Source organism: Drosophila miranda, chromosome XL (assembly GCF_003369915.1).
Source record: "Drosophila miranda strain MSH22 chromosome XL, D.miranda_PacBio2.1, whole genome shotgun sequence".
NCBI lineage: Eukaryota > Metazoa > Arthropoda > Insecta > Diptera > Drosophilidae > Drosophila > Drosophila miranda.
In genome coordinates this window covers 1297247-1369335 of record NC_046673.1, presented here as the reverse complement: position 1 = coordinate 1369335, position 72089 = coordinate 1297247, and the positions used below count along the sequence as shown (strand labels likewise).

The following is a 72089-nucleotide window of genomic DNA, read 5'->3' as shown; positions in this document are numbered from 1 at the left end:
TCCAGAAGCTAATTGGAGAGTTATCTTATCTTGCAGTTATGACTCGTCCGGACATTGCGCATTCGGTAAAAAAATTAGCTAACGCAACAAGGATCCCCAATCCGAGCATGAAGAGGCAACCAAGCATATCCTTCGATATTTGGCAAGAACTATCGATTGGGAGATATGCTACACAAAGCAAGGAAAGGCAATTGAATTTTTTGTTGATGCAGATTGCCCAAGTGATATGAGAAACCGGAAGTCATTCACTGGCTATGTATGCATGTTGGCAGGAGGAGCGGTTTCTTGGGAGTCAAGAAAGCAATCGACGGTTGCGCTCAGTTCCACGGAAGCTGATAGCCTTATCATCTGCAACAAAAGAGGCGATATACCTTCGCAGCCTACTCATTGACTTGAAGCTGATGTCCCAGGAGTCAGCTATTCAGATGTACGGCGACAACATTGGAGCACAGCAGCTTGCTAGAAACCCCATTTTTCATGCACGGACAAAACTCATCGACGTCAAGGTACATTATATTCGAGTGGTTCTCAAGAGAGGTGAAGTCGACATTGCGTATCAACCAACCGATGAGATGATAGCAGATGTCATTACAAAGAACTTAGCCAAGGGTAAGCACCATAAATTTGTATTCGCATTCGGCTTAAAAAATAATTTATAAGTTGCTGACATGTTATCGAATTTTAGTTAAGTATTTTAAAACTTTCAAGTTGCTAAACATGCATTGTGTTGAGGAGGAGTGTTCAAAGTGACCGCCACGATAATTAGTTATCGATCCCTAACAGCACTGCGCATGTGCCCTGCTGCCAAATAATGGGTACCATAATAAAATATAAAATTACGGGTTTTTTCGATATTAAGAAGGTTGATTTTAGTCATATAGGTTAGGTTAGGTTAGGTTGACCCGGACGGCCCTCAGAGGGGGCCCCACATAGGCCAGTATGGCCCTTAGTTGTCCGGAAAGGGGGGGGGGGGGGGGGGGGGGTATGAACCGTCGCGGCAGTGTTTAGGGGGTTTTGAAGTCCTCGAGGATCGAGGTATTTTTCGCATAGGCCAGTAGTTGCTGTGGCGTCCTCTTGGAGGCATCTTCCAGTGATGCCAGCACTGGCGCGCCCAAGTACTTCCTCCTTGCCCTTAAGAGAGCAGGACAGTTGCAGATGAGATGTTCTAGGGTTTCGGTTGCCCCAGGTTCGTCACATTTCCTACAACTGTCTCTGTTTGTGATGCCTAGCTTTGTTGCATGCGCCGCAGCCAGGCAATGGCCCGTTAATATTCCCACTAATAATCTGCAGTCCTTCCGTGGTAGGTGCAGCAGGTAGTGGGGCTGAGTTTGTCATTGCGGTCCTTGCACATGATTTTCGAGGTTCTGCAGGCGGTGGAACTCCTCCACCTACTTTCGGTTTGTGATCCGGCCTGCTGTTCTAAGGGAGACAGGCACGTTCTCGGTTTTCGCCAGCCCGACGCCTTCCTTAGCTAGTACGTCCGCCGTCTCGTTTCCTTCGATGCCCTGGTGGCTGGGAATCCGCTCCTACTCATCCGTCCATCTTGGATCCGTCCGTATATATATTGAGGTGCTCCGTTTGGTCTCTTCCGATTTTCCAGTCTTCAGGTCCCAAAGATGCAGTTTTTTTTACGTCGAGGCATGTTTGGGGGGTCATGTAATCAGTTGATCTGTTCATTTCCCTTCCAATTGAACTATGCCCGTATTCTTGTGGCGACATATTTCCTGAAGCGATGAGGCGTTGTGCTGCCTTTCCTGCAGTCAGACGGGCGTGGATGTCTAGGGGTTCGATTCCAAGTAGGGTTTCGAGTGCTTTTGTTGGGGTTGACCTCAGCGCCCCTGTAATACAGAGCAAAGCCTGTCGCTGAGTCCTTTCCATAAGCTTATGATACGTTTTCTTTCCAGTAGCTTGCCACCACACTAAGACTCCATACAGCAGAGTTGGTCGCACCACCGAGATGTAGATCCAGTGCATTAGAGCAGGTGACAGGCCCCATGTGCTGCTGAGCATCTTCTTGGATGCATAAAGCGCAATGGTGGCCTTCTTCACCCTTTCCAATACATTGGGTTTCCATGCCAGTTTACTATCCAGTACTGTGCCCAAGTATTTGACTTGTGTTTTTGGGGTTAGCCAAATTTTGGCCGGAGCATTTGGTGGTGAAGGAGTTTAAGGCTAAGAAGAAGAATAGGCCCCCCATATCCCTTCCAAATCTTTCCAGTGTGCCACCCTCAACCTCAACTTCCTCTTCCTCAACTTCCCGTCTTGCTTCCACCTTTCCAGAAAATCCCCTTGGTTTACCAAAGAGTTATCCAGTCTAAAAAACTTAATATCAAGACTTTATAAAAAATTTCAAGAAGTGGGTTCTCCTACTTCTCACTCTCGCTATGTATTAGCTCGGTCAAACTTTTCAGTTCTTAATGCTCAATGCTATAAGAACTGCCTATCTCAATGCAGGATACGTTTTTCTCAGGACCCTAAACAGTTTTACTGCTTCGTAAACAGTAAGCGTAGAACGTCCGCACACCCATCCTCGCTATCATTTCGGAATACGTCGGCAAATAATGATCAGACAATTGCCGATCTTTTTGCCCAATTCTTCCAAACCACCTTTTCTGAGGAAAGCTACTCTGGTCATCCGTACCCATACGGTTTACCGAGGTCGAACGGCATTTTCAGTCCCTTGTTAAATGAATGTTCCCTACTTCATGATCTTCGACTAGTTAAGCCGGTGTTTTCACCGGGTCCAGACGGGGTTCCAGGTTGTGTACTCAGGTACTGCGCCGAGGCTCTGTGTGGACCTTTGCTTAAACTATTCACCCTGTCCATCGATTCTTCTTGCTTCCCCCCGATCTGGAAGGAATCGTTTATAATTCCTCTCCATAAAAAGGGTAGCAAGTCTGACGCAAAAAATTATAGAGGTATAGCAAAGTTATCCGCTATTCCCAAAATGTTTGAGAAGGTATTAACTCCGCACTTGCAACATCTCTGCAAGCCACTTATATCTCCAACTCAGCATGGATTTATAAGGCGGCGATCAACCACCACGCACTTGTTAGAGCTTACCTCATTTATTATTAAAGGCTTTCAAGGTAACTTACAGACGGGTATCATTTAAACCGACTTTAGTAAGTCATTGGACCATTCCCTTTTAGCACATAAACTTGACCTTTTAGGGTTTCCGACCAACCTCCTGAGATGGATTTCTAGCTATCTTTGTTCCAGGTCTCAAAGAGTCCTCTTCAAAAACTCCCTCTCTTTACCATCTCGGCCCCTTCCTCTTCACACTCGTTATTAATGACTTGCCTTCGGTATTAACATACTCTCGAGCACTTATGTATGCGGATGATGTTAAACTCTGTGTCCAGTACAAGGACATTTCATTTCATTCTCGCTTGCAATCCGATCTCAATAACTTTCAGTCATGGTGTTGTGCAAACTTGTTACACCTTAATGCCGCGAAATGCAAAGTAATGACATTTCATCGTTCTAGCCCCTTGTTGGCTACCTATACCCTATGTGGCGGTTCTCTTAAGAGAATTACCCTGGTGAATGATCTTGGTGTCTTATTAGACGCAAAGTTAAAGTTTTCCGAACACATTTCTACCATGGTAAATAAGGCCATGGGCGTGCTTGGGTTTATAAAGAGGTGGTCAAAAGAATTTGACGACCCCTATATAACAAAGATTCTCTGTACTAAGCTTGTTCGCCCGATTTTAGAATACGGCTCCTGTGTATGGTGCCGTCAGTACAAAGTACACCAGGACCGTATAGAATCAGTACAGAAAAACTTTTTACTCTTTGCTCTGCGGGGCCTTAACTGGGATGCGGGTGTAAGACTCCCATCTTACTCTAGTAGACTACTATTAGTAAACCTCCCATCATTAGTTAACCGTAGAAAAATGCTTGGTGTGATATTTATGCACAACTTGATCAGGGGTGACATAGACAGCCCTGATCTGTTGAGCCGCATAAACTTCACGATTCCTATTAGACTGACTAGAAAGTTTATACCGTTGTTCCTTCCACTTTGTAGATCGAATTATTCCTTGCATGAACCGTTTAGGGTCTTATGCTCGGATTATAATTCCCTCTACCATATTATATCCACCACTAATTCTCTTCCTCTTATAAAATTATTAATCCTTACACACCTTTCTATTAATTAGTAACTGTAGTGGTATTTGTATTTTGATTGCATGCTTAGTTTCTTAGTAAGTTTAGTACTAATTTTCCTCGAATGTTAGTCTAATAGCTATCTTTCTTGCATGTTCGCGTTTGGTTCGGCTACGCACCGCGCGTCATGCGGCAGCGCCCCTCGGTCGGTTGGGCGGGAGGAGGGCTGCGTTTTGCCTGGGATCCGCGCGTAACAGCCTTCTGCTGGTGTCACACGGGCCACTTGACGGTGCAGTAACTGCATCGCCTCTTGAAAGATGCAGTCATTGCATGTCAACGTCCAAAGGAATATTGCGGAGAGCCATGGGGTAATCGCCTCTTTGGTCACCTGCATCATAGCTGGGAATATCCCGTCAAGTCCTGGTGCTTTTATGCCCGCAAAGGAGTCCATTGCCCAGTGGATTCGCTTGGTGGTTAACAGATCTGTTGGGGGGTGTTGTTCCTCGGTTGCTAGGTCCTGGTGCTCTTTGGCATCAGCGACCTCGGTGCAACCAGGGAAATGTTCCTCCATTAGTGCTGTTAGGGCTTCGTCACTGCCCTCTGTCCACTGTCCGTCATCTAGCTTTAATTGGCTTTGTATGGTAGGCTGCTTAGAGAGCAGCTTCCGTAGCCGTGCGGTTTCTGGTACTTTCTCGATGTTGGAGCAGAAGGTCCTCCACGAGTTCCGTTGTGCTTTACGTATTTCCTTCTTGTAGCTCCTAAGTAGGAGTCTGTATTCCTCATAGACGATCCCTTCGTTCGCTTGTTTGGCGATCTTAAAGAATTCCTTGAGGTTGTCCCTTTGAAGAGAGAGATCCCGGCTCCACCAGAGTGGCTTGGACCTCTTCTTCGTCCTCGAGGGTTTGCACGATGTGTGGTAGGCATCCAGTAACGCGTTGGATAGGGTCTCTAGAGAATTCTCTATGTCCTCCGCGGATTTCACTGTGCCCGGACTCGCGAGCTTCGAAGTAACTGTCTTTTTAAACTTTTCCCAGTTTGTATTCCGGGGGTTTCTATAGACTATGACCTTCGAAGAATGTTTGAAGTCGCACTTAAACTGAATGTACATGTGATCTGAGAAGGAGGGTCTTTCAAGGACCCTCCAGCTAGATACCGTAGTACTGTTTCCCGTTGCAAGTGTTAGGTCTAGCACGTTGGATGAGGTCGGACCTACGAAGGTGTGCTCCTCCCCGACGTTTGCTATATATAGATTAGTTGCTAGTATAAAGTCTAAGAGTGACTCACCTCTGGTGGGCATTGGCATCCGTCCCGATGACGAGTTGATAGTTTTTGGTGCCGGCTTCCGTCACCAGGCTCCTGAGTTCGTCGGGTGGTGCGGGTCTGTCGTGAGCCATGTAGCAGGAAGTCACCAGAAGGCGCTTTTCCTCACTTTCCAGCATCACAACCGTCAGGTCATCCGTGCTGTAATGAGACATAAGGTAAGCATGGATTCCCTTTCGTACGAGTACGACGGTTCTGTTCCTGCTTACCGATGTTAAGTAGAACAGGTTGTGATTTGAGGACTTTAGTCCGGCCACTGAATTGCCTGTCGCAATCCAGGGCTCCTGGACTAGAGCTATGTCGGCGAGCCCTTGCTCCATGGCGATGAGGAGCTCCGCCGACGCTACCTTGCTTTTATGCAAGTTGAGCTGCAGCACACTCAGCATGGGTGGCTGGCTCACTTGCATCCGACGGGTTGACTACTAACGTCAGGTCACCGCCTTCCTCGTCTTCGTCCTCAAGCGCAAGACCCTGGGCGGCCTCCAAGATGGACTCGGGACCTAAGTCCTTTTCCACCTCGCCTACCCGCAGGGTATGCGCGTCCTTGTCCTCAGGGTGGCGCTTTTTGAGGCGCAGGTAGACGCTACCCATGCCCCACGCCATCTTCCCGAACTTGGGATACAGCAGATCCTCTGCCTCCTTGTTTATTTGGAGGATCACACATTGGCCCCCCTCGTTGGGTAGTGGGCTACCAATGTGTAGGATCCTCCAATTGGTCGTTGGCACGTCCGCGTTTTGCCGCTGAAGGAGCTTCAGCGCTCGGTCTCCCTGGATTGTGATGGGGAAGAGTACCTTCGCCTTAGGCTTGGACGGGATAAGCTCCCGGTCCACAACCTCCAGCTTGGCCCCTCCCACATCGCCTCCAGTTGGCAGACCGTACGCGTCAGCCACCTTAGGGTTGGATCGTCGTTGCACTTTAGGATCTTAACCCCATTTAGCCACCCAGCACCATCGAACGTGGGCATAGGGGCCGCGGGGTCTTCCTCCATATGTGCAAACAGTGCGTCGACGAGACGCGCGTGCACAAGCTTCCACTGTGCCGCTGACATCTTGCCGTTTTCCTCGCTCCGGTCGATGAGTGCCACGATCAAATGTCGTTTGGTCACATCGCTGACCTTCGCGTTCGATTTCGATGGCTTCTTGGCCACTTTCGGTGGAGGGGCTGCACTCTTGGGCCCGCGTTGCCGCTTGCTCGCCGGAGTGTCTTTAATGGCACTCTCAGTCGAGCGTTGCCTCTTGGTGGCCATCATCTCCTCCAATAAGGTGGATTATTATATTCGCCATTCGACGCCCTCATCTGTGGCATCTGGGCGTAATGTAGTCGGCCCTCCTCTACTCGCTGCTCGGCCCAGGCTAGCTTGACCTTCTCCTCCTGGGAGATGTCTGCTTTACCTTGCAGCCGGCTTTTGATATTGAGGGCCACTTTGTATTGTGCTTTGGCCTTCATCCCCTCCTTGGAACGCTTCGGCCCTTCCCTACGCAGGGAGCTGGTGCCTGGTTCCGGTGAGCGGAGAAGGCTCTCTTCCTCCGTCCTGCTCATAGAGAGCACGCTCTCCAGATCCGTGTCTGTGTCGACTACGGCATCTGTGCGGCTCAATTTGCAGGCTGCGGAGTGAGTTGTCGTTGTGGCAGTAGCTATACAACTGACCTGGCCTGCTCCCACCAAGTCCGAGGTGTGACCGCTGGCGACACGCAGAGAGGATTGCTCCTCCCCGTGCCCGCCGGTGGTAGCAGTCACGCTTGACATCCCAACCCGTGCTTGCTCCTTCTTCGCCTCCATAGTTGGCCCGAGGGTCCATACCGGTTAATATTTTTCGGGGGAACCACCCCCTATCGTTTTAGGCCTGACCGCCAGGCACCTCTAGCCATGGCCCTGGTTCGGTTCCCCCGACTTTAAATCGGGACGACGCCAGACCATTGCCTTAGCTAGACACTGCATTACCCCGGACAGAGCAAGCGACAGTGCATTACCCTTGTCCGGGGTCCGTGGAGGGTTCAGCTAGAGGATTTTCGCCAGCCTTTAGTCATATAAGAAAACGAGGGGGAACGTTGTGAGTTGCTGCGGAGACCGCAACTCTACGGTTATACCCGATACTAAGTCAGTATGGCTCTCCTCCGGCAGACGCCGCTAATATTAAACGACACGACAAAGAGTGCGTGCGAGAGAGACAGAAAATCAGTCTGAGCGTGACGTCGGGTGCTGCGTAGCCAGTGCAAATTGATTTGTTCCTTTTGGCTATAAAAATGATCTGATCTGGTCCAGATTCAGCAATCTGATATATATGATCATTATCTATGATTCTGCGTTTTCAGTTTTCTCGTATCCTCAATATTGTGGATGCAACAGATTTTCGTCCTTTGTGTGGGCGGAAGGGGGTGGGGCGAAATTTTAAGATACACGTTTTATAGTAAAATCTAACAGGAGTGCGGATACCAAATTTGGTTACTCTAGCCTTAATAGTCTCTGAGATTTTTGAATATCCCCAGATTTTCGTCCTTTGCGGGGGCGGAAGGGGGTGTGGCGAAATTTTGAAACAAACTCGTCTCGGTCCGATATATTAGGAGTGTGGATACCAAATTTGGTTGCTCTAGCTTTTGTAGTCTCTGAGATCTAGGCGCTAATGATTTACTCTAAGCAAAGCCGCCTATGCTACGTGTGTGTTAGAGAGAGACACGGCGAGAAAAAATGAAATTGTTTTTTTGATGCTGGCTATAATAATAACACGATCCTATTCAGATTCCGCAGTCTTCAAGATATGGTCATTCTCTACAATTCTGCGTTTTTAGTTTTCTCGTATCGTCGAAATTGTGGATGCCACAGATTTTCGCCCTTTGGGGGGGCGGAAGTGGGCGGGGCAAGGTTTTGAAATATTCTTGTAGCAGTGACATATCACAGAAGTCTGGATCCAAAACATCGTTGCTCTCGCTCTTATAGTCTTTGAGCACTAGGCGCTGAAGGGGACGGACAGACGGACAGACGGACGGACGGACAGACGGACAGACAGACATGGCTCAATCGACTCGGCTATTGATGCTGATCAAGAATATATATACTTTATGGGGTCGGAAACGATTCCTTTTGGACGTTACACACATCCACTTTTACCACAAATCTAATATACCCCAATACTCATTTTGAGTATCGGGTATAATAAATATGCTTACTCTACCACACTTCCTAGAGGCCGGCAACAGTTTCCTACCTTGCAGTCTCGTCACAAAAAGGGGGCCGATAGACCAACAATACAGCAACAGCAGCGAAATATTGTTCAGGACCAACCTTTGGTAGGCACTAGAAGTAATACAGGAGCCTCCTATGCTGCCGTCCCAAAAAGCAATTCAAATGCAATACCTTGCAAAGATGGACCTGCTTAGCGTCGTTTTGATAGTCCAATAGCGCATCAGATATCTCAGCAACAAGGATTGAATAATCAGACACAGAATTCATATGAAGTTCAGGCACTGCTGCAACATCAGCAGGCACAATTTCAGCAAGTAGCCACAGGTCTGGGCGCTGTGAAGTTCAGCGCCATTTACTGCCCTCCCAGAGTCAGGATTGAGGAAAGACATTACATCGATGTACTCTGTTCTTGCGGACAAAGGTATTTGGTTGGTGGGGACTGGGGGGGACTCCCCGTCTGTGGGGAGACACTTACAATTCGACCAGGGGACGAGAGCTAGCGGAAGCCATCGCTGCCACTGGCGCTAAGGTCCTTGCAACTGGATCAACAACCAGGTACCCATATGTGCGCAATCACACGCCGTCCTGCATAGACTCCGCACTGCATCATGGCATTCCGGATTCTCGAGCAACAATAAGTCAGAGCTGGGATCTGGACTCCGACCATCTGGCCGTAGTCATCAGCATTAAGGCAGATGGCATTATAGAAAATTCAAGCCCTCATCTAGTCACCAAGCCCACTGATCTGCTCGCCTTTAGCCAACATCTGGAGAGATCGACTCAACTGAACGTCATGCTTAACTCTCAGGAAGATATCGAGATGACTGTAGATAAAATAACAAAGAGTATATACATACATGGCTGCAGCTGCCTCTTGTGCGCGTCATATTATAAAAATTAAGTGCACTTAAAACAGACTCTACTTTAATCAAAACAAAAGAAACGAGGGGGAACGTTGTGAGTTGCTGCGGAGACCGCAACTCTACATTTATACCCGATACTTAGTCAGTATGGCTCTCCTCCGGCAGACATTGAACGATAAAGAGTGCGTGCGAGAGTGACAGAGAGTCAGTCAGAACTTGTCGTCGGGCACTGAGTAGCCACTACAAATTGATTTGTTCCTTTTGGCTATAAATATGTGTTTTTAGTTTTCTTGTATTCTCAACATTGTGGATGCAACAAATTTTCGTCCTCTGTGGGAGCGGAAGGGGCTGATGCGAAATTTTGAGATATACGTTTTATAGTGAAATCTAACAGAATTTGGTTACTCTAGCGTTAATAGTCTCTGAGATTTGTGGATGCCCCAGATTTTCGTCCTTTGCGGGGGTGGAAGAGGGTGTGGCGAAATTTTGACACAAAACGGTCAAGGTCCGATATCACAGGAGTGTGGATACCAAATTTTGTTGCTCTGGCTCTTATAGGTTCTGAGATCCTTGAACTCATATTTTGCAATTGGCAAAACCGACCATGAAACCTGTGTGTTAGAGAGAGACAGAGCGAGAAAGAATGAAATTGTTATCTTGATTCTGGCTATAATAATTATACGATCTGGTTTGGCACTCTAGAAGATATAGCCATCCTCTACGATTCTGCATTTTCAGTTTTCTCGTATCGTCGTTATTGTGGATGCCACAGATTTTCGCTCTTTGTGGGGGCGGAAGGGGGCGGGGCAAAGTTCTGAAATATTCTTGTAACAGTAACATATCACAGAAGTCCGGATATAAAACGTCGTTACTCTAGCTTTTATATTCTTTGAGCACTAGGCGCTGATAGGGACGGACAGACGGACAGACGGACGGACGGACAGACAGACAGGGCTCAATCGACTCGGCTTTTGATGCTCATCAAGAATATATATACTTTATGGGGTCGGAAACGATTCCTTCTGGACGTTACACACATCCACTTTTACCACAAATCTAATATACACTCATTTTGAGTATCGGGTATAAAAAAGGAACAAATCAATTTGCAGTGGCTACGCGGCGCCCGTGAACACGTTCTGACTGACTTTCTGTCTTTCTCTCACACACTCTTTGTCGTTCAATGTTAGCGCCGTCTGTCGGAGGAGAACCATAGTGACCAAGAATCCGGTATACATGCAGCTTTGCTACCGCAGCAGCAACTCACAACGTTCTACCTTGTCTTTTACATAGGATAAGCATAGGGGCCTAGTGGAGGTAAAAATTTTAATTATAGTTGCATCTGGTCGAATTTCCGAATATTTAATCCCCGTTCTGTCAGCTGTATGAACTATATTCTATATACTACTATATAGTAACAACGAAAACTAGCAGATCGAAAATGAAATATTAGTGGTGGTTGAGGGAAAGTGTGCAAATATACATACATACATATATGTATATAATATGTATTATACATATGTATGTATAATCCTCAAAACAAATACTGTTCGGGCGAAGCCCGGGTGTAAATTTAGTACCATCTTTCTATTGCCAATCAATTCACTTTCTGTACCATTTTGGTCATTGCACTAAGCTAACGTAACGTAAGCGTATCTTTGCCTTTGCTCGCTCAGTACCATGCTCTCATCTCATCATCTATTCTTTATCTATGCTCGCTCTTGTTATCTTTTCTTTCCTATGCTGTCGCTAAGCCGTCAGCAGCTGCTCCTGCTCTATTTTAGTTACCGCTTGATATATGTACATAGTTGGAGAACAGACTTTTTTGTCTCCAATCTATTACTTTGGCTCGAGATCGGCTCGCTTGCCTCATCCAAGTGTATAACACTTCAATAATATTTTTAAAAAGCTCTGGCATCTTCGGCCACCCGCAAAACACAAGCTACCTACAATAAAATTTAAAACGTTTTCCGAAATAATTAATTTGTGAAATTATTTAACAATTATAGTCAGCGAAAAAGCTCGTTGTCTCAACAAATACATTAAACTAATTTTAAATTAGGTCAACCATTTTTATAATAATAATTTGGTTTTTTAATCAAATTTTTGCGGGACCGAAACGCACGTTTCATCTCTCCAACCACTAACTATACAGTATATAGATCGGCCAGTACATAGAGCAAACATTTCGCACTTCGAACACAGAAAACTGGATCTTTGCACCAGGGTCTTCGGCTCTGGCGTTCGGCCACTTCCGCACAGTGTCGAGTCAGAAGAAAAGTCGAGAAGAGAGTTTTTAAAAATCAAAATTGTAGTGTATTGACACTAAGAAATTCACATGCAGCCGTTCACTTCAAGCTTCTCTTTTTTTCTATGCCATTGGATGTGTGACCGTATATACATATTAATATAATACCTAACAAAAATAATCAAAATCAAAAACGGCTATCACAGCTCTTAAATACCATACAAAATCATATTTTGAGCGTATTTCGTGCGAGGTTTTGGCAGGTAAATCGGTAAAATAGCCAAACGGCTCCGAAGCGCAGAATGCGATATTAGACGTAGATAATAAATAGTTCAAAGAATAAATACTAAAAAAAATTTCGGGAAAGGGTAAGGATTCTGTCCCATCCCACCCGACTAGGCATTACTTTCCTCTGCGTCTTCCTCTCTTTCCTTTAAACTACTCTGACCATGAATCTTTCCGTAGCTTTTGCCGCGATTACAATAAATTGTTCCATCTTTTTATACCCGATACTCAAAATGAGTATTGGGGTATATTAGATTTGTGGTAAAAGGGGATGTGTGTAACGTCCAGAAGGAATCGTTTCCGACCCCATAAAGTATATATATTCATGATCAGCATCAATAGCCGAGTCGATTGAGCCCTGTCTGTCTGTCCGTCCGTCCGTCTGTCCGTCCCTATTAGCGCCTAGTGCTCAAAGACTATAAGAGCTAGAGCAACGATGGTTTGGATCCAGACATCTGTAATATGTCACTGCTACAAGAATATTTAAAAACTTCGCCCCGCCCACTTCCGCCCCCACAAAGGACGAAAATCTGTGGCATCCACAATTTTAAAGATACGAGAAAACATATCTTTTAGACTGCAGAATCTGAATTGGATCGTATTATTATTATAGCCAGCATCAAGAAAACAATTTCATTTTTTCTCGCCCTGTCTCTCTCTAACACACACGTAGCATAGCCGGGCTTGCTTAGAGTAAAACATTAGCGCCTAGATCTCAGAGACTAAAAAAGCTAGAGCAACCAAGTTTGGTATCCACACTCCGAAGGTATCGGACCTTGACGAGTTTTTGTTTCTAAATTTCGCCACATCCCCTTCCGCCCCCGCAAAGGACGAAAATCTGGGGATATCCACAAATTTTAGAGATCTCCTGTTAGATCTCACTATAAAGCGTATATCTCAAAATTTCGCCCCACCCCTTCCGCCACCACAAAGGACGAAAATCTGTTGCATCCACAATATTGAGAATACGAGAAAACTAAAAACACATATTTATAGCCAAAAGAAACAAATCAATTTGTAGTGGCTACTCAGTGCCCGACGACAAGTTCTGACTGACTCTCTGCCACTCTCGCACGCACTCTTTATCGTTCAATGTCTGCCGGAGGAGAGCCATACTGACTAAGTATCGGGTATAAGTGTAGAGTTGCGGTCTCCGCAGCAAAATACAAATACAAAAAATTTAAGCTAACTTTCTTATGCCTTGTATTGTGTTACCGAACTTTCCAGTAGCAGATAATTTTATGATTTGTACATTCCTATTTTTACACAGTGTAACTGTCCATAGTTGAACTCTAAACATTAAACATTACTTTTTGCAAACTCCAGTCAAAGTTGAAAAACTTTTCCATTTCGCGCTACCTCAATTATGTTGTTGGTTATGAATGAATATTCAGGCTAGTATTTCTACCTTTACCTGTCTTTTTGAGCAGGTTTTGCATGCAAGAATAATGAACTCCGTACATTTTAAAACTTGCATATATGTACCATTCCGCGAGAGAGAGAATCTTTTGAAAGCAGCACGCCAGCCAAGGAAATACAAAAGACTAGGAAATAGATTATTCAAGAAAAATTCTTAGACTATCACTGAAGGTGGATTTTCCCAAACAAGGATTTGAAAACACAAACGATGGAAACTCATCACGGACATTCATCGAGAAAAACGAAAATACTGCAGAAGTATCTGTGGTGGATATTGACGTTATCAAATTTGAATATCTTAAACTTCAAAGAAAACAGAAAAACCCGCAAGTTTGGTGAATATGCATCGAAGTCTGCAGAGCTGTTACTGAAAAAATATCCTGAAAAGAAGCTAACTCCCAAGCCTTAAAAATTCTGGTACATTGTCAAATTTTTAATGAACATCAGAGCCTACCAGTTGGAGAGATGTCAGAGGAAGCGCAGGAAACGAGAAACAAAGATTACAAAAAATACAGGAATATGAATACGTGCAAGAATACGAACTAACAAAAACCAAGATCTTTTCAACAGCCTCTTCAGATCCATATATTTCATCCATTAGATATGTATGTGAGATCACAAAATAAATCGGTAAGCTGTCATTGTATTATAACCAGCTTTCAAAACAACAACAACCATTTTTTAAAAGTTTTAAGTTGAAAACTATATAAAAAATAATATTTAATAGTAAAAATTACCATTAAAAGTACTTTATCGATCTAAAAATATAAAAATTAATCATTTTTCATAGGAAAATATGCACCGGCAACACCATTGAACTTTAACTCTTTCTTTTTTTGCTTTCTTTCTTTCAAATGCAGTTTGTTTCCTGGAGATATCGTATCTTGATTTTTTCAGTAGTTATTAATTTAGAAACCTGAAATGGCAGAAGAATTGGGGGACCGATTCCTCCTCTTCCTCGTCGCGATAACTCCTGCAGAATCATTGTGTGGGATTGACAGTCTAGAGGCATGAGTGCCGATCTGCCAGTGTCCCGTGATGGCTCGAGTAACTGCAGAGCACTGTGCTCTGCTGGGTCTATACAGCTCTGCTGAGCGCTTCTTCGATCGATGTGGCCATAACAATCTCGAGACTTTACAGGAGATGGTTTGCTGCCATCTCCCGTTTGCCGTTTGCTCGATTATTTCGTGCGTAAGAAGCCTACACGTAGGCAAAGGCACCGCTAGCTGCTCCCTCTCTGATAAGAGAGGAATTGTAGTGCCCTGCCTGGCTATCTCGTCGGCGGCATCATTCCCCTCGATGACCCTATGTCCGGGGACTTATGTAAGGAAGAGATCTAACTGCTTTTCGATCTCATGCAGAGACCTGCGGCAGTCATTTAGAGTCGCTGAATTCGACGATATCGAGCCTAAAGCTTTAATAGCTGCTTGGCTGTCCGAGAAGACGCACACTAAGTGCGTGTTTAGAAGTTGTTTGGAGACAATATAAATGGCCTCCTTGATGGCCACAACCTCCGCTTGGAACACACTATAGTGATCCGGCTGTCCAGCTCGCTACAGTAGACTCCGCCTCCCACGCGGCCGTCTAACTTTGAGCCATCAGTGTAGAAGTGGACCGCATTTCCAGGTCCTGATTCGCCCATCTCCCAGTGCTACCTAGGTGGTATTGATACCTGGAAAGGCATCGAGAGGTGATCACTGGGGATGCAATAATCTGTCCTCTCCGGTAATTGCGGGAGTCTCGTCAGTTTGGCTTCTCTCATTCTAAGGACGGAAAGTTTTGCCACCTTCTTTCCCATGAGAACTACGGGGAGAGGAGGTCCAGCAGGGGTAGCGACATATCTCCGACGACATATCTCCGCCGATCCACAAACGACATATCTCCGCGCGAAATTATGTCGTTTTAAAGCGACATACCTCCGCGCGGAGATATGTCGTCTCAAAACGTCATAACTCCGCGCGGAGATATGTCGTTTGTGGAACGGCGGAGATATGTCGTTTCAAAACGTCATATCTCCGCGCGGAGATATGTCGTTTGTGACACGGCGGAGATATGTCGTTTCGAAACGACTTAAGTCCGCCAGAAAATAATTAACTAATTTCGCATGTAAAATACACTTATATTTTTTTGACAGCATTTCATTTTATAACATGATTTTATTGAAATTAAAAAATGTGCAATAGTCCAAATACACAGAAATCATAATAGAAGTTTTCTTAAATTTTATCGTTCTTATCTTACACAAGTTAATTGTAAATAAAAACATTGCGTATGGCCTCTTTGACTTCTCGGTTGCAACTTGGACATTTTGGCTTTATATTTTCATTTTCTTCCAACTCTTTTTTTGCTTGGTTGTGGGCCACAATTTGATCCCAACATGTACCACAAATGTTTACGTGATTGCACGGGCGCAACAACACAGACTTTGGGTTACATAGGCACACATTGCATGGATTCATTTGAACCAATGATTTATCAGATGACTGACTTGAATGAGAAGCATTCGATGAAAGTGACGATGTGGAAGATTTCATATCAGAAGACATTCCAGTTAAATTGCTTTCATTGTCCACCCCTTCAAAGAAGTCCTGCTTTGAAAAGCGGTCAGCTAAGGAAACAGTGCATGTCAGAAATCCCTGTATATCTATTTCACCTCTTTCAAAAAGATCCATTGCGTCCATTATTTTTTTTGAGCGATCCTGTGAACAAAAATAATTAAGCTAACATATTATTTTTAACGATTAACTTAAAATGTATTCAACTTACACGTAATTTCTTCTTCTGTGTCTGATTTCCATTACCACCATTTTGAAAGGGTAAAGCAAACTCGCGACTTTTTTCATATTCTGCATCAATAAGACATTGAACAAATTTAAAAAAGTGCCCATTTGCTCGAATTTTATTTCCCAAATTCAAATTATAAGCTTCTACTGAGCTCGTGGTTCTAGTTGACCTCTTAAACACGGATATGCTTTTTGGTCCCTCCTATAAAATTAGGGTTAAAAATTAATAAGTAAAATACAACTCAATTATTAAACAATAAATAAAATATACCTTTTTAAGCCACTGTCTATTAAAATATTTTAAAAATGGAGAAAACAGCTTCTTATTTAAGTTTATTGCTTCGCCTTTTAGAAGGTTAAATGCTTCGACAATTTTGCTTTCTGGTAAAAGCGGCAAGTGCAAAAATTTCATAAATAGCATGTAAGCTTTCTTATTGCATTTCAGCGTATTTTCAAAACCACTCGATTGCTTGGCATTTTTCTTGCATGCTTGAGTAAAATGAAACCAACAGGCGTACAAATTCATGTTGGGATGCAGACCTTTTAACGCGTTACGCATTGCCTTTTCGTAATCTGATATAAAGGATGCTCCTTTAAGGCAGCAAATGTTCGAGTCTATATATGTGAATAAGTGCTGATAACACAGCTCCGTTTTGCGAGTCATCAAAACAAAAACAAAAGGGGTTATCTAATTACAAAAAATTTTTGATTAGAGTTAGTAAATAAAGTGTAGCATAAGAAGAAATTTACCTTCTGAAAATATTTAATATAAATTATTAAAAGTTGCTTAAAATCTCCAAAAGGGCACACTTTAAATGTAGCATCAATTAAATAATGCCTATTATGCTCCGGAATGTTGGCTAGCATCAAGGTGATTACCTTGTCTGATGAAAATATGCAATAAGCAAACGAGCTCGATGCGTACACTTTTTAATAGAACTGATTTGCAGTATTTCCCTTGGTTATTCCAAAACGGTTCATAATATTTTCGCCTTGAAAAGCTTCCAGAACATTCTCTGCAGAAGATGGAGGCTTTGGCAAGAGAGGCTGTCTTTTTCTTTGCAAAGTGCGTTTGACAGAGTCATAATTTATTTCAATCTCCGCTTCACCTTTTGTTTTCCTAATTAATTGAATAGAAAAATAATACATCAGTCTGTGTGCATTTCTTGTCTGCTCGCATGCACATATGTACATACATGTACATACATATGTATGTATGTATGTATGTACATCAGGGGACGGCACGGCTAATGCGCGCAGACGGACTTCGAAACGAGCATTTACCGGTCAAAAACCGAGCGACGACCAAAGTCTCGCAAACGGACTTAAAGGGGCATGATTCGCAAGAAACACCGGATCACGTAATAGAACATGAACGATCATGTCAAACTGCGACCCGGCACAACGCGTTTGTAACAGTGGTCGGCAGCAACACAATAATACTTTTTGTTTTAGTTTGACTTCTGTCAACGCACACAAACGCAATGTAATGTGTGCGTGCCGACCGCTGAAGTATATACATATGTACATATGTATGTATGTGCCTCACAGCTTAAATGAACCAGAGCACTTTTCAAACTTCAAACCCCTGTAAAAATCAATTGAGCAGTCCTATAAAAAAAATTGTAATACAATTCTGTTAAGATTTTACCAAAGACTATACAATACCAAGATGTTGCATGAGCGACCAAAAAGATGTTCTATGGCGGGTCCTAACATTAGAACCCAAAAGACACGAGGGAGCGCGCGGGGGTTCAATTCCCTTTTCGACTGTACTTCGTCTCTACCGCGACCCCGCTGCCCATCGGTTTCGTCTGTTCGGCAATTCTAGACTCTCGAGCCACAGCACCGTCGAAGCGGTGGTCGCGGATCGCCGATGTCTTTGGAGCGGCACAGTGGGACCTATGGCCGTCTCAGCTTGCTAAATTAGTTAGTGAATATGAGTTCAATAAATATTTGCACACTGAAAAAATGTTAAACTTTAAACTAAAACAATCTTGAAAATGCGATTGGAAAATTCTCTATTAGATGCGTACATTAAATTTATCTAAAGCACTCATACAATTTTTTTTACTATTTCGGCTGAGTCCCCACTGTGCCGCGCCAAAGACATCAGCGATCACGCTGCCCTACGGTTTCGGCACGCAGACGATTCATATTTTGTTTTTGTATTCTTTCTCTCGAGACACACCGACTCGACGCTGACCGAGGCATTGACGAAGCCGAGTAGCGTAAAAGAGAATTGAAGTAATAGCCCCGCGCGCCCGTACCTTGAAGCGTCAAACAAAAATTGAAAAAGAATTTGTTCCTCATGCAACATCTTGGTATTGTATAGTCTTTAATTTTACTTATCTTACCAACCAAAAAAAAAAGTTCGATATTCTTCTCCGTTACCCCGCAAAAAGGAAAAAAACAAAATGCGCACTAGAAAACACCCCCACAGCCTATTTGGTTCAAATTCTCTTTGAACAAAATAAGCTGTGGGGTGGAAAAAGGCAGTATTTTTGTTATTTATTATTTAAAACGTCTTAGAAAAATGTTAAAAAATATAAGAAGTTCGTTTTGCTTGTCATTTGATTTTCATTGGTAAGTTTAATGGTTTAGAAGTTATGAAAATTTTAAATTTTTAACGTGCTTTGGTTCATTTAAGCTGTGAGCCACTGTACAAACATACATACATACATATGTAGCAAGGCAGTATGTATTATTAAAATTTTAATTAATATATTAACTTACTCAGCAAAAACATCATTGAATACTTTTTTGGTGTCGAAATTGCTATTATTTTCGCACTTCAGTTTTATTTCACTAAGAGCACTGATTTTTTCCATTTCATCACTCTGAGGGCCATGGCTATGCACAACATATTCAGGATTTGAGTAAACTCTAGATTTGTCTGCACTTAAATAAACTCTAGCTTTACAGAGTTTAACCCGGCATATGTATGTGGTTTCGCCTAGTTTTAATTGTTTGTTTTTTACATAAATTTGTTGCTCGCATAATGAAAACAACAGTAACGAGCAGCCCGCTCGGCTTCCTTCTCTGAATTCAAATTTAATATTTTCGTAGTCCATGTTCTTACTGTCTGAGCAACCGAATCGGAATGAATGCAGCAGAATAATGCGGCATATTTTTGGCGCGCGCCTCGCACGCTTTGCCTATTGCACAGAAAATAAATATTCTATAACATTCTATTCTATGCACATGTTTAAAAACAATAAATTATCTACATATTACATATTAAATAATACGTTTATATTACATTAAATACAACACGGCATTCTTTAACAATTTTTGTTTAATGAAATTAACTTCCTAATAAAAACGCTGTTCATAAATTATGCAGTAGCTATATTTGCTCAATTAAGACAATATTTTTCACGGTGCATTTACAGTTAGGTAACCAGCTGAAGATAAAGAGTATGTACGAGAGGGACAGAAAATCAGTCAGAACATGTCGTCGGGCGCTGCGTAGCCACTGCAAATTTATTTGTTCCTTTTGTTTTGTTTTTTTGTTTTTTTTTGTATTTTTTGATGGTGTATCGGCATAATTTGCTCAAAATCGCTGCGCGGATATATGTCGCTTCTAAGCGTCATATGTCGTTTGTGGAACGGCGGAGATATGTCGTTTCAAAACGTCATATCTCCGCGCGGAGATATGTCGTTTGTGACACGGCGGAGATATGTCGTTTCAAAACGTCATATCTCCGAGCGGAGATATGACGCTTTCAAACGACATAAGTCCGCCAGAAAAAAAGCGACATAATTCCGCCGGCAAAATGTACTGGGCGGAGATATGTCGTCGGAGATATGACGCTATGCCGTCCAGCACGGTATCCAGGGCTTCCCCTGGAGTAGTGCGTAGCCCGCCAGTTATGCACAGCTCTGCCATACGTTGGATTCTACTGAGTCTGTTATGACAAGTTCTTTTGTCTAGGGCTGGCCACCATACTACCACTCCATAGAGCATGATTGGTCGTATGATGGCGGTGTATAGCCACCGAACTATATACGGGGTCATTCCCCATTTTGGTCCGATTGCTTTCCTGCATGTATAAAGGGCCACTGTGGCCTTCTTTACTCTATCCTCTATGCTCAGTTTTCAGTCGAGCTTTCTGCCTCGGATTAGGCCAAGATACTTGGAACCGGAACTTTGTATTTCTAAGTGAAAAGCACAAGTTCCGTTTTAGACGGGTTAACTCCTAGCCCGTATTTGTCTGCCCATCTCGACATTTTCGTTATTGTACTTGTCATGCACTCACACAACGTCTGCGGAAATTTTCTGGAGAATGCTATAGCAACATTGTCCGCATACGCCACCACACGGCAGCCACCCCCCTCTGTCTCCCGCTGCTGTGCGTTCACTGCCACGTTCCATAGGAGGGGCGAGAGGACTCCGCCCTGCGGGGTGCCTCTGCAGACAAATCTGGTGCACGTTGACGTTCCCAGTGATGCCTCAACCGTCCTGCATTGTAGCATCTGATTGATCAGGCTCACCGTCCGGGAGTCAACCCTCAGATCCGTCAGTGCGCCTGTGATGGCGGTCGGCACGATATTATTAAAGGCGCCTTCTATGTCGAAGAAGGCTACCAAGGTGTATTCCTTAAAGTTAAGGGACGCTTCGATGATCGATGTGATCGAGTGTAGGGCCGTTTCGGTAGATCTTCCCTTCCGATAGGCATGCTGGGAGTCCGAGATCAGATTGGGCGGAATACACGCCGTGAGATGCAGCCCCAGGAGCCGGCTAAATGCTAAGCAGGATGGCATTTGAGACGATAGAAGGAGGCGCGAAGTAGTTGGGTGTGTTTTCATCGCATCCAGGGAAGTGAGTAGTTAGGAGAAGATTTAGCGACTCATCGCTGGACGTAGTCCACGACTGGTCGGCGTTCTTCAAGTAGCCCAGGGTGGGTGTTGTCTTCGAGAGAACTCTGCGCAAGCGCAAAGCTTCTGAGTTGTTCTCGATTTCGCTGCAGAACTTACGCCAGGAAGCGCGTTTGGCTTTCCTAAGTTCTTTGTTGTAGGTTGACAGACTGGCCTTGTACTCGGCCCAGTTTTGCTCAACGTTTTCAGCCTTAACTTTTGTTCAGGCCAGCAGCAGACGATTGCCGCGCACTGTGCCAACTTCGTGCGCTCCGGTCTCAACTCGCTCGCGCGCGCTCGGAGGGGCGCTCGGGAGACTTTACGACCCACGATCCACCCGGCGCTCAAGCCATCATGGAGCATAGATCGTAAGGCCTAGTTTTAGTTACGTTTCCCACCCCGCTACAAGCTGTCGTCGTGCACATACGCGCACCTACAGTCCACATACATATATACCGAAATACAAGGAACATATTTATTGGAACAACTCTGACTTCTTCTTTTGGATATTTTCGCACTCGTCGCTGGAAAGCCGCTCCGGTGATCCGCCCTCCTACAAACATTGGTCCTTCGAGCCGGATCTTCGCCTTCCCCATAAGGAGAAGCTTACCCCAGCCAGCATCGGCGGATCGCTCTAAGTTCAAGATAAGTAAGCCCAACACCAGTGCAGTGATTTTGTGCGAGTTTTCCATTCCAGTCCGAGAACCCGTGGCATACATATGTACATACATATGTATTCATTTCTCGCTCTAGCTCCAAATTAAACCATACTTCGTTCTGCCAACGGTTGTGGCCACCTACTTCTCCAAAGGTTTAATTTGATCCGAGCAAGCTCCTGCGGTCAACCTCCGATCCAGTGTATATATTCCTACCTCTCCCAGCTACCAGCTGAGCTTTGGTTGCTGACATATGCACATGCATACAAGCACATGTACACATCGCAACGCAATCCAAGCGGCTGACAACAATCATAAATTCATATGCTTGCAATTGGTTTGTTGTTTTTTTTTTCCATGCTCAACGCTCCATCGGTTTTCGGTTTTATAAATAGAGAAAATAAATCACTGCGTCTCCGTATTTAACTAATTATATTGCCAACAAAAATAAGACACGATCCATACATACGGCACCACATATATATTTATCTTACATAAACATACATACGTACGCATTTTAAAATTATACATATTGCATATAAAACGGTCATCCACCGTTTTAACCGTTGTTTTACATCTCGCCAAAAAGTTGGGTCGTCAACCCAAGCCACGGTACATAGCACTTACATCCATACGCACACACATACAAGCAGCAGCAGCGGTGCATTCGTTTCGTTTTTCCTTTCGCTTTCGCTTCTCCACCGTTTGCTTGCGCTGTTGTTGGTGGGAGAATATTTTTCGGTGCCGCGCTTGACCGTAACGGAACGCCAAGTGTAGCGCTACCCAGCACTTCGAGGGTATATTGTTTTCAACATTCGTTTGCAACCGACTCTATATAGGGGTACCTTGTGCATCCATATCATTGCTCATCCTTATTAGTCGCTCTTGGTTGGCCCTTTGTTTTCTATTTGATCGTAGTATTTTATATTTATATATTCCGGCCACGGTGCCCGACTTCTACTATATAAATACTCGCGATAAATCCCGCCAAGGCCACATAACCACGGTTCGTCGTTCACAACTTCCACTTCTCCATTTCCGCTCACCTGCTTTGCGACTCTGATACGCGCTATCGCAAATCCATCAGCCAACCATGCCCACTGGTGAGAAGAAATCTCGCAAGAAGTTTAGGCGGGTGAGTTCGCTGAGTTTGACCCATCCACCCAGCTCCAACGGCTCAATCACTACGCCCACAGCTTCCCGTCCGGCCCCAGCTGAGCGAGGTCCGACCACGTCCAGGGCTCACACACCACATGCCTTTGAGGCCTTGTTGCTCCCCTCGGTCGTCCCTCGCACGGTTCCGAGCACTATGGCCCAATCGGTCGCCAGTTCCGCACGGTCTTAGTTTGCCTTGGCTGCAAGCAGACTGACACGCTTCGACCAGAAGCTCAGCGCTCCAGATGCTAGCACACCAACCCGCTCGCTCTCCCAAGTCCATCGAGATCAACTCCGAAGCCTGTGGGCGAAGGTGGACGCGGAGTTCGAGGCCTGTGTGGAGGCGATAACGGAAGTAGATCCAGAGGGGGCAGCTGACGTCCAGTGGATGTACGATGACTGCTACGCGGTCTACGCGTAATGCCTTGCCGAACTGAACGATCAGCTCGAACCCCCGACTGTCCCTCACACGCCTCAACTGGCCATTCAAGTGCCGACTTCCGGCGGTTGCCGTCTTCCTCCATGTGACACTGATGTTTTCAGTGGGGACTACCAGCAGTGGCCCACGTTCCGAGACCTGTTCACCGCCATATATATAGAGAACCCGAGGTTGGCTCCAGTAGAAAAACTGTTCCACCTCAACAAAAAAACAAGCGGTGAGGCCCACGACATAGTGGCACAGGCTCCACTCACGAACGAAGAGTTCGCGTCCGCATGGAGCGCCCTCCGTGAGCGTTTCCAAAACAAGAGGCTGATACTCAAAGCCCAGCTGAAGATCCTTTTCAGTCTGCCCCAAATCCGCACCGAGTCAGCTGTAGCGCTAAAAGAGCTTCAGAGGGCCGTCCACAAGTGCCTTACGACACTCAACCACTCCGAGGTCTCCACAGACAGCATTTTCGCTGACGGAGTGTTAGTGTACCTCATATCCGCGAAGTTGCCGAAAGCGACTTTGGAGCTTTGGGAGCAGTCCGTGACACACAAGTCCGAAATTCCCACCTGGCACGCTATGGACAAGTTCCTGGCGGAGCGGTACCTGTCTCTCGAGGTGACCGAGGATGGCCATCCAGGCATGGAGACTCAGGCCCACTCCAGGGCGAGTCTACCCATGTCAGAGAGTTCAAAGGGCAATCCCAACCCATTCCGTTCCCAAGGGAGCCCTGTTGCAAGGCGGGTTCACTCGTTCGGAACAACTTTGGATCCGAAGCGGAGAACGTGTGATCTTTGCTCCAAAGAGAACCATCCGATCCGGGTATGCCCTCAATTCCTTCAGATGAGACCTGATGCTCGCTCCAGCTATATTAAGCAAAAAATGCTTTGCTTAAACTGTTTCGCAAGAGGTCACCAGATTCGTGAATGCCAAAGCGTCCACAACTGCAACACGTGTGGAGACCGGCATCATACGCTGCTGCACCGTGGCACTCCAGTTTCCAGCCAATCCGTGCCCAACTCCGTACCACTTCCGACTCCTGCCGAAGCTCAGCCTAGCGTTCAGAACTATTTCGCCTCCGGCAAGAGGGCGGTACTCCTGGGCACGGCTATTATTAATATTTGCCACTTGGGGACAAACTTTCGCGCCCGCGCTCTAATCAACCCGGGCTCCGAGGCGACGTTCATTACGGAACGTCTCTTCCAGATCATTAAGTTGCCATTCCGACTCGCCCAGGCACAGGTCTCGGGCCTCAATCAGACCATATCCGCTCAGTCCAAGAAGCTCTGCCATTTTTCCATCCGCTCCCCGACTAAGCCGGGCTTACACTTGGACGCCACAGCCTATGTCCTGCCGGAACTATCAGGCAGCCTTCCCTCCCATCCGATCCCGCAACACTCGTTGCGAGACTTGCCGAACCTGCCATGGGCAGACCCGACATTTTACGCAAGCTCACAAATAGATGTCCTGATTGGTGCCGACATCCTTCCATCCATCCTCTTGAGCGGCTCACAGACGAACATCTGTGGATCTCTCCTCGGACAGGAGACCATTTTCGGATGGGTTCTTACAGGCCCAGTGCCAAACACGGTACAAGGCAGGGTCGCATCCTTCTCCACGCAAATTTCCACCGAGCTAGAGACTCCGTTAGACAAACTCCTCACAAAGTTTTGGGAGGTGGAGGACATTCCTACTAAAATAGAAAGCGAGTCGGATTCGTACTGCGAAAGAAATTTCCTCCGAACTACGTCAAGAACGCCAAGCGGGAAATACGTCGTCACGTTACCGTTTCGTGACCCAGATCATCTCGGATCAGATCTGGGGTATTCAAGGGCAACCGCGCTGGCCCAGTTCCTAAGAAACGAAAATCGCTTGAAACGAAACAGTCCCCTACAAGAGCAGTACGACACCGTGATCCAAGAATACCTAGAGCTTGGACACATGACAGAAGTTCTTCCGACTCATGGGTCCTCAACCTACTACCTGCCGCACCACGCTGTCTTCAAGCCTGATAGCACCACCACGAAAGTCCGCGTTGTATTTAACGCATCCAGCCCGTCGACTAACGGTATCAGCTTGAATGACCTTCTGCACCCCGGCCCTGTTCTCCAGTCCGACTTAACCCTTCAGATCCTGAAGTGGCGCTACTACCGGTACGTCTTCAATGCTGACATCACCAAGATGTATCGGCAGATTTGGGTAGATCCGAAGCACACCCCCTTCCAGCGAATTTTGTTTCGCAACAAGGAGGGCGAGATACGCGACTATGAGTTGCAAACTGTCACCTTTGGAGTCAATTGTGCTCCCTTTCTCGCCATCCGGGTGTTGCAACAGCTTGCAGACGATGTCCAGTCCCGATTCCCAAGAGCCAGTCACATCATTCGGTCCTGTATGTATGTCGACGACGTCCTAGCGGGAGCAGACTCTCCCACTGAGGCTCAACTAGCTATCCGCGAGTTACAGGCCGCCCTGAGTTCTGCCGGGTTTCCACTGAGAAAATGGACGTCCAACCACAAGGATATCCTGACTACCATTCCGAATGACCATCTCCTTCACACCGACTTCCTTGAACTCGAGGGAGAACGCACAGCCAAGACTCTCGGAATTCGCTGTAAGGCGACAACAGACGATTTCTTCTTCGTTCCGCCAGAACTGGCATCTACGGCATCCAATACCAAGCGAGCGGTGCTTTCCCAGATAGCAAGGTTGTTCGACCCTGCGGGCTGGTTGGCGCCTTTCATTGTCCGGTCAAAGATCTTCATGCAAGAGATCTGGTTGCAAGAAGTGGGATGGGACGAAGATCTTCCGACCGAGATGCGTCAGCGCTGGCAGAGTTTTCTGCGGAGCTACTCCGCTCTCGACCAGATCCGCATTCCAAGGTGGATTGGCTCCGAACCAGCTGTAAGGGTCGAGCATCACGGATTTTGCGATGCGTCCGAAAAGGCGTACGGTGCGGCGATCTACGTACGCATCGAGACTGACCACCTGGTCAAGGTGCAGTTGCTTACCGCGAAAACACGAGTCGCACCCGTTAAGACTGTATCGCTCCCCCGGTTAGAGCTGTGCGGCGCCGTGCTGCTGTCCGAAATGGCGACGGCTATCCTGCCAAATATGCCAAGCGCACCTACAACCTGTTACTTCTGGACAGATTCCGCTATAGTCCTGTCCTGGCTGAAAAAGCCTGCTTGCCACTGGACTACCTTCGTGGCCAACCGAGTGACCAGAATTTCGCAAGCCACCGGGGTCGAGAATTGGGGTCACGTTCCGTCCGCACAAAATCCCGCCGACCTCGCCAGCAGGGGCGTATCCTTACAGGAGCTCGTCGAGAACCAACTCTGGTGGCACGGACCAGCGTGGTTGCAAGGACCCCGGCATCAATGGCCAGCCCAAGGCGGGGACGATCCCGTGATAACCCTCGAGCAACGTGCTCTGAAGGTTCATTTTGCACCGAGCCCATCCGAAGACTTCCTCGATCGGTTCTCCAATCTGGAGAGAGCCCTGCGAGTCCGTGCTTATGTCCTTCGCTTCACAAAACGCTGCCGGAAGCTGGTCACCGGACAAGAGGACCACCTTGCAAGCGAAGACATTACCGAAGCTGAGCGCACTCTTATCCTAGAGACTCAGCGCAGGGAATACTCCCAAGAGCATCACTGCCTAAGCGTGAAGCGGCCAGTGCCAAGGTCAAGTTCTATCCTGAATTTGAACCCGTTCCTAGACCAACATGGGCTCATAAGAGCATGTGGCCGTATCGCAACTTCTACCTTTCTGAAGTACGACGAACGGCATCCCATTATTCTGCCGTACCGCTGCCGGCTATCCCGCCTTCTCGCGCAATTCACCCACCGGATAACTCTTCATGGTGGGAACCAACTAATGGTGCGACTTATCCGATCCAAGTTCTGGATTCCCAAGGTTCAGAAACTCATGAAGGGGGTGGTAAACTCCTGCAAGGTATGCGTCATCCACAGACAGAAGTTGCAAGCCCAAATGATGGGTGATCTTCCTACGGAACGAACGTCCTTCTCCAGACCGTTCACGCACACCGGAATTGACTACGCGGGTCCCTTCGAAATACGGAATTACACAGGCAGAGCGTGCCTGATAACCAAGGGGTATGTGTGTGTGTTCGTGTGTTTTTCCACGAAGGCGATCCATTTGGAGCCCACGTCGGATCTCACGACCGAGAAATTTCTTGCAGCCTTCGCTCGCTTCGTCGCACGACGAGGGTGTCCGCAGCGCATTCACTCCGACAATGGCAAAACTTTCGTTGGTGCCGCCAAGGTGCTTTCCCGTGACTTCCTAGAAGCATTCAAGGGCTCGATAACTGATGCGTACAGCCATCACCGGGTTTCGTGGCGTTTTATCCCACCAGGAGCTCCACACATGGGAGGTCTGTGGGAAGCCGGGGTGAAGAGTCTCAAAACTCTCTTTTACAAAGCCACGTCCACTCGGAAGTACACTTTCGAAGAGCTTTCCACGCTTCTCGCAAAGATCGAAGCATGCCTTAATTCCAGGCCGCTCTCGCCGATGTCCGAAGATCCAACTGAGTTGCTGGCCCTTACTCCCGGGCACTTCCTTACCGGGGGACCCTTGATGTCCACGGCCGAACCCGAAATAAAGGGTGACCTTAAATCAATAATCAATCGATGGCAGCATTTAAAGGCGCTCACCCAACAGTTTTGCCAGCGGTGGAAAGAGGAATACCTCAAAGAGCTCCACAAGCGCACTAAGTGGCAGACGCCGACGCCAAACCTCCAGGTTGGGGATATGGTTGTCGTCAAAGAAGACAACCTGCCCTCCAATGAATGGCGGCTCGGGAGAGTCCAGTCCGTGTATCCCGGCGCTGACGACAGAGTCCGTGTGGTAGATATCCTTACTGCCCGCGGGGTCCTTAAAAGGCCTGTTGTAAAGGTCGTTCTCCTCCCAGTAGAACGCCCTAGTTCCGTCCAACAATAACGCGAATGTACCTTCCAAAGCTCCAAGTTTCATTACTAATACTTCTTCGACCACTTTCCTTCCTCCTAGTTCATCGTATCCAGACATGGCCCCACGCTCACGCGCCAACCGCACCGGGGAGAGCCGGCATCCACGGGGTAGAGGCACCTACCGTTGCCGAGTCTGCTCAGGAATACACCCGCTACGGACCTGCCATGTGTTTCTGCGCCTGAGCCCTGAGAAGAGGCTCCGAGCCGTCCTGAGAAGCAAATACTGCGCCAACTGCCTGGCGCACCAGCACTCCGGGAAGGACTGCCTCAGTGGCGGGGTGTGTGGCAAGAACCACCACACGCTACTCCACATCTCCGCGCCTCGCTGTCCAGCCCACTCAGCCTCGCGAATACAGTCGACAGCTACATCGGCCCACGCCGGACGCCGCCCTCTTCGCCCAGCCCGTCCAGACCTGGCTGCACCGCCGCCATCTACGCCGGCTCACGCCGAACGCCGTCCTCGTCGGCCCGTCAGCCGACCGGTCGTAGGAACCGCGACCTCATCGTTTGCGAGTCCAGCGGCTCAAGCTGAGTGCCGTCCCCGTCACCCCGTGAACCGCCCCGTCGTAGGAACCCCGGCGCCCTCCGTAAGCTCCCTTCTACAAAATAGGAGCCTCAATATCCTACCGACGGCGCTGGTGGTCCTGGATACGGGCTCGAAGGATTTCGAAACGGGCGCGCTCATCGACCCATGCACGCCGGTGAGCTGCATTGACGACTCATTGGCCTCCGCCTTCACGATACCCACTACGCGCGTCGGCAACGAGAAGGTGTGCACCGCGGTCATTCGTACCAAGACGGGCGACTTCCGACTGGAAGCCATCCTGAAGGTCGAGCCCCGTTTGCGCATCCGCACGCCGATCCGACCTTTGAGCGATACGATCCGGGCTCGATTTGACGACCTGAAGCTCGCAGATGCGCAATTCCATTGACCAGCCACCATCTCTCTGGTCTTAGGCGCCGACGTCTACCCGAAAGTGATCCAACCCGGGTTCCTGGCACGCGAGGACGGCCTTCCTGTGGCCCAGAGCACGGTGTTCGGATGGATCGTATCCGGTGCATGCACACAGCCATAGACACCAATTGGGCTTTGCATCCTGCAGGGGGGGGGGGAGGATGTTCAGGCCAGCAGCAGACGATTGCCGCGCACTGTGCCAACTTCGTGCGCTCCGGTCTCAACTCGCTCTCGCGCGCTCGGAGGGGCGCTCGGGAGACTTTACGACCCACGATCCACCCGGCGCTCAAGCCATCATGGAGCATAGATCGTAAGGCCTAGTTTTAGTTACGTTTCCCACCCCGCTACAAGCTGTCGTCGTGCACATACGCGCACCTACAGTCCACATACATATATACCGAAATACAAGGAACATATTTATTGGAACAACTCTGACTTCTTCTTTTGGATATTTTCCCACTCGTCGCTGGAAAGCCGCTCCGGTGATCCGCCCTCCTACAAACAACTTTATTGAAGAGTCTCCGGGAGGCTTTCCGGAGTTCCCCCAGTTTTGGGTTCCACCATTCATTTCCTCCGGCCTCTGTTCTTGCCAGAGGGGCAGGCTTTATCGAGCGCCTTATTGCAGGCGTCGGTTAAGATCTTAAGAAGACGAGTCGTGGCCTCCCTGCAAAACTCCTTCTCAAGTGGGGGCTCAGGGAGAATACGACAGAGGTTATCAGAGTACCGAGTCCAGTTTGTCCGCCTGATGTTCCGGAATCGAACTGACTTCGGTACTGAGAAGGCCGAAGGCCGCCGAATTCGGCCTCGGTGAAACCGGGACAGTGGACGAACTGCGCAGCCGGATCTCGGCCTTTATCTCGCGCGGTGAGCATCCGACTGGGATCGAAAAACGGATCAAAGAGCTCGGAATGGTCTTCGACAGCGCGCCCAGCCCGAGAAGCTCGAGGAACACGTCCCCGTCGCCGGGACCGAGTCAGCGAGAGCGGAAGGAAGGGATCTGTGCGGAGCAGCGTCTATCTATCATAATTCCCGAGTTCCCGCGCGCAGCTCACGGCGACTCTGGCCGGCTTGAAACCACGACTGACCTGCGACATGAAAGCCAGCACCGCTTCCCCGAGGAAGCCGGAACTTCGCGACCCGGAAGGGAAGAAATTTCCTTCGCCGCCCTCGCCGATAAGCTGCGCAATTGGGGTCTGAAGTTCGACGGACACTCGGATGCGCTGGCTTTCATCGAACGGTTGGAAGAAAGGGTCGACTCATATGGCGGAAACCCAGCGCAACTGCCGCGAGCCATCTCCGGGCTACTAACTGGCAAGGCAGAAGGATGGTTTAGGACGTTCCAGATGCAAGGCAAGCCATGGACCGAGTTCCGGAAGGAGTTCTTGGAGTTCTTCCTACCCCCGCGATACTTTCAGCGCTTGGAAGATACGATCCGCTCCCGTCACCAACGACCCCGAGAAGCCTTTCAGGACTACTTGATCGACCTCCGACTCATGATGCAACGAGCTCAGTATACTCCAGACAGGGAGCTGGACAGGATCTACGAGAACCTTCGGCCGGAATACCAACTGTTCACCCGTAGACATGAGTTCGAGACGTTGCGAGAACTGACCCAATTGATAGTAGCGTACGAGACAACGCGGGACCGCGAACAAACCCACCCAGCTAACGACCGCCCAAATACGAAAGCCAGAACGCCATCATACCAAGGACCCGGTTTATCCACCCCACAGCATGCTCCTCCAGACGACACCGGGCCCTCCCGGAGCGCCGAGACGGCAAGCCGCGTAGTGACCCAGGATGGAGACCGGCCGGTGAACACACGCCGGGCCTGCCGTAATTGCGGGGAGGAAGGTCATTTCAGCAGTTCATGCAGGAATCGGCGAGTGCTATTCTGTTGGGAGTGTGGCCGCCGCGGCATCCGGACGATCGACTGCTGTAGGCTATCCGAGTCGGGAAACGGGCCGAGTCTCCGCTCGTCAGGGATCCGATCGGAGACATACCTCCAGGGCCCCCAGGAGTAACTCATCCCTTAAGTTTGGAAGGAGGCAGGATCGCCGCGCTAGTAACCATCGAAGGAGTACCGCTCACAGCTACCCTCGAGCAACGCGGTCGTTCGTCAGTCAACGCATCGCTCATGAAGTAAGTACCGGAGGGAACGCACGGAATATAAGGACTACCGTCCGCCTGGCGGACAGTACAGCAAAGGAGGTGACGCAAGCAGTTTCGGTCAAGGTACGTCTGGGTCAACAGGAAACGCGGGTGATTATATAAGTCCTACCAGTGGTAGTGGACGACATCGCACTGGGGATCGATTTCCTTTGCGGCGTCCAGGCCATAATACAATGCGGACGAGCATACTTGCAGTTGACCCAGCGGGCGATCCGGGAAACCAACCCGATCCCCACATCATCCTCGACTCGGCCCCGCATGGTTACTTTTAGTGACGAAAGTCCCGCGACTGCATCCGCTGCTCCTACCCACTCGACCAATCCAACGGCGACCCACCGGACGAAGACAACGACAGACTCCCAACCACGCCAGACCCAGCAACGTACCAGTGACAACGCACCAGAATCCCAACCACGCCAGACCCAGCAATGTACCAGTGACAACGCACCCGAATCCCAACCACGCCAGACCCAGCAATGGACCCACGACAACGCATCAGGATCTCGAACACGCCAGACCCAGCATCGCCACCCGAACCCAACCCACGATTCGATACGATCGCGCCAGGACCATCAACGAAGATTCTACGGAGACGACTGCGACACCGCTGGACACACCCAGGGCCAGTCCGTCCGCCTCGAAGAACACCCAAAGCAACGAAGATTCGACGGAGACGACTGCGACACCGCTGGACACACCCAGGGCCAGTCCGTCCGCCTCGAAGAACACCCAGAGCAACGAGGATTCGACGGAGACGACTGCGACACCGCTGGACACACCCAGGGCCAGTCCGTCTGCCTCGAAAACCACCCAGAGTATCCCTACCAAGACAACGGAGCTAAGCCACGACCACGCCAGAACCAGCAGTAACATCTAAGTTTCGACCACGCCAGACTCAGCAGCAATACAAGGACAACGCATCGAAGCCTCGACCACGCCAGACCCAGCAGCAATACAAGGACAACGCATCTAAGCCCCGACCGAGACGGACCCGGCGGCGCTAAAAATATAACACGATCGACGCGAGCCAAATCAGAAATGCCCAGCAGTGCGGCTCAATCAGAGCGAACGACCCCACGGGAAACCAGCATCGCTCTACACTACGACCCGCTACGCCTGGAAGACCACGGCCCCGAAGGACATGAGCGGGTCAAGGTAGACCAACTCGCACCTCACCCCCCAACGAATTATCAACTCGCCCCGTTAGCCGATGCCGCGGCCGGTCGACAACGCAACCCTTTTCGAAGATCAGACTCGACTGACCCTATCACCGTGAACCTCGCCATCATAACATGTGCCCTGCTCGAAGAAATCTCGCCACCGACAGCCCCCATCACCGAACCGCCCCTTCCGCCGTGGGTAGCCCAGTTTTGAAACAAGAATTGGCCAAGTTCGAGGGATTGGAGGGCGTGTCTCACATAGCTGAGCATACCATCACTCTGAAGGACGACAAGCCGATAAAGCAGAGGTACTTCCCCAAAAATCCGGCCATGCAGAAAATCATCAATGCTCAGGTCGACGAGTTGCTGCAAGACGGGCGAATCGAAGCTTCAAAAAGCCCACACAGCGCTCCCATCGTACTGGTGGGAAAGAAGACAGGCGAGATGCGGATGTGCGTAGACTACCGACAACTCAACGCGCAATCAATACCCGACGCCTACCCACTGCCCAGGATCAACCACATCATCGAGAGGCTCCGTAACGCACGTTACATCTCGACTTTGGACCTCACGAACGGGTATTGGCACATCCCGATGGCCGAGGGGAGCCGAGAATGTACCGCCTTCACCGTTCCGGGCAGAGGACTCTTCCATTGGAAGGTGATGCCGTTCGGACTGCACTCAGCATCGGCCACGTTCCAGCGAGCCTTGGACAGCGTCATCGGACCACAGATGGAACCCAACGCATTCTCTTACCTTGATGACATTATTGTCATCGGAGCGGCGTTGGAGGAACACGTCGACCATCTGCGAGAGGTGTTCCGGAGACTACGGGAAGCAAATCTAAGATTGAACCAAAAGAAATGCAGCTTCTTCCAGAAAAGCATCGTATACCTGGGGCATGTCATTAGTGAGCAGGGTATACACACCGACCCAGATAAGATCGTCGCCGTCCGGAAGTTGGCCCCACCCAGTTCAATAAAGGAGCTTCGACGCTGCCTAGGAATGGCATCGTGGTACCGGAGGTTTGTCCCAAACTTCGCGACGACTGTACAACCAATGACTAGCCTCCTGAAGAAGGAGAAAAGGTGGATCTGGAGTGACGAACAGCAGGCCGCTTTCGAGGAGTTGAAGGAGAAGTTAACCCAAGCACCCGTCTTAGCCTGCCCGGATTTCGCGGAGAGGTTCGCTCTACAAACTGACGCAAGCGACTACGGTCTAGGGGCGGTCCTGACGCAACAGATCAGCGGAGAGGAGAGGGTCATAGCCTACGCCAGTCGAAGGCTCTTGAAAGCAGAAGAGAACTACTCAGCCACGGAAAAGGAGTGCTTAGCCATCGTCTGGGCCATCAGGAAATTACGATGCTACCTGGAGGGCTACCACTTCGACGTCATCACCGACCATCTCGCCTTGAAGTGGTTAAACTCGATCAATAATCCAACCGGTCGCATCGCCCTTTGGGCTCTGGAACTCCAACAGTATCGCTTTGACGTGCTTTACCGACGCGGAGGCCAAAACATCGTAGCAGACGCTCTTTCCCGGCAACCTATCGACACCATACAGCGAACCCTAGAAGACCTGCCCACCTGCCCCTGGATACAGTGGTTGCTCAAACGTATCCAGTCACGACCTGAGGAATGCAGAGAATTTGTAATCGAGAACGGACAGATCTACCGGCAGCCTGGACACCGACCAATCGAGGAATAATCTCACCAGTGGAAGTTATGCGTCACCAGTGGCCATCGTAGACGAGTGTTAGAAGAATGCCACGATCACCCGACCGCCGGACACCTAGGAATACGGAAGACTACCACTCGGGTAACCCAACGATATTACTGGCCAGGACTCTACAGAGACGTGGCCCGATACGTGAAACATTGCGAAAGCTGCCAAAAATTTAAGGTGAGCCAAAACAAAACCCGCAGGTCACATGTATACGCGACAGGCGAAGGGCCCGTTCGACATCCCTTGCGCGGACTTCGTAGGCCCACTACCCCGCTCAATGCACGGCAACACGATGCTCCTCGTGTTCTTCGACTCATTCTGCAAATGGGTAGAACTTGTGCCACTCCGGAAAGCCACAACCACCCACTTGGAGAAGGCGTTCCGAGAGAGGATACTCTGCCGATTCGGGGTCCCGTGGAAGTTTGTGTGCGACAACGGAACACAATTCACCAGTCGGTCCTTCCGGAAATTTTGCGAGGTGGCGGGAATGGAACTCGAGCACACCGCGCCGTATACCCCTCAGCAAAACCCGACGGAGAGGGCAAACCGGACCATCAATACGTCGACGGGGACCAACGGACCTGGGACGATCTCCTCCCCGAGTTAAGCTTGGCCATAAACAGCAGCACGTCGGACACCACGGGCTTCAGCCCGGCCTTTTTGGTACTCGGACGAGAACCAAGGCTACCAGGAGCCCTGTACGACGACGTGACCCCAGGATTAGGAAATGAACCAGAGCCTGCCCACGAGAAGGCGACACGACTGCAGGAAGTGTTCAAGGTCGTACAGGAGAACACCCAACGGGCATCCCAAGAGCAGAAGAGAACATACGACCTCCGACGGCGCGAGTGGCGACCCGAACTAGGAGCCCTAGTCCTCCTTCGGCAGCATCACTTATCCAAAGCCGCCGACAGTTTCGCGGCAAAGTTGGCCCCCAAGTACGACGGGCCGTACAAGGTAACCCGATTCTTATCTCCCAACGTAGTTCGACTACAGAGTCAACAAGGCAAACTAAGGAAAACTGCGAGTTTAGCCGACTTAAAGGCGTTCCACGGAGTGGACCACCCCGAGGAGAACCCAACGACGTTGGAGAGACCTGAATGACCTGCCGACTTCGCAAGGGCCACTTGCGGTAGCGCGCTACCGTCACGTCCTCGCCCCGTAAGGGGCGCGACCCACGAAACCGTAAGCTACGTATACATCCCCTTATGGGATTAGATAAGTACTACACCCAATGTAAACATCTTCTTACTCGCACCACTCAAGCAGGATAGGGGGAGGGTATTAATACTTCTAGTTAAGACAGGCAGGTTCTAACCGACAGGCATTTTCTCCCTAGAATCGACTGAAGACATGAAGCGTCTAAGAGGCAAGCTCGGCCCCTAGGGGCAAATGGTGATACGACGGGACACCCTAGCGGAGACCAGCAGCCTGAAGTCCCGGCACCTGCCGACGAACCAACGACACACCGGACTCGCGGCTGGATCGTCGACCCCAATGGGCCATCCGCCTCCCGTCAAGCCCAGCTGAGGCGGGTCGGAGAGGCGACACTTCGCCAACAGGACAGGATGCCATGGGGCCAGCGCGCGGCAGCCATCCAGGGGTGGATCGACCAACAAACCCAGGGCCCGGGGACCGACGCCGAAGAGGAAGATGGCCGCTTCGCAACCGCAGGTGTTCGCTCGGCGCCCAATCACGACGTCGCCGCCCTGAATCGCCGTTGGTTCGGGAGTTATGGGGCTGCCATCAACGAAGACAACGCGACCACGGACACCGACGAGCACGAGACGATAATACGCGACGCTCAAAGCCTGGCGTCCACGCTGCAGGACGAAGGGAACAGACACCCACTGGCTCGCGGAAACGAATGGGACTCGCCCCTTTGGGCCGAGTGGAACCTGGCCGGTCAAGGTCGGGCAGCCACCTCTCTAGCAGTACACGACGAGTACGAATCCGGGGACGGTGCTGGCCCACACTACTCCGACGTGTCCCACGCAAGCGATGCAGGGGAAGGAGTAGGACCCCAACGCGACGACGGAGGGTCCGATTCCAGGTCCCTCATGAGCCTGGGCTTCGCGCCCCAGGCGAACCAGCAGTGGGCACCAGCCAACCCATCGGTGTCAGATGACGTCCCGCCTCCCCTCGTAGCCGCCCACGCCGGACTACCCCCACAACGTCCCGATGAGGGAGTAGTTGACTTCGACTCCGAAGAGAGCCTCCCGCTGGAGTATGGCGAGATGGCCGACCTGCTGCAGATCCTCCAACTCCACCCTACGGTAGCCGCGGTGCAGGACGACCCGGAATGGGCAGAGGCTCCCCGCGAATGGCGGACCAACGCGCCAGGTCGGCGGTTGCCCCGGGACCTCATATCCAACATCACCGTATTCTTACGCGATCGCGCCTACCGACTGGGAGTCCGGCGACTGGAGGTCCATGACGGCACTTGCTTTCGCATCAAAATTACCCGCAGCCGTCACCGTCACTCTTCGGCACCCCCGAAGTATGGAGGGGGTGTGAGGGAGCGTACGCTCCACCCACATTTTTCCGCCCATCAACTCGCCGGCATTTTCACACTGGAGGGACCCGGACCTACGTTATTTGAATTAAGATTTTGACTTTTCTTCGTTTTCTAGGTTTAAGCATTGACTTTTCAGTTTTAGGTTAAGGGGGGAAGGGGGAAGGCCACGAAGGCTACATGGTATTAATTTTATATATTATACGGCCCGAGGGGTCTCTAAGCCCCACGTAGCTTATTATCTTCTTTAAAGGGGGGGAAAGTCGCGATCACGGCGGACGCCACTGGCTTTTCAGAACAAAACCCAACAACAACGACGCAGCAGCAGCCAAAGAGAGAGAGGAATACACCAAGGCATGATTCAATTATACAAGGTGGTCTCGTCGGGAGCCGAAGTTCGTTCGTGTTGTCCCTTATCGTCAGTGCATGCTTGCTGTTGATGATGAAGGTTGTTCACGGACGAATTTTTTTATATATTCTTAACCCTTATGTCCCGACAACAACAAAATTATAAAAAGCATATAAAAAAAATACCAACGAATTAGAAGTAATCTTTATATATTATGTAAAAGAACATTTTAATATATGTAACTAAAAATGTTGAAGAAAAATTATTAATGGCTGCATAAAATTTAAATATTAATATATCGGTAAAATCATTTTATTTTAAAATTTTAAAACCCACGGGCCTGTTAAGGGTTAATCAACATCAACATATACCGTCTCACTCACACTCACTATACTATGTGCCCTTCACTCGCACTTATTGCTAGCATACGTTAAGGGACTAACTTTTGCCGACGAGACCACCTTGTATAATTGCATCATGCACCAAGGACCGAAAACCAACGGCATCGACGCAGCAACGGCGAGGAATACATACACCGAGAAAGCAGAAACCCATCGACAACGACACAGTAGCAGCCAAAGAGGGAGAGGAATACACCAAAAATCGAAATCCAACGGCACCGACACAGCAACGGGGAGGAATACACCAAGAAACAAAACCCAACAACAACAACGCAGCGGAAGCCAAAGAGAGAGAGGAATACACCAAGAGCCGAAACGGTAGCCAACAGCATCAATTCAGCGACGGCCGAAGACGAGAAGCGCCGAAAAGATAAGCCGCCAGCGTCGACGCAGCAACGAAGCGCCGAAACAGTAAGCCCACAGCAGCAACGGCAGAAGAGAAACGCGGAAAACTAAAGCGAAGTAATGACGCGCCAGCAGCGAAAAAGAGAGATAAAAGTCACCGGCGCAGCGTAGACGCCGAACGACGGCGCCAGCCCTCTGCCGCCGCGAGAATGACGACGCTGGCCGCCCACGCTGGCGCTGGATCGGGAGAGTTCTGAGGCTGGAGAAGAAAAACGTGGATAAGAAAAAGTCGATTGGGAGCAGTCGTAGGAGTCTGTTCGCGGAAAAATTCGAGTGGCTTGGAAAAAGTTAAAACACGTGGCGGCCCGGATCCACGCCAACGCTATCAGTGACACGGGGAAGATCCGGCATCGACGCTGCGCTTACAGGGAGAAGACCCTGCATCGATACTACACTTACGAAGAGGAGATCCTGCATCTACGCTGCACCCACGGGGAAGAGGAGGCTTTCGACGAGTACAAGCGTGGGAGTTCAGGGGTAAGCTAGTCTCTAGACGTGTATACGGGCTGCTGAGCGGTGCGATAGGTAGGGAACCAAGAAAGAATAAAGTGAAATGTAACGAATATAACAGAAACATAGCACTACCTCCAACAATCTATACACTAGGGAACCTGTAGGCCCGGGGCTTCATCTTCTCTGCCTTTCCTCCCGCCTCTTGCCCGAGTCTGTGTGATTCCATCCAGTAGTTCGTAGCCCGACAGGATCCTGAGGCCGCTGTCCGGCGATTGCCTAGGCGTTCTCGGTGATACCTGTCGTTGTTCCCTCCGCATGATTCCCTCCAGTAGTTTGTGACCCCGCAGGGTCCCGAGGCCGCTATCCGACGATCGTCTAAGCGCCCCCCGGTGACTCCTGTTGGTGTCTCGCCTGATCCCCGTAGTTCCCTGGGTCCCGAAGGGGCTGTCCGGCGATTGCCTAAGCCCTCTCGGCGATACCTGCCCTGTATGATAAAGATTTTCGCAGTAATGTTTAGCCCGATAGTGTCCCGTGAGTGCTATCCGGCGATTGCCTAAGCGCTCTCGGCGATACGCGTCGGTATTCTCGTACTCGTAGTAATTCTTAGTTCGGCGGTGTCCCGTAAGTGCTATCCGGCGATTGCCTAGGCACTCTCGGCGATGATTGCCGGTACCCCCGACCCTCGTAGTAATTCTTAGCTCGACAGAGTCCCGTAAGTGCTATCCGGCGATTGCCTAGGCATCCTCGGCGATGCTTGTCGATATCCCTGACCCCCCCATGGTAATTCGAAGTTCGACAGTGTCCCGTAAGTGCTATCCGGCGATTGCCTAGGCACCCTCGGTGATGCTCGTCGATATCCCTGACCCTTGTAGTAATTCTTAGGCCGACAGGGTCCCGTAAGTACCGTCCGGCGATAGCCTAGGTACTCTCGGCGATACTTGTCGGTATTCCCGCATAGCAAAGTTCCCCTTTCCGCGTCGTAGTAATTCTTAGGCCGACAGGGTTCCGTAAGTACCGTCCGGCGATAGCCTAGGTACTCTCGGCGATACTTGTCGGTATTCCCGCATAGCAAAGTTCCCCTTTCCGCGTCGTAGTAATTCTTAGGCCGACAGGGTCCCGTAAGTGCCGTCCGGCGATAGCCTAGGCACTCTCGGCGATACTTGCCGGTATTTCCGCATAGCAAAGTTCCCCTTTCCGCGTCGTAGTAATTCTTAGGCCGACAGGGTCCCGTAAGTACCGTCCGGCGATAGCCTAGGTACTCTCGGCGATACTTGTCGGTATTCCCGCATAGCAAAGTTCCCCTTTCCGCGTCGTAGTAATTCTTAGGCCGACAGGGTCCCGTAAGTGCCGTCCGGCGATAGCCTAGGCACTCTCGGCGATACTTGCCGGTATTTCCGCATAGCAAAGTTCCCCTTTCCGCGTCGTAGTAATTCTTGGGCCGACAGGGTCCCGTAAGTACCGTCCGGCGATAGCCTAGGTACTCTCGGCGATACTTGTCGGTATTTCCGCATAGCAAAGTCCCCCTTCCGCGTCGTAGTAATTCTTAGGCCGACAGGGTGCAGTAAGTACCGTCCGGCGATAGCCTAGGTACTCTCGGCGATACTTGTCGGTATCCCCGCATAGCAAAGTTCCCCTTTCCGCGTCGTAGTAATTCTTAGGCCGACAGGGTCCCGTAAGTGCTGTCCGGCGATAGCCTAGGCACTCTCGGCGATACTTGTCGGTATTTCCGCATAGCATAGTCCCCCTTTCCGCTTCCCGCGTCCCGTAAGTGCTATCCGGCGATTGCCTAGGCACCCTCGGCGATGCTTGTCGATATCCCTGACACCACCATGGTAATTCGAAGCTCGACAGTGTCCCGTAAGTGCTATCCGGCGATTGCCTAGGCACCCTCGGTGATGCTCGTCGATATCCCTGACCCCCGTAGTAATTCTTAGGCCGACAGGGTCCCGTAAGTACCGTCCGGCGATAGCCTAGGTACTCTCGGCGATACTTGTCGGTATTCCCGCATAGCAAAGTTCCCCTTTCCGCGTCGTAGTAATTCTTAGGCCGACAGGGTTCCGTAAGTACCGTCCGGCGATAGCCTAGGTACTCTCGGCGATACTTGTCGGTATTCCCGCATAGCAAAGTTCCCCTTTCCGCGTCGTAGTAATTCTTAGGCCGACAGGGTCCCGTAAGTGCCGTCCGGCGATAGCCTAGGCACTCTCGGCGATACTTGCCGGTATTTCCGCATAGCAAAGTTCCCCTTTCCGCGTCGTAGTAATTCTTAGGCCGACAGGGTCCCGTAAGTACCGTCCGGCGATAGCCTAGGTACTCTCGGCGATACTTGTCGGTATTCCCGCATAGCAAAGTTCCCCTATCCGCGTCGTAGTAATTCTTAGGCCGACAGGGTCCCGTAAGTGCCGTCCGGCGATAGCCTAGGCACTCTCGGCGATACTTGCCGGTATTTCCGCATAGCAAAGTTCCCCTTTCCGCGTCGTAGTAATTCTTGGGCCGACAGCGTCCCGTAAGTACCGTCCGGCGATAGCCTAGGTACTCTCGGCGATACTTGTCGGTATTTCCGCATAGCAAAGTCCCCCTTTCCGCGTCGTAGTAATTCTTAGGCCGACAGGGTCCCGTAAGTGCCGTCCGGCGATAGCCTAGGCACTCTCGGCGATACTTGCCGGTATTTCCGCATAGCAAAGTTCCCCTTTCCGCGTCGTAGTAATTCTTGGGCCGACAGGGTCCCGTAAGTACCGTCCGACGATAGCCTAGGTACTCTCGGCGATACTTGTCGGTATTCCCGCATAGCAAAGTTCCCCTTTCCGCATCGTAGTAATTCTTAGGCCGACAGGGTCCCGTAAGTGCCGTCCGGCGATAGCCTAGGCACTCTCGGCGATACTTGCCGGTATTTCCGCATAGCAAAGTTCCCCTTTCCGCGTCGTAGTAATTCTTAGGCCGACAGGGTCCCGTAAGTACCGTCCGGCGATAGCCTAGGTACTCTCGGCGATACTTGTCGGTATTTCCGCATAGCAAAGTCCCCCTTTCCGCGTCGTAGTAATTCTTAGGCCGACAGGGTCCCGTAAGTACCGTCCGGCGATAGCCTAGGTACTCTCGGCGATACTTGTCGGTATTCCCGCATAGCAAAGTTCCCCTTTCCGCGTCGTAGTAATTCTTAGGCCGACAGGGTCCCGTAAGTGCCGTCCGGCGATAGCTTAGGCACTCTCGGCGATACTTGCCGATATTTCCGCATAGCAAAGTTCCCCTTTCCGCGTCGTAGTAATTCGTAGGCCAACAGGGTCCCGTAAGTGCCGTCCGGCGATAGCCTAGGCACTCTCGGCGATACTTGCCGGTATTTCCGCATAGCAAAGTTCCCCTTTCCGCGTCGTAGTAATTCTTGGGCCGACAGGGTCCCGTAAGTACCGTCCGGCGATAGCCTAGGTACTCTCGGCGATACTTGTCGGTATTTCCGCATAGCAAAGTCCCCCTTCCGCGTCGTAGTAATTCTTAGGCCGACAGGGTCCAGTAAGTACCGTCCGGCGATAGCCTAGGTACTCTCGGCGATACTTGTCGGTATCCCCGCATAGCAAAGTTCCCCTTTCCGCGTCGTAGTAATTCTTAGGCCGACAGGGTCCCGTAAGTGCTGTCCGGCGATAGCCTAGGCACTCTCGGCGATACTTGCCGGTATTTCCGCATAGCAAAGTTCCCCTTTCCGCGTCGTAGTAATTCTTAGGCCGACAGGAACCCGTAAGTACCGTCCGGCGATAGCCTAGGTACTCTCGGCGATACTTGTCGGTATTCCCGCATAGCAAAGTTCCCCTTTCCGCGTCGTAGTAATTCTTAGGCCGACAGGGTCCCGTAAGTGCCGTCCGGCGATAGCCTAGGCACTCTCGGCGATACTTGCCGGTATTTCCGCATAGCAAAGTTCCCCTTTCCGCGTCGTAGTAATTCTTAGGCCGACAGGGTCCCGTAAGTGCCGTCCGGCGATAGCCTAGGCACTCTCGGCGATACTTGCCGGTATTTCCGCATAGCAAAGTTCCCCTTTCCGCGTCGTAGTAATTCTTGGGCCGACAGGGTCCCGTAAGTACCGTCCGGCGATAGCCTAGGTACTCTCGGCGATACTTGTCGGTATTTCCGCATAGCAAAGTCCCCCTTCCGCGTCGTAGTAATTCTTAGGCCGACAGGGTGCAGTAAGTACCGTCCGGCGATAGCCTAGGTACTCTCGGCGATACTTGTCGGTATCCCCGCATAGCAAAGTTCCCCTTTCCGCTTCCCGCGTCCCGTAAGTGCTATCCGGCGATTGCCTAGGCACCCTCGGCGATGCTTGTCGATATCCCTGACACCACCATGGTAATTCGAAGTTCGACAGTGTCCCGTAAGTGCTATCCGGCGTTTGCCTAGGCACCCTCGGTGATGCTCGTCGATATCCCTGACCCCCGTAGTAATTCTTAGGCCGACAGGGTCCCGTAAGTACCGTCCGGCGATAGCCTAGGTACTCTCGGCGATACTTGTCGGTATTCCCGCATAGCAAAGTTCCCCTTTCCGCGTCGTAGTAATTCTTAGGCCGACAGGGTCCCGTAAGTGCTGTCCGGCGATAGCCTAGGCACTCTCGGCGATACTTGTCGGTATTTCCGCATCGCATAGTCCCCCTTTCCGCTTCCCGCGTCCCGTAAGTGCTATCCGGCGATTGCCTAGGCACCCTCGGCGATGCTTGTCGATATCCCTGACACCACCATGGTAATTCGAAGTTCGACAGTGTCCCGTAAGTGCTATCCGGCGTTTGCCTAGGCACCCTCGGTGATGCTCGTCGATATCCCTGACCCCCGTAGTAATTCTTAGGCCGACAGGGTCCCGTAAGTACCGTCCGGCGATAGCCTAGGCACTCTCGGCGATACTTGCCGGTATTTCCGCATAGCAAAGTTCCCCTTTCCGCGTCGTAGTAATTCTTGGGCCGACAGGGTCCCGTAAGTGCCGTCCGGCGATAGCCTAGGCACTCTCGGCGATACTTGCCGGTATTTCCGCATAGCAAAGTTCCCCTTTCCGCGTCGTAGTAATTCTTAGGCCGACAGGGTCCCGTAAGTGCTGTCCGGCGATAGCCTAGGCACTCTCGGCGATACTTGTCGGTATTTCCGCATCGCATAGTCCCCCTTTCCGCTTCCCGCGTCCCGTAAGTGCTATCCGGCGATTGCCTAGGCACCCTCGGCGATGCTTGTCGATATCCCTGACACCACCATGGTAATTCGAAGTTCGACAGTGTCCCGTAAGTGCTATCCGGCGTTTGCCTAGGCACCCTCGGTGATGCTCGTCGATATCCCTGACCCCCGTAGTAATTCTTAGGCCGACAGGGTCCCGTAAGTACCGTCCGGCGATAGCCTAGGTACTCTCGGCGATACTTGTCGGTATTCCCGCATAGCAAAGTTCCCCTTTCCGCGTCGTAGTAATTCTTAGGCCGACAGGGTTCCGTAAGTACCGTCCGGCGATAGCCTAGGTACTCTCGGCGATACTTGTCGGTATTCCCGCATAGCAAAGTTCCCCTTTCCGCGTCGTAGTAATTCTTAGGCCGACAGGGTCCCGTAAGTGCCGTCCGGCGATAGCCTAGGCACTCTCGGCGATACTTGCCGGTATTTCCGCATAGCAAAGTTCCCCTTTCCGCGTCGTAGTAATTCTTAGGCCGACAGGGTCCCGTAAGTACCGTCCGGCGATAGCCTAGGTACTCTCGGCGATACTTGTCGGTATTCCCGCATAGCAAAGTTCCCCTATCCGCGTCGTAGTAATTCTTAGGCCGACAGGGTCCCGTAAGTGCCGTCCGGCGATAGCCTAGGCACTCTCGGCGATACTTGCCGGTATTTCCGCATAGCAAAGTTCCCCTTTCCGCGTCGTAGTAATTCTTGGGCCGACAGGGTCCCGTAAGTACCGTCCGGCGATAGCCTAGGTACTCTCGGCGATACTTGTCGGTATTTCCGCATAGCAAAGTCCCCCTTTCCGCGTCGTAGTAATTCTTAGGCCGACAGGGTCCCGTAAGTGCCGTCCGGCGATAGCCTAGGCACTCTCGGCGATACTTGCCGGTATTTCCGCATAGCAAAGTTCCCCTTTCCGCGTCATAGTAATTCTTGGGCCGACAGGGTCCCGTAAGTACCGTCCGACGATAGCCTAGGTACTCTCGGCGATACTTGTCGGTATTCCCGCATAGCAAAGTTCCCCTTTCCGCATCGTAGTAATTCTTAGGCCGACAGGGTCCCGTAAGTGCCGTCCGGCGATAGCCTAGGCACTCTCGGCGATACTTGCCGGTATTTCCGCATAGCAAAGTTCCCCTTTCCGCGTCGTAGTAATTCTTAGGCCGACAGGGTCCCGTAAGTACCGTCCGGCGATAGCCTAGGTACTCTCGGCGATACTTGTCGGTATTTCCGCATAGCAAAGTCCCCCTTTCCGCGTCGTAGTAATTCTTAGGCCGACAGGGTCCCGAAAGTACCGTCCGGCGATAGCCTAGGTACTCTCGGCGATACTTGTCGGTATTCCCGCATAGCAAAGTTCCCCTTTCCGCGTCGTAGTAATTCTTAGGCCGACAGGGTCCCGTAAGTGCCGTCCGGCGATAGCCTAGGCACTCTCGGCGATACTTGCCGGTATTTCCGCATAGCAAAGTTCCCCTTTCCGCGTCGTAGTAATTCGTAGGCCAACAGGGTCCCGTAAGTGCCGTCCGGCGATAGCCTAGGCACTCTCGGCGATACTTGCCGGTATTTCCGCATAGCAAAGTTCCCCTTTCCGCGTCGTAGTAATTCTTGGGCCGACAGGGTCCCGTAAGTACCGTCCGGCGATAGCCTAGGTACTCTCGGCGATACTTGTCGGTATTTCCGCATAGCAAAGTCCCCCTTCCGCGTCGTAGTAATTCTTAGGCCGACAGGGTCCAGTAAGTACCGTCCGGCGATAGCCTAGGTACTCTCGGCGATACTTGTCGGTATCCCCGCATAGCAAAGTTCCCCTTTCCGCGTCGTAGTAATTCTTAGGCCGACAGGGTCCCGTAAGTGCTGTCCGGCGATAGCCTAGGCACTCTCGGCGATACTTGCCGGTATTTCCGCATAGCAAAGTTCCCCTTTCCGCGTCATAGTAATTCTTAGGCCGACAGGGTCCCGTAAGTACCGTCCGGCGATAGCCTAGGTACTCTCGGCGATACTTGTCGGTATTCCCGCATAGCAAAGTTCCCCTTTCCGCGTCGTAGTAATTCTTAGGCCGACAGGGTCCCGTAAGTGCCGTCCGGCGATAGCCTAGGCACTCTCGGCGATACTTGCCGGTATTTCCGCATAGCAAAGTTCCCCTTTCCGCGTCGTAGTAATTCTTAGGCCGACAGGGTCCCGTAAGTGCCGTCCGGCGATAGCCTAGGCACTCTCGGCGATACTTGCCGGTATTTCCGCATAGCAAAGTTCCCCTTTCCGCGTCGTAGTAATTCTTGGGCCGACAGGGTCCCGTAAGTACCGTCCGGCGATAGCCTAGGTACTCTCGGCGATACTTGTCGGTATTTCCGCATAGCAAAGTCCCCCTTCCGCGTCGTAGTAATTCTTAGGCCGACAGGGTCCAGTAAGTACCGTCCGGCGATAGCCTAGGTACTCTCGGCGATACTTGTCAGTATCCCCGCATAGCAAAGTTCCCCTTTCCGCGTCGTAGTAATTCTTAGGCCGACAGGGTCCCGTAAGTGCTGTCCGGCGATAGCCTAGGCACTCTCGGCGATACTTGTCGGTATTTCCGCATAGCATAGTCCCCCTTTCCGCTTCGTAGTAACTCTCAGGCCGGCGGGGTCCCTTAAGTACTGTCCGGCGATAGCCTAGGTACTCTCGGCGACACCTGTCGGTATTGTCGCATAGTAAAGACCTCCGTATTGATTCTGAGTTCGGTGGGGTCCTGAAGGCGCTATTCGGCGATAACCGGAGTGCTCTCGGTGAAACCAACGGCCCTGTCCCACGCTACGATCGCTCCCGTCCGCGGGACTGCTGCCCCGTCCCCCATCATAGGTTCGAAATACGGAGTCCCGGCAAATTATAAATATTACTGTAATTTCGACCCTGGAGTAGACTGAGATATGTACCCCAGCCCAGGATCGCTTCCTTACAATTCTCTCATTTGTGAGTTAATCTTTCGACGAAATTTGCGTTGTGTTTGTTAGAGCAGTACAGTTGACAAAATAGGGGGATTAGAGTGGACTGCAAAACTTTTATAGGTATGGTTATTTCCATTTTGCTTTACCCTATGCCGAAAAATTAGCAATTTAGGCGATCATTAGAATCAGAGGCTGCGGTTTCAGTTACTGAAAAGCTGTCCACAGTAAAAGTTGCATTTAAATATCTCTTCACTTTTCAAAAGCTCTAACAACAGAGGAAAAAGCTTAAATATTGGCATATCGAGACAGCAACCTTACAACCAGGCACATACCCGAAAAATTTTTTAAAATCCAGTCTGTTGTGTCTCATTTCTTACAAAATCCATCAAATTATGGAAATAATATGAAAGCTCCCAACAGAAAAGCACCCACGCCTTGGGAAACGCGAGGAATCCTGCGAGAAGCCTTAAACTCAACGTGTTCTGCGGTTAAAACTCGATCAAATTTGGAAGTTAAAGCTAGTATAGCAACTGTGCGCCGAGTGATACAAAACAAAGAGATTCAAAATAAAAATAAACGAGGTGGAACGTTGTGAGTTGCTGCGGACACCGCAACTCTACAGTTATACCCGATACTAAGTCAGTATGGCTCTCCTGCGGCAGACGCCGCTAATATTGAACCACACGACAAAGAGTGCGTGCGAGAGAGACAGAAAATCAGTCTGAGCGTGACGTCGGGCGCTGCGTAGCCACTGAAAATTGATTTCTTGCTTTTGGCTACAAAAATGATCCGATCTGATCCAGATTCAGCAATCTGATAGATATGGTCATTATCTATGATTCTGCGTTTTTAGTTTTCTCGAATGTGCAATATTGTGGATGCAACAGATTTTCGTCTTTTGTGGGGGCGGAAGGGGGTGGGGCGAAATTCTGAGATATACGTTTTATAGTGAGATCTAACAGAAGTGCGGATACCAAATTTGGTTACTCTAGCCTTAATAGTCTCTGAGATTTGTGAATGCCCCAGATTTTCGTCCTTTGCGGGGGCGGAAGGGGGTGTGGCGAAATTTGGACACGAAACGGTCAAGGTCCGATATCACAGGAGTGTGGATACCAAATTTGGTTGCTCTGGCTCTTATAGGTTCTGAGATCCTTGAACTCATATTTTGCAATTGACAAAACCGACCATGAAACCTGTGTGTTCGAGAGAGACAGAGCGAGAAAGAATGAAATTGTTTTCTTGATTCTGGCTATAATCATTATACGATCTGGTTCAGATTTTGCACTGTAGAAGATATGGTCATCCTCACCGATTCTGCGTTTTTGGTTTTATCGTATCTTTAAAAATGTGGATGCCACAGATTTTCGTCCTTTGTGGGGGCGGAAGTGGGCGGGGCGAAGTTTTGAAATATTTTTGTAGCAGTGACATATCACAGAAGTCTGGATCCAAAACATCGTTGCTCTAGCTCTTATTGTCTTTGAGCACTAGGCGCTGAAGGGGACGGACGGACGGACGGACGGACGGACGGACGGACGGACGGACGGACGGACGGACGGACGGACGGACAGACGGACGGACGGACGGACGGACAGACGGACAGACAGACAGGGCTCAATCGACTCGGCTATTGATGCTGATCAAGAATATATATACTTTATGGGGTCGGAAACGATTCCTTCTGGACGTTACACACATCCACTTTTACCACAAATCTAATATACCCCAATACTCATTTTGAGTATCGGGTATAAAAAAACCATCACTTACTGACGTTCGTAAGAAAGCTCGCTCTCTTTTTTCTCGGGATCATATGACATGGAAAACCGAATGGTACCGAACCGTTTTTTCTGATGAAAAACGCTTTAAATTGGATGGACCAGATGGGTTTAATTATTAGTTTCATGAAGTAAGGAAATGCTTAAAAAGTTCGACCATGCTGCTTCAAAAGATATTTTAAAAATCGTGACAGGTAATGAGTCATGGATATATGCGTATGAGCCGGAAACTAAACAGCAATCGACCGTGTGGATGTTCCAAGATGAGCAAAATAAAACAAAAGTTGTTCGAGCACGAAGCACTTCGGCTTCGAAGCAAAGGGTCGCCTGTTTCTTCGGGATAATGGGTCATGTGGCCACTGTTACGCTAGAGAAAAGTAGGACTGTCAATTCTGAGTGATACACGACCAATTGTTTGCCGGAGGCACGTTGACGTTCCCAGTGATGCCTGAACCGTCCTGCATTGTAGCATCTGATCGATCAGGCTCACCGTCCGGGAGTCAACCCTCAGATCCGTCAGTGCGACTGTGATGGCGGTCGGAACGATATTATTAAAGGCGCCTTCTATGTCGAGGAAGGCTACCAAGGTGTACTCCTTAAAGTTAAGGGACGCTTCGATGATCGATGTGATCGAGTGTAGGGCCGTTTCGGTGGATCTTCCCTTCCGATAGGCATGCTGGGAGTCCGAGATCAGATTGGGCAGAATACACGCCGTGAGATGCAGCCCCAGGAGCCGGCTAAATTCTAAGCAGGATGGCATTTGAGACGATAGAAGGAGGCGCGAAGTAGTTGGGTGTGTTTTCATCGCATCCAGGGAAGTGAGTAGTTAGGAGAAGATTTAGCGACTCATCGCTGGACGTAGTCCACGACTGGTCGGCGTTCTTCAAGTAGCCCAGGGTGGGTGTTGTCTTCGAGAGAACTCTGCGCAAGCGCGAAGCTTCTGAGTTGTTCTCGATTTCGCTGCAGAACTTACGCCAGGAAGCGCGTTTGGCTTTCCTAAGTTCTTTGTTGTAGGTTGACAGACTGGCCTTGTACTCGGCCCAGTTTTGCTCAACGTTTTCAGCCTTAACTTTATTGAAGAGTCTCCGGGAGGCTTTCCGGAGTTCCCCCAGTTTTGGGTTCCACCATTCAGGTTTCCTCCGGCCTCTGTTCTTGCCAGAGGGGCAGGCTTTATCGAGCGCCTTATTGCAGGCGTCGGTTAAGATCTTAAGAAGACGAGTCGTGGCCTCCCTGCAAAACTCCTTCTCAAGTGGGGGCTCAGGGAGAATACGACAGAGGTTATCAGAGTACCGAGTCCAGTTTGTCTGCCTGATGTTCCGGAATCGAACTGACTTCGGTACTGAGAAGGAGAAAACAGTTTCCATGTACCTGTGTTCCGAGAAGGAGTGTTCTTCTAGGACCCTCCAGTATACAATGTTACTCTGTATCTCATGAGAGGCAAGCGTGAGGTCCAGGATCTCCTTGCGGTTTTTAATGATGAAGGTGGGGTCACTACCCCGGTTTAATAAGACCATCTCAGTGGTCAGTAAGTAACTGAAAATGTACTCGCCCCAGTGATGTGCGTTGGCGTCCCATGCCACAATTAGGCCGATGTACTTGGCCGAACAGTCTGCGATTAGAGCCCGGAAAGGCGCGTGTGGAGGGGGGTCTGGCTGATCATGGCCCATGTATGCGGAGCAGATCCTCAGTGAGCGCTCCTGGCTCACTGCGTTGTGGTCTTCATTGCTGAAATTTGGGAGCAAAAATAAGTGCAACTCTCTTTTTGCAATAATGCAGGCACGAATTTTACCTACGGTTTCAAATACGTATAGCTATGCAGCTATAGCTATACGTATGCCTTACAATGGTGGAGGTTATCTGCAGGAGCGTCAATGACATTCCTGAGGCTCACCTCCACCAGTGTAGTTTCTAGATCGCTGTCGGGGGACTCCGGCTCCTCCCCGACAACGATGTGGTTGAGACCCCTGGCTACGTCGCTGTCATCGAACGCGTAATCATCCAAGATGTCGTCCGACATCATGGACGCCGCATCCGTCGCCGGGTTGTCCTCTTCACACGAGGCCCCCTCTTTCGGGATCTTCGGCAGCTCCGGGTCTGGCTCGATCTCCGCTTGCCTGCCCTTGCGATCGGACTTGTAGGTGGATATGGTGACCTTTTTACATCCGTAGTCGACCACACCATCCATCTTTGCGAGGGGCTCCAGCGACTCCTCATTGAGGACGAGGATTATCTGGATTATCCCTGGATATCCTCTACCTTGGCTACCTTCCAATCGGCTGTGGGAAGGTGGGGGTTGCAGACCTGCAGTAGCCTGAGTATTTTCTCAGGCTCTGCAGGTTTAGCCGAGACCCATGCTCTGGCTCTCGGACGGCTGGGGACATCCTCCCATCTCACGGTCTCCAGTTTCGCCCCTGGATAAACCTCTTTGAGAGCAGCCACCGCCTTCATGTAAAGGGCCGCAGAGCGAGCTTCTTGGCAGGCGATGGCTTTGACCTTGCCTTGGTGCCATCCTGCGTCCTTACACTTTGGCGGTGGTCCGCCGTTCTCCTCCAGTTCCTGTAGGAACCGGTCATGGAGCTCGTTCTCCACCAGGTGCCATTTGTCGCGAGGGACATGGCTGTCCTCGGCGCCCCTGTCCAGGACACCGATCAGGGTTTTGCCCCTCGCCACCTCAGCGAACGATCGGTTCGTGAGGTGGTTCTTCACCCGCTTGGCTTGCTGGGCTTGGCCTGGCTGACTAGCGGGATCCTCCGCTGAGCGTTACCGCTTGTTGGGGGCCTTGGCTGCGCCCTTTCCGGCTTTGGCTGGCTGGAAATGTGGCAGGATGGAGGAGGCCCACAGCATCTGCTCCTTTCCTTCGGCTGACGACCTGTAGTTGGAGTCCTCGTTGGCCAGGATGAAAGCCGCTCATCTCCTGTCATGGTACGACGGCTACCTGTCGGGGCTTCCTTGGGTTCTTCGGTCCCGGAGCGCTTACCAGCCGCGATTTCGCTCTGCTTAGCAGCCACCCGGGTACCCGATTCGCCCTTGGAGCCACCCGACACCCGGCAGGCACCGGGTGTTCCGGAGTGGCTGCGCCTCATTCCGAGCTTACAGTTGTGCGTGCCGACCCGCCATCCATTTATCCCCCTGTAGCACCCGATGGCTGACGGCTAGAGGAAATGGGAAAACAGTGCTAGAATGTATTGGTGGCGGGCTCAGTCTCCTGAAAGTGGTCGAGGAATAACCAATCGATCAGAGAAAGTGCGCTATTCAAAGAGATAAAATCAGCCCTCTTGAAACAGAATACACTTCCGATCAATAGAATAGACTAGACTCAATTCATTTTTGGTTTTACACTTTGATTCTCTCATTTGTGAGTTAAGCTTTCGACGAAATTTGCGTTGTGTTTGTTAGAGCAGTACAGTTGACAAAATAGGGGGATTAGAGTGGACTGCAGAACTTTTATAGGTATGGTTATATCCATTTTGCTTTACCCTATGCCGAAAAATTAGCATTTTAGGCGATCATTAGAATAGACTCAGAGGCTGCGGTTTCAGTTACTGAAAGCTGTCCACGGTAAAAGTTGCATTTAAATATCTCTTCACTTTTCAAAAGCTCTAACAACAGAGGAAAAAGCTTAAATATTGGCATATCGAGACAGCAACCTTACAACCAGGCACATACCCGAAAAATTTTTTTAAAGCCAGTCTGTTGTGTCTCATTTCTTACAAAATCCATCAAATTATGGAAATAATATGAAAGCTCCCAACAGAAAAGCACCCACGCCTTGGGAAACGCGAGGAATCCTGCGAAAAGCCTTAAACTCAACGTGTTCTGCGGTTAAAACTCGATCAAATTTGGAAGTTAAAGCTAGTATAGCAACTGTGCGCCGAGTGATACAAAACAAAGAGATTAAAAATTAAAATAAAAAAAACCATCACTTACTGACGTTTGTAAAAAAGCTCGCTCTCTTTTTTCTCGGGATCATATGACATGGAAAACCGAATGGTACCGAACCGTTTTTTCTGATGAAAAACGCTTTAAATTGGATGGACCAGATGGGTTTAATTATTAGTTTCATGAAGTAAGGAAATGCTTAAAAAGTTCGACCGTGCTGCTTCAAAAGATATTTTAAAAATCGTGACAGGTAATGAGTCATGGATATATGCGTATGAGCCGGAAACTAAACAGCAATCGACCGTGTGGATGTTCCAAGATGAGCAAAATCCAACAAAGCACGAAGCACTGCGGCTTCGAAGCAAAGGGTCGCCTGTTCCTTCGGGAGAACGGGTCATGTGGCCACTGTTCCGCTAGAGAAACGTAGGACTGTCAATTCTGAGTGATACACGAAATTCGTAAAACCAACTGCCGAACACGAATCATTCTCCATCATGACAAGGCGATCTCTCACACATCTCGACAATCAGGTCAATTTTTAAACAGTCAAAACATCGAAATGATAACTCATTCGCCCTTCAGTCCTGACTTGGAACCCAATGACTTCTTTCAAGAAGAAGTTGAAGAGTTCAAAAGCCATGTTTTGGAGGTGCCTCAAGAGGTGTGGAAAATCTGCTATGACCAATGGTTCAGGAGAATGCAAAAGTGATCATCAGGGGGAATATTTTGAAAAACAATAAAATAAAATAAAACAATAAATTCATTTAAAAATTGTTGTTCTTATTTCCTATTCCCGAAATATAAATAGCAACCCTCGTATAATGGTGTGGGATGCCATCTCTTATTATGTCAAATGTCATTTCACTACTTTTCCAACATCTTTGAGACATTACATTGGACTTTTTAGCAAGACAATGGCCCAATCCATACTGCTAGACGTGGATTGAAGACCAAAATGTTGCGTTAATGTAGTGGCCCCCATACTCTCCAGATTTAAATATAATAGAGAACGTATAGGGATGGCTTTCGCGTAATGTGTGTACGAATCATTGAAACATGCCATCAAAAACGCCTGGAGCGAAATATCCCTGGACTATTTGAAGGCCAAACAGAATTTTCGAAGTCATTTCTAATAAAGGTGGCTACACCCATTATTAAACAGACTTTAAATATCATAAAAATACAATTGAACATTAAGATTCTGAAAAACTTATTCATTTATATTAACTTTAAGCACTTGAGTCTATCCCATTCATCGATAAAAATGTCAACTTTATTTAGGTTCAAAAACAAAAGATGTTGTGAAATCCTCGATGCCAGATTTCAATGTTGAGCAGAAAATGCTCTGGGGAGTCTTTACGTTTAATAATATAACTACACGATATAGACAATTCGAGATTTTATTCATTGGGACTTGAAGCAACTTAAACTTTAACATGTAATTGCGTATATGGTACAATTTAAATGAGTACGACAGGTTTAAGCGCGGCCGGCTGCAACTGCTTGATGTGCTTTCGTCGAAACGCAAACGAAGACTCTCCTTGCTGATTGGAGACGAGCTTACGCCGCCCTAGTAGTTAGGAAGCTCCCACTCTCTCTGTAGTTTCTCTTATAGAAAACCGTCAATGCCGCCCCCAGTACAGGGACCAGTATTGGTAGCCAAAGGATGTCACATGTGAATGCTCTGTGAATAAATAAGGTGATAGGATTATTCTGAGGTCTGTGGCAACGGTAGCCCACATAGTTTAGAGACAGATCGTTTTAACGGTGGCGACTCTGACTAAACTGTCAGCTCCAGCGTGAACTTCTATTATCCTTCCCAACTTCCACTCGTTGCGTGGCAGTCGGTCATCCTTGACAATAACTAAATCGCTGATTTGTAGATTTTCGGTTTCACGTCGCCACTTTGGACGGGCTTGAAAATGTGATAGCCAATCCGAACTCCAACGATTCAAAAATTGCCGGATCATTTTCTGTCCTTCGAGAAATTGGTGGAACATCTCTTGTCGTTACGTCCGGCGGAGCTATGAATCACCAATAAGAAAATGTGCCGGGGTGAGGACAGCTAGGTCCTCCGGCTCAGCGCTTAGTGGCCTGGAATTTAAACAGGGTTCAGTTTGTGTTAGCACGGTAGCAAGTTGTTCGTAGGTCATAAAGCTATTGGACGTGTCGGGCCGCTAAAGCAGGTGTTAAAGTTGTGCGTAACTGTATTTCAACTGTATTTGCCAGGTTTAAAGAGCCCGGTCGGCACCAATGAAGTTTGTGCCGCAGTCGCTATACATGTGTTGACAGTAGCCCCGGCGGCGATGAAACGTTTTAGAGCCATGAGAAAGTGTTCGGTGGTTAAGCCCGTGACCGCTTCAATGTCAATTGCCTTTGTAGCCAAACAGATGAAAACTGCGATATACGTCTTGTAGTTTGTGTATCCACGCAATCTGGATGCTTGAATTTCGAACGCGTCCACTCCGGTAGCGCTGAATGCACGAGTTGGAGGATTGACTCTATGTAGGGGAAGATCAGCCATCGATTGTGCTGTTGGTTTCGGTCGGTGACGAAAACATCGGACGCATTGTCGAAGAATGCTTTTGACAGTTTTTTTTCCGTTGACTATGCAGAATTTATGTCGAATTGTGGCCAGCGTTAATTCGGTGCCGCCATGGAATGCGAGACGATGTGCATTACGCACGACGAGATCGGTAAAATGATGATGATTGGGAATGATCATTGGTTGTCGCTGGCATATTGGAAGGTGCATTGCATTTCTGACCCGACCGCTGACTTGTAGGATTTGTTGGTCATCTAGAAATGGGGATAATTGACACAGCTTGTGTGTGCCCGATAGTGCCTTGCTTGCCTTTTCTATCGCGTAGACCTCCTGTTGAATGCTGCGAACGAGATAATTTAAAGCGTTGTCAGTGCTCCAAACAGTTTGTCCCCTTTGGCTTAAATGTTATGTTAAAACCGTAGAACATATGCCATAACTGACACTAACCTGTTGTATGAGGAAGAGTTTTGGAAGACGGTTTCTGGAGCCTCCGAGACTTGCACAGCATTTTGGAACAAAACTAATGGTTTCTCCTCGGTTATAGTCATGTCGATATCTTGACTAGAAACTCCGTGTGACGGCCATTGAATTTCCGACTGCTGTAGCTATGATGGTCCAGAACACCACAATGGATGTACTGCTAACTCTTGTGGTGTTAAGCCACGAGTTGCGCAGTCCGCTGGGTTCACCGCAGTGGGTACATGTCTCCACTGAGTTGATGTACTGTGCTCCAAGATCTGTCCAACGCGGTTTGACACAGGGGTTTGCCATCGGTGGGGATCTCCGTTTATCCAAAACAAGACGATAGTAGCTTCTGACCAATAGAAGGTTGTGATAGGTGGTCCTGCTGTGCGAAGTTGGTCCAGGAGTTGGTGCAAGTTTAACTGCCAGCAGCGCACCCGTATGTTCGACTCGTGGAATGGTGATGGGTTTCGTGGATGTGACTCGACTGCGTGCAGCTAGCAAATGAGTTTGAATCCTTCCGTCTGGTAGTTCTGCGCGAATATATGCGCATGCTGCATACGCTAGTGAGGATCCATCGCAGAAAGCATGTAGCTGTAACGAGGCAACGTCGTGGATGTTGAAGCGCAGCCATTCTGTATGAATCCCTGCAATCTATCAAGCAGTTCGGTTAGCAGAGGTTCGTCCTAGTCCAGTTGTGCTAGGCTGCCATCGTTGCGTTTGATGCGGGCCAGCCATGTGTCCTTGAGTAACGCCTTCGCGGTAATGAAACCTAAGGGATCGTACAGTCGGGCGACTGTAGAAAGTAAAGAACGTTTAGTATGTACGCTTTGTATGTCATCAACGTATATGTCGTGTCGAAGGACCCTTCCCGCGAGTGGTATCGGAGGCGTTCATCCTGCGCCAGTTTATGTATGACGCGAATGGCTGTGTAAGGAGCTAAAGCGATTCCAAAGGTAACTGCAACGAGATAATACTCAGCTACCTGATTGTGCTCGTCATGCCAAGAGATGCGTCAGCAGCTGCGCCTGCTCTGGCAATTACCGCTTATATAGTTGGAGAACAGACCTTTTTTGTCCCCAACCTATTACTTTGGCTCGAGATCGGCTCGCTTGCCTCATCCAAGTGTATCACTCTCTAATACTATTGTAAAAGGCTCTAGCATCTTCTTCCACCCTCAACACACAATTTACCTATAATAAAATTTATAACGTTTCGGAAATCATTACTTTGTGAAATTCTTGAAAAATTATAGTCAGCGAAAAAGCTCGTTGTCTCAACAGGCAGTATCAATGGTAGTAGAAAACTGTGAATTACAAGAACTTAATGACAATTCTGTAGTGTAGGTACACCTGTTCTTGGACGGTCCCAACTCCAGCAATTGTGCTCTGTAATGAGGGTTCCTTCAAAATGAAGGAGAATTCAGTGCAAAATGATTTATACAGGAAGGGGTATTTCATTTTGTATATAATGTGTCTAAGAAATTTAAAAATAAGATTTTTCCCCCCATTGTAATTGGAATCAAACACCTTTGAGAGCTCAATGCCGACCAATCCACAAACTTGCCTGTAAATGTCGGTACAGGTAGTTTGGGCGCTTGCACCGGCAATTTATGTACTTCGACAGAAAAGAGTTTGGATGTTATGTCAGAGAGGACAGCAATCAAAACACCGCCACCACGAGATGGACGATCCGATCTATATACATACATGTATGAGCATTTCCGCGGTCACTCACACGACTTTCGGAAGCAAAATACAATTTTAAATGTTAAATAAATCAAACAAAATTAAATTTTTTACACTTCACCACTAATAATTTGTTGTAGTATTTTGAGAGTAATATCAATGGTAAAAAAATTAAGAGCCTCTGGTTTTTATCTTTTGAGATAAAAACCACAAAAGAGCGGTCACTCTCGCGACTTCAAATAGACTTGGCTTTAGACATCAATGCTAATAATCGGCAAACTATACAAATTGTGGGCAAATTTTTAACTTTAAATATTTTGGACATAAATAAGAAGTATGAAGCTTTATTATAATACCTATGATTTTTCAAAATTTTGCTTGTTTTTTTCTTTAGAAGGATTCTTATGGGTCACTCACGCGACATTTTTTCGAATGCAGTTTTATGTGCAGTCTAATAGTCAATGTACTTATAGTCATTACATTAATATTTAAACTAAGAAGAAGAAGAAAAAATACAAAAAAAATATATCCATGAGCTACAAACGACCAAAAAATACTCGATGTTACAGAAGAAAAAAACAAAACAAAATTTATTTTAAATTCGTTTTTGCTTAACATATATAGTGACATATCCATAATTCCCCACATCCCATACACATTATGTTTATGTACAATTCATCCACCCCATCCACACAAGTAACAGGACCCCACTCAAGAATCAATAACTGTTTCTTCCCATACTCCAAGCTAGGGCCCCCCATAATATAAACAATGGACCACATTGTTTCATCAACATTAGAATCACGCCACTCTCGAGAAATCGATTCTTTAGAATCACGCCACTCATGAGGACCAATCAAAGCTAGACATAAAACCAAGGAGTATCACATTCCTAGCTCCGTCATGTAATGCAACACCGATCGCCAGCAGTGGATGCCTTTCATCAAAGCCGACGCATCCCCAAATATCGATCCAGGCACGTACGCCACCGACACGAAGATGCAGCCGAGGAAAGCAACGCCCGAAGCCAGAGTCGGGAGTTCCAAGAGAAGGGCTCATGGAAACTAGCCAGCAGCAGAGAGATCAGTTCCGTTTGAGACAAGCAGACCCAAAGTCAAGTCGGGGAATTCATTTAAATCTTGTGACATAAAGATATTTAAGTTGTAAAATAAAAGTCTTTTTTAAAAAACTTAAAATCGAGTTGCGGATATTTAACTGGCGCAGTCGGTAGGATTTCGTTTAAAATTAACTCCTATATTTCGGTAATGGTCAGCTTGTGTAATTTCTAATTACGGTGATCACGTAATCCCGGAATCGTTAATAAAATTGTGAAATCCGCCAAAGAACCTATGTGTTACGAGCACATACGATTTGCAAAACTAAAATTAAGTGAACTGAAGTAAGCGGAGATAGTGATCCACCAAGAACAGTGAAACACTAAATACAAAATCAAAAAACTTACAAGTGAACCAAAATAAAGTTAAAAACTACTGAAAACAAAACAAAGCCCAATCAACACCAACAACATGGCGTTACCACCACCATCATTGAGCGAAATCCACTTGAACCAGGCACAGCTGTCGATCAGACAAATACCTGCCTATGACGGTTCATCTGGACAGCTAAGCTCATTTATCAAACGAATCGAATATGTATGCGGATTATATCCAACTGAAGATCTTCGCCAACAAAGGATCCTATTTGGAACGACCGAGATCCAACTGTCAGGAGAGGCACAACGCATATCGCAAATGATACAACCCAACACGTGGCTCGAACTGAAGACGGCGCTGATCAACGAGTTCAAAAATCACACACCATATGAAGAACTCTTACGACAACTATACACCACCAGATTCAACGGCAGTCTTCGTAAGTTTATAGAAGAATTAGAGATAAAAGCATTATTAATAAACAATAAGCTTAACTTAGAAAACATACCAGAAAATAATGTCATTTATAAAAACGCTTTGAACAACACAATTAAAGATGTCATTACTCGAAAACTTCCTGACAGAATGTTCATGACCTTAGCAAAAAAAGATATTACCACATTGTCTAATCTTAAGAAGGCAGCACAAGAAGAAGGATTGTACGAAGCTAGTACAACAGATTCAGGTACAAATAAAGATCAATCGAAATCGTCTCAATCAAATCGAAAGAATGTTGGAAACTATTATCCAAATTATAATACTACTAACTATCACAATCAAATTCAGAGTTCATCTGGAACAGGTCAGACTAATCGAACAAATCAAAATCAAAATTCCCAAAATCCTGGATTATACAATGAGTTCAAAAATTCCTTGAATCAAGGTAGGGATCAGAATCCATTCAATCAGCAAATATCTCAAAACCAAGCTAGTGGGAGTGGACCCAACCAACCTACTAAAAGAGGGAGGGAGAGCCAGAGTGGCCAAACGAAGATGGATGTAAATTTTCATCAAGCCGCCTCGGAAGAAACCGAGGAGGACCCTATATAAACATTACCATTAATAAAAGAATATTAAAGTGTATCGCTGAATCGGGATCATCGATCAACATCATGAAAGAAAATTATACAGATTCCGAGATAAAAGACGATAACCTTACGGTCTATACCATCAATGGACCTGTCCGTTTAACTAAGAGTATAATGAGGAATGCGAACAAAACATGTCCGTCCGAACAAAAGTTCTACATACATAACTTTTCCGAAAATTATATTTTATTAGGAAGAGAATACTTGATGGCAAGTAAAGCCGTCATCGATTACAGAAATGACACTGTAACACTAGGAGCTAGGTCGTACCCAATCATTCAGAGTGGAGAAGCTATTGAAGCCGGCAACACCGCACAGAAGTGCACTGATCCCTCTACAAAAGAAGAGAAGATCGCACCTAAGTGCCTTGACCCATCTCCAGAGGGAGATCAATACTTCGCTTCCGCTCTAGACAGTGAATTAAGGGAATGTAATCAATTAAGATTGGAACACTTAAACGACGAAGAGAGGGAAGAGTTAAAGAAGGTCTTATATGAGTTTAAGGATGTGCAGTACAGAGAAGGTGACAATTTGACTTTCACAAGTACAATCAAGCACGAGATCAAAACTCAACATGAAGACCCGGTCTACAGACGACCATACAAATATGCCCAGATACATGATCAGGAGGTAAACCAGCAAATCAAAGATATGATCAGGCAGGGAATAATTCGAAAGTCGAATTCTCCTTACTGCTCGCCCATATCTATGATTCCGAAGAAGATAGATGCTTCAGGAAAGCAAAAATATCGAATGGTAGTAGACTATAGAAGTCTAAATGAAATAACAGTTAAGGACAAATTCCCAACTCCACGAATGGATGAAATCCTAGACAAACTAGGTAAATGTCAGTATTTTACGACAATCGATTTAGCAAAAGGTTTCCATCAAATACCCATGGAACCTAGCTCAATCCCCAAAACTGCGTTCTCCACTAAGCATGGACATTACGAGTTCACTCGTATGCCCTTTGGGCTAACCACTGCCCCAGCTACCTTCCAAAGATGTATGAACAATCTGCTAGAAGAGTTAATCTTCAAAGATTGCTTTGTATACTTAGATGACATCATTATATTTTCCACTTCAGTGGAAGAACACTTGTTGTCACTAAGGAGAGTATTTGGAAAGTTGAGAGACGCCGACTTGAAGCTACAAATGGATAAATGTGAATTCATGAAAAAGGAAACTGAATTCCTAGGTCATGTAGTCACTACTGAAGGAATAGTACCAAATCCAGGCGAAATCTCTGCCATTGTCAAATTTCCAATACCAGAAACGACTAAACAAATAAAGTCATTCTTAGGTCTGTGCGGGTTCTACAGGAAATTCATTCCTAATTTTGCAAACATAGCAAAACCCATGACACTCAAACTAAAGAAAGGAGCTGTCATAGACCCCAAGGAAGAAAAGTACGTCGAGGCATTTGAGAGACTAAAAGTACTCACCTCAGACCCTATCCTTGCGTTCCCAGACTTTGACAAAATGTTCACGGTAACAACCGACGCTAGTAACATAGCATTGGGAGCGGTTTTGTCACAAGAACACAAACCGATCTGCTACGCTAGCAGAACCCTAAATGAACATGAAATAAACTATTCAGCCATCGAAAAGGAATTATTAGCGATCGTATGGGCAACCAAGTATTTCCGTTCATACCTGTTCGGTAGAACATTCGAGATACAAAGCGATCATAAACCCTTGATTTGGTTGAACAACCTCAAGGAGCCAAATATGAAATTACAAAGGTGGAAAATAAAACTGAATGAGTTTGATTTTAAAATGAAATATCTTCCAGGCAAAGAAAATCATGTAGCTGATGCCTTATCAAGGGTAAAGATTAATGAAAATCTCCTTGGAGAAGCTTCCAATAGCGTTGGTGCAACTGTACATAGCGCACAGGAAGACAATCTAAATCACATTGCTATCACGGAAAGACCTATTAACTATTACAATCGGCAAATTGAGCTAATAAAAGGCAATGAAGATAAGGTAGAAACAATTCGTTATTTTCACAAGCTAATCATCAAGATCACGTATAAGGAAATGACTAACACCTTAGCGAAGGATATAATAAAGGAATATCTATGCACCAAAAAGAGCGCATTATATTTCCATAACGAAATAGATTTTCCTCCATTCCAAAAAGCCTATTTAGAAATCATTAATTCTAACAATATAACCAAAGCTATTAAATCAAGCACGAAACTCCTAGATATTCAGAATTACGCTGAATTTAAAGAAACCATATTAAAGAATCATAAAAGCTTACTTCACCAGGGATAGAGAAAACCGTCAATTGGCTTAGGGGAAAATACTATTACCCGGATTATCAAAAACTAATCCAAAACATCATAAACGAATGTCCTACTTGTAATATTGCCAAAACAGAGCATAGAAATACGAAGTTGGCATTCGAAACTACACCGGAAATACTGAACATCAGAGAGAAATACGTCATAGATTTCTATATGGTTGGTAACCAACAGTTCCTATCATGTATTGACGTATACTCGAAGTTTGCCACTCTTGTAGAAGTAAAAAGTCGTGACTGGTTAGAAGCAAAAAGAGCCATCATGAAAGTTTTTAACGAGATGGGCAAACCAATTGAAATCAAAGCCGATAAAGATTCAGCTTTTATGTGCACAGCATTGCAAGCATGGCTGAATGCGGAAAACGTCAAAATAGAGATCACTTCCAGCAAAAATGGAATATCTGACGTAGAAAGATTTCATAAAACAGTAAATGAAAAATTAAGAATAATATCTAGCGAGGATAACCCAGAAGATAGATTCACGAAGTTTGAATTAATTCTTTATACTTATAATCATAAAACCAAACATAATACCACAAATAGGACACCAGCTGATATATTCATTTATGCAGGCTCACCTGATTATGACACCCAACTAAATAAAGTGAATAAAATCACTCAATTAAATAAAAACCGCATAGAGTATGAAGTAGATACCCGCTATAAACTATCACCTCTAGTTAAGTCTAAGGTAACAAATCCTTTCAAAAGGACGGGCGAAATTAGACAGGTAGACGAAAAACATTATGAAGAAAAGAATAGGGGTAGGAAAATAACTCATTATAAATCAAAATTCAAGAAAAAGAAGAAATCTAATAGAAGCAAATATAATAATTCCAGAGAAACCGAGGAAGTTAATGGAATCGGCGAACTTCAACACAATTAAAATCCTCATCTTCCTCATAATTACCATCGTAATGGCACAGGGCCAAAACATAGAAATAAATCCTATAAAATCCCAAAACGGATATATGATGTTCAAAACTGGATCGATTAACATACCTATCAATTACGAATACCATTATCTAACTGTTAATGTAACTAAAACCGAAGAACTATACCAAAATTTATTAATGCAAGCCACTAAATTCAAGGACATAATCCAAATAAAATATCTAGTAGACAAATTGCAAAGAGAAATGAACGGGCTAAAAATAACCAAAAGAAATAAAAGAGGCCTAATCAATATAGTAGGAACAGCCTACAAATATCTCTTTGGAACACTAGATCAGGAAGATAAAGTCGATTTGGAACAAAAAATAGAAAATTTAGCCAGCCATAGCATTCAAATGAATAAACTAAATTTGGTAATAGATGCAGTTAATAGCGGAATAAACGTCATAAACAAACTAAATGAAGAAAAAGACAGGAATCAACAAATATAAATTTTGATATTCAATCTACAACATTTCACAGAGTATATCGAAGATATAGAACTAGGTATGCAATTAACTAGGCTCGGTATATTTAATCCAAAATTATTAAAACAAGACTACCTGGAACAAATAAATTCTGAGAAAATACTAAATATAAAAACCTCCACATGGCTAAAATCCGATACCAACGAAATTCTAATAATTTCCAACATTCCCAAAGACATTACAAAAGTACCAATCTATAAAATCGTTCCGTATCCAGACGAATTAAATAACATGTTAACAGATATGACATACGACAAGTACTACATAAAAATGAAGAAGTATTTGTTAAAGAAACTAGATTGAAAACCAATGACAATTGTATAAAAGGAATTTTAATGCAAATTCCCACTAAATGTCCATATTCCAAAACTTTTCAAAACTTTCAAACAAACTTTATTGAACCCAATATACTAATCACATGGAATCTTCCAAAAACAACGCTAAACCAGAATTGTGTAAACCAAGAAATCATAGCGGAAGGAAATACCATTATAAAAATCTACAACTGTTCAATCCAATTAAATGAATTTACAATATCAAACACAATGTTAGATTTTGCCCAGAATGTTTATGTCAACAACAACATAACTAAAATAAAACCACTGTCGTATGTCCAAACTAATGAAATAATTATGCAATACACCAAATATAGTAACCTATTACAAATAAGTCTACTAATTTCATTTGTCATAATTATATTAGTACTACTAAGTTATGTAGCTGTTAAATTTAAGAAAACTTCTAAAAGAGTCACGGTTAAATGTATTAACCCTATAAAAGAAGCAGAAGAGGAACCAACCTCAGCCACCGCACTTGACACCCCGTCACTATACCCGAGGGTAATCGCCTAGGGACAGGCTAATAACAAACGTTGGGGGAGTGACATATCCATAATTTCCCACATCCCATACACATTATGTTTATGTACAATTCATCCACCCCATCCACACAAGTAACAGGACCCCACTCAAGAATCAATAACTGTTTCTTCCCATACTCCAAGCTAGGGCCCCCATAATATAAACAATGGACCACATTGTTTCATCAACATTAGAATCACGCCACTCTCGAGAAATCGATTCTTTAGAATCACGCCACTCATGAGGACCAATCAAAGCTAGACATAAAACCAAGGAGTATCACATTCCTAGCTCCGTCATGTAATGCAACACCGATCGCCAGCAGTGGATGCCTTTCATCAAAGCCGACGCATCCCCAAATATCGATCCAGGCACGTACGCCACTTCGGGCACGTACGCCCGAAGCCAGAGTCGGGAGTTCCAAGAAAAGGGCTCATGGAAACTAGCCAGCAGCAGAGAGATCAGTTCCGTTTGAGACAAGCAGACCCAAAGTCAAGTCGGGGAATTCATTTAAATCTTGTGACATAAAGATATTTAAGTTGTAAAATAAAAGTCTTTTTTAAAAAACTTAAAATCGAGTTGCGGATATTTAACTATATATACATAATTAATTAATATAACATTTTTAAGAATAAGCCGTGCGCGCTATTTTTGTTTTCATTTCAGTATTGCATGAAGTGAAATGCTTTCGCTTAATGCCAGTGATATTTTTGGCTGTTTCCCATTTAGCGTTCATTTTTCCAGAGACTTTTGCAATGTCATCTGTCGAAATGAAACATTGGTTAACGTCACTGATATTGTGTCGTGCATATTCATAAAACGAAAAGGCATTTTGGAGAGCATCCTTTTCAGTTTTCTTAATTTTCCATACTTTCCTTTTTACAACTGCACCTACTCCATCAACTGCACCCTTGCCATGAGAGGTAGCGAAATAGTTCCATTCTAGTTCTTCGCATCCAAAATGCACCAAAAAGTCAAGTAGGCTTCACGTTATAAACATGTTTTTAAATTGACTGCGACTGCCATCAGAAAATACATAACATTTCTTAAAAAGCTCCTATTCCATTCTCATTATGTCCGTAATTTTGGAGATAAAAGTGAAGACCGCATTTTTGTCATGATATTACTTTTCGGTTTCTAAAGCATATGACTTCGTACTACCGTGAAACCATGCCATGTAAAAATGGTAACTTTTTATACCCGATACTCAAAATGAGTATTGGGGTATATTAGATTTGTGGTAAAAGTGGATGTGTGTAACGTCCAGAAGGAATCGTTTCCGACCCCATAAAGTATATATATTCTTGATCAGCATCAATAGGCGAGTCGATTGAGCCATGTCTGTCTGTCCGTCTGTCCGTCCGTCCGTCTGTCCGTCCGTCCGTCTGTCCGTCTGTCCGTCCCCTTCAGCGCCTAGTGCTCAAAGACTATAAGAGCTAGAGCAACGATGTTTTGGATCCAGACTTCTGTGATATGTCACTGCTACAAGAATATTTCAAAACTTTGCCCCGCCCACTTCCGCCTCCACAAAGGGCGAATATCTGTGGCATCCACAATTTCGACGATACGAGAAAACTAAAAACGCAGAATCGTACAAGATGACTATATGTTCTAGAGTGCAAAATCTGAACCAGATCGTAAAATTATTATAGCCAGAATCAAGAAAACGATTTCATTTTTTCTCGCTCTGTCTCTCTCTAACACACAGGTTTCATGGTCGGTTTTGCCAATTGCAAAATATGAGTTCAAGGATCTCAGAACCTATAAGAGCCAGAGCAACCAAATTTGGTATCCACACTCCTGTGATATCGGACCTTGACCGTTTTGTGTCAAAATTTCGCCACATCCCCTTCCGCCCCCACAAAGGACAAAAATCTGGGGCATCCAGAAATCTCAGAAACTATTAAGGCTAGAGCAACCAAATTTGGTATCCGCACTCCTGTTAGATCCCACTATAAAACGTATATCTCAAAATTTCGCCCCACCCTCTTCCGCCCCCACAAAGAACGAAAATCAATCATAGAGAATGACCATATCTATTCGGTTGCGGAATCTGGAATCAGATCGGATAATTTGTATGGCCAAAAGGAACAAATCAATTTGCACTGGCTACGCAGCGCGCGACGTAACGCTCAGATTGATTTTGTGTCTCTCTCGCACGCACTCTTTGTCGTGTCGCTTAATATTAGCGGCGTCTGCCGGAGGAGAGCCATACTGACTAAGTATCGGATATAAATGTAGAGTTGCGGTGTCCGCAGCAACTCACAACGTTCCCCCTCGTTTTTCATTGTGATCTTTAGAAAAATGTATTCTATAGCGCTGTCAGGTATTTGCTTACAGACGAGTTTAGCAGCTATCTTATTATTTATATATATTGAAACGCCCCCGGCATGCCCTACACGATCAGATCGGAACACATTGTACCCGCTACATTCAATTAACGAGTCAGGGACAAACCAAGTTTCAGACACACATCTAACATCCACACCTGAATCCACGAACATATGTATGTCTAAATTCTTCAATTTTGTTCGGCAAGCTTTGTGCATTAATATGGCAGATTTGTAGACCCGATTGTAGACCCGATTCTAAGAATCTGAAATGTATTCGCATTGGTTAGTGTTAATGAATTGCCCATATCAAATGAGTTTTATCATAACTAAGAATAACAGCATGGTAAGAGAAGTCAAGGGCCCACTTAGTAATAGTATATAGGACAACGGTTAGATTAGGGATACTTAAGGCTAACATACAAAAATTACTAATATTTTTGTTATTGACGAAACGGCTTGCATCTCTCGCAGTTCCTGTATTTTGAGAACTCCTGAAGCTCGCTTTCTTGGCGGACTTTTATGTGAACAGTACTCCTGCTCGTAAACACAGACTGCAGCTGTCGATGCTTCTTCATTTTTAAAGCTTCTTTAAATATCTGGTAGTTTTCTTTTGTAAGCTGCTCGTTGATATATACTGGCGCTGGCGAGTTTAGGCCGAGTAACTGCAAGGTGATTGTTTTTTTTGTTTCCCGCTTATACATACCGATATTACGTAGTAATGCCGCTTTATCGCGCACCAGTTCCAGTTCGACCATGTTGATAGGGTCAACAGTAGAGTGGGGCCGATTTTTGTTCAGCCTCATACGGTAGATTTCCAAAATAGCAGGCGCTGGAGTGTGATTAAGGCTGAGGCACAAGTTTTTGATGATGTGCTTCAGTTTCTCCCCTTCCACGTAAGGAACTCCATGGATCCTAAGGCTGCTTGCGATGTTAGCATTAGACTGTTCATCGAGCTTTAGCTTAAACTGGGCTTCCATATTCTCTACCTTGTGTGCAAGGTTTTGAGTCTCACCCAGCTTGTCCTCGACAAACTGAACTCTTTGTGTGAGATTATGGATCTCGCCAGCCTTACTGCTAAGCTTTTCTGTTAGCAAGGTTAACAGCCGCTTTTCTGTCTCATTCATTTTTGTAGAAATGAGACTGGCTTGCTCCTCAAATCGTTGGTTCAGTAGCTGAACCAATTTCGATATAAGCTTTAACGGTTCACTCTGTAGTGATGAATACGAGCTTTGGCTTAGTGGTTGATCAATCGCAAACAGCTCTCACGTATCCACTTTATCTAGTTGATGTTGTTTTCTTTGCACCCTCACGCTTTTCACTCGGTATTTAGTAAAGTTTCGTTTCCAGCTTTTTTCTGGCCTTCCCTCGCCAATATTGAGTGGCTCTGTAGTGTGATGATGATCAGGTTTGAAATGGATATTCAACACTCGGACCTGCCGCTGGGGACCCGTTGACAGCGCTCAGATGTTGGTAAGCTCCTTATGCTTGGATTATACAGCAGCTGATTTGTTGTTGTTCGCAGGCTCCACGGAAAAACGCACTTACTGACGGAGCGTATCACTTGCACGTCTGTTCTTCTCGAGTACTTTCACTCGTTTTGGTTTTTCCGTATTTTTTTTGCTGCTTGAGCTTTTTAATTTGTCCGCAGCCTTAATTGCTGCTAATCTGAGTTTGGAGCTAGTTAGTGGTTGAATTTTTACCTTGATAGAGGTTGTGTTTATGTTTTTATGGGAATTTGTTAGGGTGTTTATCTAACTGTCTTACTGTACTGTACTGTACTTTTTGTTGTTTGCGTGTATATACTTGCTGGGGGAGATGTTGTTTTTATGATGCTGTGTGTTGTTGTGATGTTGTGTGTTGTTGTTGGGGTGTATTATCTGTGTTCCGTATCCGTAGTATTGAGAGGGCTGTTTTGTTGTCGTATTTGTTTGTGGTTTTAATTGCTTGGAGCTGGTATTGAGTTATAAAGATGGGGCATTTGTTACTGGTGGAGTTATGTGGGTTCGAAGAATGCTGGTCGTTATTGCAGTCAATGCAGTGCTGGGGTTTGTTACATTTCTCTAGTGTGGTCGTGTCAATGTGAAAGTCCTCTCCGCAATTAAAGCAAAGTTTTTTGTGTTTGCAAACTTTTTGGAGATGTCCAAACTGGAAGCAATTGTTGCATTTCATTGCAAGTGGTATGTATGTATATATTGTTTGACTTGGGCTTTTTAGTATCCAATCATTAGGTAATCCGGTAGGGTTAGTAGGTTGAATGTTATTATGCAGACGCCAGTCTCCTTAAGAGATCCGTTTTCTCTTTTCAAAATGTTCTTTACTTCGGAGACCCGTAAGGCAAATTCTATTTGGATTTCGTCTTCTTCAATGCCTCTTAAATCGTTAGAGGAAACGACGCCCTTTGAGTAGTTAAGAGAGTTGTGAATTGTGACGTTGACATTGATTTCGCTTGCAAGAGATTTTAGTTTTTGCGCGTGTATGTTTGTTTTCGTCTTAATCAAAATTGTTTAGTTTCTTATTTTTTTGCACATTTCGACTTCGCCTCCACAGATGTAGTCAACTTGTTTTTTTATGAGAAAGGGATACCAAGTTGAGATCTTTTTTGGGATCTGTTCTCGAGATGTTGAGGAATTTCGGTCCAGGTGTTTGTAGAAGGGTTTCATTTTGGAGAGAGAGTCTAGGACCTCGATCTGTGGAGTCCCCCAGACGCCTCTGGTTTTGATTCCGTTAGATTGTCACTCAATTGAATATTTGTGTTTGTTACTGTTATAGTTATAGTTGTTGGTAATTTTTGGTGATTCGGCTTTGTGCGAGGTTTTGTGATGAGCTTTTAGTTGGCGTAGGCACGTTCGATCTCTAGGAGAGTAGTTTTGTGACTGTTCATCCTCAATATTACAGCACACTGTTTGTTCGGGCCAGCCGCCGAAGAATAACCGTAAATTAAAGCATTGTTAGACTCCCGCTAAAAGGGGTCTCTGCCGCCGCCACTTTGGCAATTACCTTGCTGTGCCGCCGCCACTTCGGCAATCTCAGTTGATCTGCCGCCTTCGTTTTTTAGTTCGATGCTAACCCGCCTGCGCATCGGTGGCATACCTCTTACCTATCTGGCCCTAGCAAGCAATCGGCTTCAGCTCAGCCAAAAAATCAAATAAATATTATAAAGTTTAACCTAGAGTTCTTTTTTATTTTGGAAACAAATAGGTGCCAAAAAAGCTTGGCATCTCAAACATTGGTGACCCCGACGTGATATAAAAACATTGCTAATCGCGTTCCGTTAAAAACACTTATTAATTATACAATATTTTGTTGTTGGGTAGTTTAACTACCAACAAATACATTTGGGTGCACGTTGAAAAAAAGTTTAAAGTGCAAATTCAGTTAGAGTGCGGCTGGAATATTTATATATGTCGGAGATTATGAAATAATTCCAGTATTTTGAAATAAAATAAGTAATCGACTTACAATAAAATTAGTTACTACGATAGCTGTATCGATATATTCAATGATATTCAATGTTGCTGAGAGCATAGTCTGAGCGAGAGAGAGAGAGCGTCTCAGATGAGCCTGTAGCTAGTGTTGTTGTTAAGAGTCAGTCGAGATTGGACTACGAAAATACCGCGACGCAAGTGACTTGCTGTGCGACAGCGGTGAAACAAAAGTTTTCAATCGGATTGAGGTCGGGACTTTGAGCTGGCCACTCCATCAGTTTAAAATTTTGATTTCCCAGCCATTCTCTAACAATTTTCGCAATGTGCTTCGGATCCCCATCTTGTTGAAATGTTATTTGTGGTTCGGGATAGGCACATTTTTCCAGAAAATTGGGAAGATGGGTTTGCAAAATGTTTAAGTAGTCCTCTTTTCGCATGATACCATCTATTTTTTGTAGAGGACCAACGTGCCACCATGTAAAACATCCCCAAACCATAATATTTTCACCGCCATGTTTAACAGTTTGCTTGACAAGATGTCTTTGAAGTTTCTCTCCGGGCCTACGCCAACAGTACTGCTTCCCATCCGATTGAAAACGGTTAAATTTGGATTCATCAGACCAGATAACACGTTTCCAATCATCCGTGGTCCAATTTTTATGATCCCTTGCAAATTTCAACCTTGCTTTAACATTTTTTTCCGACAACGCAGGTTTATTTTGCTTAACGGCTACCATGTACCCAATGTTGCGAAGGGCTCTTCTAGCTGTCCAGCAACTAACATTTTTGTTTATGGCCATAGAAGCATTCTTTGGTGCTAGCAACTTATTTTTTCTCATTTCCGACATCATAAGTCTAGCGTTACCTTCTTAGGGCGGCCTTGTACTTGAGGTTTGGGGACAGCATTGACTAATGATTGACTAATGCCAAGCTTTTCAGCAATAGAACGTGTTGAACAGCCACTATCAGTAAGGCACACAATATTATTTTCAACATCTACCGAAAGTTTTTTCATTTTTAAGCACACGATAGACACTGCATATTGAATTGAAGAAATCTGCTTCGATTTGTAAGAGGCATGTCTTAATGTGATTTATGTATAACAAAAATCCAAAAAAAAAGATATTTAACTGTAAGTCTGCAAGCTTTTTTGCTGATAAGAACTTGAAAGAGCGAAAATAGGTGCAAATAACGAAAAGTGCACAACTGAGTACATGCGAGTTTTTTTTTGCTTTTTTCTTTTTCACTCTTTGACAACTTCTCATTTCGTTTTGTATTATTACCTATTTGCTAAGAATAAAGTGTATTGATATGGGAAAAAGCTATTTTGCTTTGGTTTATTCGTTTGGCTGTTATGGGCGGCGAATGTCAGTGATTATGAGTTTGTACTCACTTTTGCACAACACTGTATTCCGGTAATTTAAGCGTTCATTCTCTGCGCAGCTGCAGCCGCGGTTCTTGACTTTTCGTGTCTTACATTCTCGCTCTCGCGTCTATACATCGTCGCCTAAGCATTTTCCGTTACCGTGTCGAATTGCACAACGATTAACATGGACAACGATCCGAATACAGGCGCGGGCGGAAATATTGTGGTAGCTGATTCCAGACTGAGTCTGTATAAGCGTAAAAGTTCATTCATTATATGATCGATTGCACAGGCTTGGCGAATCCTTCGCGGGGAATAAAATCGATAAGCTGACCGCCGCGGTCAGCCTGGAGCGAAAACTGGAGCGTAATCCTACACTCAAGAAGCGGTATTCCGCCTTTATGAGGGAGATCATTGATAGCCTCTGCAAATATTTCTTGCCTCATCACTGTATCCTAAAGGAGGACAGTACGACGACAAAACTCCGTGTCGTTTTCGCAGCTACATCAACTGCATATTCTCTAAATGATGTGATGATGACAGGCCCTGTTATTCAGCCTGCATTGCTTAACATATTGATTCGCTTTCGAACATATACAGTCGCTCTCACTGGGGACATTTGTAAAATGTACCGCTCCACCCGACAATTTGCATCAGTGCATCCTATGGCGAGATTCCATCGAGTCCGACGTTCAAGTCTACACATTGGACGCCGTCACATACGAGACGAGGGCTGCATCATTTTTAGCGGTCCGCGCAATGCACCAGCTGGCCATCGAGGCTCAGCTGCTCTGCGGCAGGAGTTTTCCTGGATGACCTTATTTCGGGCGGTAATTCGGTCGCACAGGTCATGGACAAGATGCACCAAACATCAGCTTTACTGTCCCGTGGTAATTTTAGACTTAGGAAATGGTGCACCAGTCACCAGGAAGTACTTGAGGGAACCCCTGAAGATGACATAGAGAAGTTCCTAAAGTTTAATGATGGAAGCGACATAGGAGGACATGGATG

General features: G+C 47.1%; 2 protein-coding genes across 3 annotated transcripts; both read right to left on the bottom strand.

Annotated features, from left to right (window-relative positions):
• Positions 1-15527: 15527 nt before the first annotated feature.
• LOC117193525 lies at positions 15528-17740 on the bottom strand. 2 transcript variants are annotated; one of them, XM_033398273.1, is made up of 3 exons: positions 16484-16929; positions 16196-16414; positions 15528-16128 (listed from the first exon to the last, which is right to left on the bottom strand). In XM_033398273.1, the coding sequence occupies exons 1-3, from the start codon at positions 16874-16876 to the stop codon at positions 15676-15678; spliced, it is 1065 nt and encodes a 354-aa protein (XP_033254164.1). In that variant the 5' UTR covers positions 16877-16929; the 3' UTR covers positions 15528-15675. The 2 variants fall into 2 exon arrangements, 1 of the variants encoding a protein (XP_033254164.1); XR_004474619.1 differs by lacking the exon at positions 16484-16929 and adding an exon at positions 17497-17740 and having other exon boundaries at positions 15787-16128.
• Positions 17741-53545: 35805 nt separating this feature from the next.
• Positions 53546-56969, bottom strand: LOC117186040. The gene is made up of 3 exons (XM_033386102.1): positions 56863-56969; positions 55139-55949; positions 53546-55031 (listed from the first exon to the last, which is right to left on the bottom strand). Exons 2-3 carry the CDS (start codon positions 55237-55239, stop codon positions 54359-54361), a joined length of 774 nt encoding a protein of 257 aa, XP_033241993.1. The 5' UTR covers positions 55240-55949; positions 56863-56969; the 3' UTR covers positions 53546-54358.
• Between the last annotated feature and the right edge of the window lie 15120 nt (positions 56970-72089).

What these genes read in the sequence shown, in the direction of transcription:
- LOC117193525 (XM_033398273.1), bottom strand. Translation starts at nt 16,876, where the DNA reads ATGACTCGCAAAACGGAGCTGTGTTATCAGCACTTATTCACATATATA. An exon ending in ATAGACAGTGGCTTAAAAAG is followed by an intron (nt 16,415 to 16,483) that starts GTATATTTTATT and finishes CTAATTTTATAG; the next exon opens with GAGGGACCAAAAAGCATATC. An exon ending in CACAGAAGAAGAAATTACGT is followed by an intron (nt 16,129 to 16,195) that starts GTAAGTTGAATA and finishes TTTTGTTCACAG; the next exon opens with GATCGCTCAAAAAAAATAAT.
- LOC117186040 (XM_033386102.1), bottom strand. Translation starts at nt 55,239, where the DNA reads ATGACTATAACCGAGGAGAAACCATTAGTTTTGTTCCAAAATGCTGTG. An exon ending in AACTCTTCCTCATACAACAG is followed by an intron (nt 55,032 to 55,138) that starts GTTAGTGTCAGT and finishes TCTCGTTCGCAG; the next exon opens with CATTCAACAGGAGGTCTACG.